This window comes from Urtica dioica, chromosome 10 (genome assembly GCF_054948205.1).
Source record: "Urtica dioica subsp. dioica isolate 48M chromosome 10, U.dioica_male_clone48M_v1_H2, whole genome shotgun sequence".
Lineage (NCBI taxonomy): Eukaryota > Viridiplantae > Streptophyta > Magnoliopsida > Rosales > Urticaceae > Urtica > Urtica dioica.
This window is the reverse complement of record NC_142765.1, coordinates 22,259,788-22,330,166: the sequence shown is the minus strand read 5'-3', so window position 1 is coordinate 22,330,166 and position 70,379 is coordinate 22,259,788. Positions and strand designations below refer to the sequence as shown.

The 70,379-nt window shown below is 36.4% G+C and overlaps 8 protein-coding genes and 1 pseudogene across 9 annotated transcripts in view; 8 read left to right on the top strand and 1 right to left on the bottom strand.

Moving 5' to 3' along the window:
* Nucleotides 1-14,677: 14,677 nt before the first annotated feature.
* On the top strand, nt 14,678-21,689 carry LOC149384077 (phospholipid-transporting ATPase 10-like). The gene is made up of 12 exons (XM_089628079.1): nt 14,678-15,412; nt 16,476-17,582; nt 17,689-17,918; nt 18,123-18,233; nt 18,752-19,028; nt 19,125-19,213; nt 19,384-19,495; nt 19,588-19,797; nt 19,907-20,032; nt 20,152-20,250; nt 20,434-20,625; nt 20,779-21,689. Exons 1-12 carry the CDS (start codon nt 15,020-15,022, stop codon nt 21,409-21,411), a joined length of 3,579 nt encoding a protein of 1,192 aa, XP_089484205.1. The 5' UTR covers nt 14,678-15,019; the 3' UTR covers nt 21,412-21,689.
* A 1,778-nt stretch (nt 21,690-23,467) lies between these two features.
* Nucleotides 23,468-26,211, top strand: LOC149384076 (Tetratricopeptide repeat (TPR)-like superfamily protein). The gene is made up of 2 exons (XM_089628081.1): nt 23,468-24,423; nt 25,520-26,211. The coding sequence occupies exons 1-2, from the start codon at nt 23,599-23,601 to the stop codon at nt 26,186-26,188; spliced, it is 1,494 nt and encodes a 497-aa protein (XP_089484207.1). The 5' UTR covers nt 23,468-23,598; the 3' UTR covers nt 26,189-26,211.
* Nucleotides 26,212-26,745: 534 nt separating this feature from the next.
* Nucleotides 26,746-27,554, bottom strand: LOC149384075 (putative calcium-binding protein CML15). Its single transcript, XM_089628517.1, has one exon. The coding sequence runs from the start codon at nt 27,371-27,373 to the stop codon at nt 26,900-26,902; it is 474 nt and encodes a 157-aa protein (XP_089484643.1). The 5' UTR covers nt 27,374-27,554; the 3' UTR covers nt 26,746-26,899.
* Nucleotides 27,555-30,455: 2,901 nt separating this feature from the next.
* On the top strand, nt 30,456-35,214 carry LOC149384074 (Endoplasmic reticulum vesicle transporter protein). The gene is made up of 12 exons (XM_089628514.1): nt 30,456-30,561; nt 30,950-31,068; nt 31,348-31,430; nt 31,999-32,074; nt 32,192-32,259; nt 33,181-33,265; nt 33,717-33,841; nt 33,918-34,001; nt 34,099-34,245; nt 34,379-34,487; nt 34,583-34,702; nt 34,776-35,214. The coding sequence occupies exons 2-12, from the start codon at nt 30,981-30,983 to the stop codon at nt 34,844-34,846; spliced, it is 1,056 nt and encodes a 351-aa protein (XP_089484640.1). The 5' UTR covers nt 30,456-30,561; nt 30,950-30,980; the 3' UTR covers nt 34,847-35,214.
* Nucleotides 35,215-37,662: 2,448 nt separating this feature from the next.
* On the top strand, nt 37,663-41,462 carry MAPR4 (membrane-associated progesterone binding protein 4). 2 transcript variants are annotated; one of them, XM_089628516.1, is made up of 8 exons: nt 37,663-37,812; nt 37,923-37,999; nt 38,127-38,198; nt 38,307-38,344; nt 38,684-38,724; nt 39,638-39,684; nt 39,813-39,987; nt 41,095-41,462. In XM_089628516.1, exons 1-8 carry the CDS (start codon nt 37,726-37,728, stop codon nt 41,260-41,262), a joined length of 705 nt encoding a protein of 234 aa, XP_089484642.1. In that variant the 5' UTR covers nt 37,663-37,725; the 3' UTR covers nt 41,263-41,462. The 2 variants fall into 2 exon arrangements, with proteins under 2 accessions (XP_089484642.1, XP_089484641.1); XM_089628515.1 differs by having other exon boundaries at nt 38,681-38,724; nt 41,095-41,461.
* A 2,433-nt stretch (nt 41,463-43,895) lies between these two features.
* Nucleotides 43,896-48,690, top strand: LOC149384071 (cytochrome P450 CYP736A12-like). Its single transcript, XM_089628962.1, has 3 exons — nt 43,896-44,256; nt 46,135-46,509; nt 47,737-48,690. Exons 1-3 carry the CDS (start codon nt 43,948-43,950, stop codon nt 48,574-48,576), a joined length of 1,524 nt encoding a protein of 507 aa, XP_089485088.1. The 5' UTR covers nt 43,896-43,947; the 3' UTR covers nt 48,577-48,690.
* On the top strand, nt 44,635-45,518 carry LOC149384072 (cellulose synthase-like protein D4 pseudogene; annotated as a pseudogene).
* A 2,767-nt stretch (nt 48,691-51,457) lies between the features above and the next one.
* LOC149384070 (cytochrome P450 CYP736A12-like) lies at nt 51,458-61,008 on the top strand. Its single transcript, XM_089628938.1, has 3 exons — nt 51,458-51,766; nt 52,401-52,775; nt 59,963-61,008. The coding sequence occupies exons 1-3, from the start codon at nt 51,458-51,460 to the stop codon at nt 60,800-60,802; spliced, it is 1,524 nt and encodes a 507-aa protein (XP_089485064.1). The 3' UTR covers nt 60,803-61,008.
* Nucleotides 61,009-70,124: 9,116 nt separating this feature from the next.
* The window catches only part of LOC149384069 (Octicosapeptide/Phox/Bem1p family protein), a 2,320-nt gene continuing 2,065 nt past the window's right edge, over nt 70,125-70,379 (top strand). The window contains exon 1 of the mRNA XM_089629445.1: nt 70,125-70,379. This exon is cut by the window's right edge and continues 997 nt beyond it. Within this exon, the coding sequence (XP_089485571.1) occupies nt 70,295-70,379 (85 nt within the window). The 5' untranslated portion in view covers nt 70,125-70,294.

Below are 70,379 nucleotides of genomic sequence, written 5' to 3'. Positions count from 1 at the left end.
TCTTCACTCGGCCAAGTGATACTTATCACTTTGAAGAAGATGAGTCATAGATGACGTGGCAAGCTAGGAAGAAAACATCTTATTCACAATCCAAACTCTTTTCCTTGTTTTCTTTCAAATGGGTCCCTTAAAAAATTGTTACAACCACGTCCTTTGACATAATTATTTAATCAAATCCATAACCGTACGGATTATAATTATAGGATTCGAACCGGGAATTTTCTCGTTCGTTCTCGAATAATTTAAATATATTTAAGGTTTCTCGGAATTAATTCTCGTCCTTAAGAATGTCTTTCTTAAATTAATTTCCGGAATATTTTCCCGGAATTAATTTATTATTCGAGATAAACTCGATAATTCCTTTACTCATTCCGAGATTTCTCATTACCTTAATATATTTAAATCACTTGATAAACTCATTGGACCATAATTCGTTCGAGAGACGAAAAAATATAACGAGGAATCTACTTCACTAATTTCCTTCCGGATTCCTTTCACGTTGAAATCAGCTAGGTCGTTAAAATATATTTTCACTTTCACAATCCTTCTTACATTCGTGAAAATATTCTAAAACCTTATCGGCCTTAATATTCTTAATTCCTCATTCTCGATTATTTCCTCGTTCCTTCGAGAAATTCCTTGATATTATTTCCTTTGAAATCTTGAAATCTCACTTGAAATGTGAACCGAGGGAGTATAGAGAAAATCTTCTCGTTTATCTGAGACGAGAGAGGAATGAAATTCTATATAAATTCAAACGAGAGAGAGAAATATAATTTCATTTATTTATTTGCGAGAGAGAGAATCATATGGAGACGGCGTTTAGAAAGTTAGGTTGTGCGGGTCTCACAACCCCTACCCCCTTAGAAAAGTTTCGTCCTCGAAACTTAGGAAAACGACGGATACTTCTTCTTAAGTTCCCATATCGCTTTCTCTTATTTGTGCCATTCTCATTGCACTCCTACTAAGGGGACGATTCTGCTTCTCACAGCTTTTCTTTCTATCGAGAGTTGCCACTATCGACCCTCCTTCCACACCTTTCTCAGAAATTTACTTCTTGGTCGAGAGAAGGTCAGGAGAGATTTCTACATGCTTCCTCAGCTTGAGAGTTTCATGCACATAAAAGTGTTTACATGCGCAGTACTAGCAGACAATCACTGCTACAACTTGCTTCAGGACCTCAAAGGATCCTATACATCTCGCAGCTTAACTTCCTTTTTCTCAAATTTCATCACTTCATACGTTAGTGAATCATTTGGGAGCTCTTTGTCCCGAATTTTTGAGAGGTCCTTAACGCTTACTTACATAGCTTATGATTATTTTTCCCATAACCTCTAAGCAAATCAAATATCTTGATCAGAAACGATCGATTGAGGCACTCCATACATGCGTGCCATCTCGTTGATAACAAAATTTAGCTACCTTATCAACGTAATAGGTGGTTCTTATGGAAAAGAAGTGGCCTTTCTTTGTCAACTTGTCTGCAATCACCCAGACCGCATTACAGTCCTGGGGAAACCCAACATAAGATCCATCATGATCTCATCCCACCTTCTCTGTGGGACATCCAGGGTTACCATAACCCTACGGGTTTTCGATACTCAGCCTTAACTTGTTGACATGCTAGATACTTCTAGACGCAAGTTGCCACATTTCTCTTCACATCCGGCCACCGATATACCCCTTTCGGGTCTTAATACATCATTTTCACACCTCGGGAAAAAAAATAAGGAGTTCCATAAATCCCTTGTAGCGATTGGCTACGGAGATCATTATCGGCAGACACATGAATCCTGCCATCACACGTTACAACTTCATTGTTGTACAGTGGAAACTCGCCCCTTGACTTACCATGGGCGTCAAACCTCTTATCAAACAGATGCACATCGGCATAACGCCCTTCCTTAATCTTTATGAGAATGGTCAGTGCAGTACTAACACGTACTAAACTTTTCCTCATCAACCATAGTTGCGTTCTCTAACCTCACTCAACGTCCTTGCCTCAACAAATTATCATCATCAAATCTTAATTTCTTCGGGGAAAATGCAAGAAATGGAGTTGACATTAGACACTCATTACCTTCTGGTAATGTCCACACATCTCTATGTTCGTCCCAACTTGCTCGCGTATTCTTATCGTGGTACACGACCATTTTCCTTAATTGCTTCAGTCCATCATTCTTTCAATGAGGACATCACTCAAAGGATTATCTCTTCAAGCCAAGGCTCACACTTTGAGAGTCTGGCCTAGGGTCATTTCTCTTGAATTCCACTAAAATTGACCTTTACATGTTATTCATACCTCGCTCTAGTCTCCCGAGTATATGAAGATATCATCCACAAGGACGATCATGAGTTTATCTAGAAATTCCTCAAACACTTGGTTCATCGAATTCTTAAACGTGGTAGAGACATGAGTAATCCAAAAGACATGAAAATAACTCACGATGCCCAAGTTGCTTCCAATCAGTTGTCGTCAAGGTATCTCCACCTTGAATCTTAGCTACTAGTACCTTGATCGTAGCTTGGTCTTTGAGAAGACTGTCGTTCTCATTAGCTGGTTGGATAGACTATTGTCCAAACATGATACATATTCGTTCTTAATCGTCACTTGGTTTATGACATCCTTGTCATTACAAATCTCAGGGTTCTGTTGGCTTGGTTAACGTATAAAACACCTTGAGCGTAAGAAAAACTCTTATCCATCAACCCTTCCGGATACCTCTTTGAGTTCTTTGAACTATGTTAAGGTGGTTTGATACATATCTCGCTATATGGCATATCTCGATGAGTCAGCTCCATACGCATCTTAATCATGTGGAATTCTTATCACGTTGTCCAAGGATACTTCCAAAAAGTCACTTATGACACAGATATGTATTGGCTCGATCTATCTTGTTGATATCGCTTACGTTCGTTAGGGACTCAAAAGCGTTAATCCATAGCAACTCCAAGGTTCTTATTTTCAAAACCATCAAAAAGAGCAGTCTTCAGAGCCATCCACGAAAGTAATACAGCTCACTTCCGAGAGCACGCAACTCACCCTTGTCCATGTTAGGGTTTCCAACTATGAAATGCCTACACTTGTTAGTCCATTATGAGTATTACGTCATATCGACTTGTCTAGGCTTACCTAGATGAGTCGCTAAGAGTCAACCTTGGACATAGACAAATACGTTCTCAACTTTAACGTAAACTCTGAAGATCTCTTCTGGACTAAACTTGTTACACAAAGGGTTTAATCCTCAGACTACACAAGCTTGTTACTCAAATTCATGCCACCCTTCCTTGAGTGTTCGCCTATTCCATAAAACTTCACGTTCTTTTATTGAGTCATCTTACCACTCCTTGGTTGAGACCTAGTGCTAAATTCCTTTTGGCCTCAACGATCAAAGCGTTGCTGGAAGTAATTCTTCCTTTGTTTATGCTAGCAAACGGTGGTAACATCACAATGACTGCGACTTCCAAGTCTCCTTGTCAAACATTAATCCACCATGCCCTCTGAACTACAAGGGCGTAGATCCAGAGTCTGGTCTTGCCTCTACTTGCTTCACCGACGTGATAACCAACTTATGCATATGCTTGATTTCCCTCGCTTGATAAGTTGAAACCAGAGCTGAAGATGATTGAACTAGTTCATTGATCTCGCATCTTTTCATTGCATGGATCTATGTGCTCGTGGATCCTCCTTGTCGTACCAACTTCACTTGAACACCTTTTGTTAACAAAATGGCTCTCATTATTGTCATCTTGGTATCATGCATTGCCATGAAAATTTTACTAGCTTATAGGTCATTTAGACCCACTAGTAAACAACATGCGACACGTTATGTGCATTCTAGCTACATATAGCCAATAGCGGCTGAATATTTTCACTCCAATTCTCAACAACTGGTGGATCATGACTTATGTTAAACACTGAAGACTCTGCTTCCAGAATTGCATGTCCACTGTCTCTTCCACTCAAAGGTCACCTTAGGAAAACGGTAGTGCGACTTCTTCGCCTTTAATCCCGAAATTAGGTGAAGGGCTCATACGACTCGTTTTCGACAGCTGGTCCTTGGACTTGGCCAAACTACCAATCCAGATTGAGCGATCGCATCATCCAGCGAGTTTGTTGCCCCTCTTCTCATCATGACATTTGAGCTCTCTAACGATCGCTCGACTTCAGTTACTCGAGCATCGAGGGTCACACTTCCCTCAACCTGTTTATTTGAAATTTGATCATACCAAGTGATACTAATATACATTAGAGCGATAACACATACCCTTACACATCACTCAGAGTATGTACAATCCTGCAGGATGGTCTCTTTAACTCGCTTCGGCAAGCATAACCATTTATCTCACAAGGATCCTCCATAAGTTCCTTGGCTATCGACTAGTCTGTTCACAGCTAGTCAAAACTTTTTCTTAACTGAGTAACTATACACTAAAAAAAAATTTATACTATCATCCAAAATCATTAGGTGATCATGTCATCTGCAAAGTGATCTTCCGTCACTGGTCAAGGGCTCTACACCAGATCTTGCTTCTCTTATTCGGAGAAGAGATCATCAATCAGCCAAAAGTGACTAGGAATGGGGAGTGGAGTTACTTTGTCATCACATATCAGGGTACGTCAGTACTACTCATGAGTACAAAGGCCTGCAACATCATGCATCAACCGATACCCCTTCTACGAGGATCTGTTCACAGTCCACGTAGGCATATGTCTCTTTCTAGACTCATTCGTTTAGCTGCTTCAACAGCTGTTGAGGAACTCCTTAATCCGCATTCCACACTCCATAACTGATTCTCAGCATCATGGGTTAGGCATCTTGCCTTGCGCTCCCTCTTATCCAGGGTGAAACATCGCAGAACACATTGACTTATCATTTGGGATACTCTGCCCAAGACCTATTCAAGCCCATCACGGCTCCAGAGAGCTCTATGCTCGTCAATTTACATGCACGAGTCTAATGAAACGGAAATAGATCACTAGCATACGATGATGGTTTAAGGATGATTGCGTACCTCCTTCGTTGATGAATTACTCGCGTCCAGCGTTCACTTATCGTGAACTTGGGCTCCTTGCTTCATCTAGAAGCCTTAGGAACACTTCGCCGTACTCTAACTAACCAAGCGACCATCTGTTCATAAGCCGACGATCAAAGACGAAGGGGTACGAGACCACAATTACTAGTCCTGAAGATATGGAAGGTCAAGCTAAGAGATCACTTCATTCGTAACAAGAAGACCTTCTTACGCTATCACGTTTTGTCGACCCATAGCTCCCCGAATAACCATTTAAAACATGGTTAATACTGTAGATGCTCAAGCCGTAAACGAAATACTCAGTCAACCGATAGATCTCACAGTCTACAGAAACGACTAAACCTGGGCTCTGATACCAAAAACTTTGTCACGACCCGCAGGACACCCGTCGCCCTCGGACCGCGACCTTTACCTATACTCACATACTATCAACTCATTCATTATTTATAAACCACATTTTTTGAAAAGAGTAGCATTGAAGTCATGAGTAGTTTGTAGAAAAATACGGTAAAATTTTTCTTTTCTTTTTAAAATGCTTTACAACTACTTATGACCGCTACTCGTAAACACGGCCTAGGCCTTCAGCGCGTGTTTACATTTTACAAAACTTTAATAAAATACTTACTTAATATCAAATGAACTAGAAACAGAGTTCGAGCTGGTTTTAAAGAAAATAAAACCTTACATGTCTTTCCTACATGTATCTGTCCTTGCCACAGGTCGTCATGAGATCTACGTTGACTAGCACTTCCGCTTCGCCTGAGCTTCCTTCATCTACAGGGAGGGGGTATTGTGGGGTGAGTCACACCGACTCAGTAAGCAGGATATCTAACCTAGTGCTACATGAGATGCACGAATGCAGATGATGAATACAGACAATAGATGCTGATGACGAATGCAAATGACAACAGCAGGTAGCAGATTCAGCAGAATATCGATCATTCAGCATCAAGAAAATATCTAACTGGCTAACACGAACAATTTCTTATCGAAGTTCATTCATTCATTCAGGAATCCGGCATTCTCCGGTTCCCTCAAAATCTCATCCATCTCACGCATCCCGGCGCCTTACATCAGTGGACTGGGCCCAATCGACACTTCAGTCCGCAGCCGCTCATGAGAGATGAGTAAGCTATTCCGAAAACTCGAGCCTAGCTCTCGGAAAGCCGAAGTTTTAATGTCTGGGATCCACTAGCACATGTAGGAGGGCCTTTACGCGCGTATGGTAGATGGGAGCTAACCCTCACCAATCTCTGATTAGTTCAGGGTTCATATTTCCCTCAGGACAGGTAAGCCACTCATCGACTTACCTGAAGCCACCCATCGACTTCCCATTAAAGGGCCTTCAGGAATGCCACTCGCTACATTGCCGACGAGAGTTCGTTATGTTTTACAGGAGCTGTCTACAGCCTACCTGTCTATCTTATTACATGAGGAGATCTTATCGGGATAAAGCCCATCATTAACATTATTAATTTCACTGTATGGCTCTTTAAATATTTTAGAAGGAGTTGTCGACAGCTGTGAGGCTGGACCTTCTCCTAGAACAGTTCCTCTCGAGATTGAATCCGGAGGACACCGTCTTTCCTCCTCCTGTTGTCCTCTCATCAGGACGAATGGGTAAAACCTATAACAGAAGCTCAACATAGTTTTAAAGGCTTCAAGGTTCTTAACCCGCTAATCGTTTAACCCTACCATTTTATCATCTTTTTAGTTAGTGGCCGAAGCCTTATTCGGTCATCTTGTCTAACTGAGGGATTCTATTTGTTTTAGGATTAAACGAAGAAACATAAACAATTATTCTACTAGGCACAATTCCCCTTTTTGGCGCCTCAAACTTAAATCCCACTTACCCGGAATAGTTCGTTGAAGAACTCGATGAATTCCGGAGAACACTTTGCTTTACACGCTTCCCGAGACCTTTAGCACGTCCTGAAGCGTCGAGAGAGGAGTTAATCGAGCTTTAATTTCGATAACTCTTTTTCTTAGAATCTTCAAAACCGGCTTCGTCACCTCCGCCTCGTCCGGTTTCCGTTCGTCCGTCTAGATCTGTAACCAAGTCATTGAATCCAATAACGAGTCAATTTCACAATTTCAAACTCGTACCAAAATTCCCAAACTTGTCAACAAACCCAATAACTTGTCACAAAATCCACATTGACTCAAACCCGAACCAAACCAAGCAAACACTTAACCCGAGGCTCAGAAATATCATTCCAAAATCAGATCAAATCAGTCAAAATGATAAAAATGCTCGTGGTCAACAAACCTCTGACCAAACCAAATACACGGCCAAGGAAAAACACACTTGGCCATAACGAGCATTTAATCAGAACAACACTTTCAACGCCAGAATCAAAACAATAACCTCAACTCATCATCTCAAAATTCCCAGCCAAAAAGATTCACACGGCCAAGACATAAACACGGCCAAGAATCAACCAAACCAAACGATTTCAAACTCAAACCTCCAATTCAAAGTTTCAACATCGAGAATCAAGTTCAAACAACAACTTATCACCCTCAATTCCTCAAAAAAATCAACATCAAACTCGAAATCCCCAAATCAATCCTTATAAACCCTAACTTGAATTCAATTTGGGTAAAAGGAATTTCACCTCGTTTCTGGAGGAATCGAACTCTCCGAGGTTCAATCTTCTCTTCACCGGTGTCTCCTCGCCGGCGGCGCTCTCGGCGGCTCGCGGCGGTCGCGCGCTCGGTCGAGGCTCGGTGGTCGCGCGCCCGGATTCGTTCCACGGCGGCAGTTCACGTGAGAGACGGCTGGGTTAGCTCGTCTGGGCCTCGCGCTGAAGATCTGTGGCTCGGAGATTGCTCACGAGCTCGGTTCTGTGGCCGAGAGAGCTCGTTCAATCTCTTCTCTTCTTCTTCTTTCTTACTTTTTTTTTCTCCTGGTTGCCGATTCTTTTCTTCTTCACTCGGCCAAGTGATACTTATCACTTTGAAGAAGATGAGTCATAGATGACGTGGCAAGCTAGGAAGAAAACATCTTATTCACAATCCAAACTCTTTTCCTTGTTTTCTTTCAAATGGGTCCCTTAAAAAATTGTTACAACCACGTCCTTTGACATAATTATTTAATCAAATCCATAACCGTACGGATTATAATTATAGGATCCGAACCGGGAATTTTCTCGTTCGTTCTCGAATAATTTAAATATATTTAAGGTTTCTCGGAATTAATTCTCGTCCTTAAGAATGTCTTTCTTAAATTAATTTCCGGAATATTTTCCCGGAATTAATTTATTATTCGAGATAAACTCGATAATTCCTTTACTCATTCCGAGATTTCTCATTACCTTAATATATTTAAATCACTTGATAAACTCATTGGACCATAATTCGTTCGAGAGACGAAAAAATATAACGAGGAATCTACTTCACTAATTTCCTTCCGGATTCCTTTCACGTTGAAATCAGCTAGGTCGTTAAAATATATTTTCACTTTCACAATCCTTCTTACATTCGTGAAAATATTCTAAAACCTTATCGGCCTTAATATTCTTAATTCCTCATTCTCGATTATTTCCTCGTTCCTTCGAGAAATTCCTTGATATTATTTCCTTTGAAATCTTGAAATCTCACTTGAAATGTGAACCGAGGGAGTATAGAGAAAATCTTCTCGTTTATCTGAGACGAGAGAGGAATGAAATTCTATATAAATTCAAACGAGAGAGAGAAATATAATTTCATTTATTTATTTGCGAGAGAGAGAATCATATGGAGACGACGTTTAGAAAGTTAGGTTGTGCGGGTCTCACAAGTACCCCTAAAGCATAAGGGAAAATATGGACAAGACCAAGAAAAAACTCCAAGAAATGATGCCAAGGATGGTGGAATGTCGATCCAAAATATCACGAGGAAATTAACTTCAAACACGATCGATTGAGGGGAAATGAAAAATCAAGCAGCCATTCACAAGCAAAGGGCAATCAACTTTGGATGTATTGAGCGAAAGTAAGTAAAAAATACTTACAAGAAAGGCAATGGACATGCAAGAAAACAAAAACTATGAAGGAAGGAAATCGCTATTAGTTCCGGACGCTAATCAGAGCGAGCATGCACACAAGTACACGTAATAAAAAAAATCCCAAAAATATTGTTAAAAAAAATAAAAGTCCACAACACATATGGACCTGAAATACAAAATACTTTTCTAATGACATTAAAGCACTTAAGGGAAGACGATTAAGAGTGGCAAAAGTTACAACTTAATACTATAAATTCAGAAAAAAATAGTCATTTAGTACAAATTCAGAAATTAATATAAATTTTAAATGGATAATTATTTCTAAAATAAATATAGGGACAATTATACTAGTTGTTCAATATCTTATCTTTTTTTTTTAAATATAGTCAAAGTTTTATTTTATTAAAAAAAATAGTTCATCAGGTCGTAATTTAAATTAATTATTTTAATGAATTTAATTTAATTTATTTCGGCCTGGTGAACTATTTTCTTAATAAAATAAAATTTTGATTAAAATTAAAAAAAAAACTAAGTACTTGACTAGTTGTAACAAATTCTTCATAACTAAATTAATGCTACTGTATTACCTTTAAATTAATTCTTAATCATTTTCTCAAGCCTTACCAATTAGCCTAAAACATTATCCGTATTTTTCTACATATGCGTAGGACTAGGGGTATTCATCAAAACCGCCAAATCGAACAATCCGATTATCCAAATCAAATCGTACTCGTTTTTAAACGCCCCATTAAAACCCGATGAAGTTTGGGTCGTAACCAACCCAAACCGCAATTGTTTCGGGTTGGTTTGGTATTTTATAGTCGTGAGATTGAGTTGAACCAAACCAATCCGATAGTGTTAATTCTTTAATTTTTTTTAAGATTGCAAATATTTTATATGCACTATTGTTAAAAAATATATAACTTTTCTAATAATATTATAATTAAATAAAAAAAAATACTCAGTATTATACTTTATTATTTGTGATTACATGAAAATTAGGTAGTTAAATTTTAAAAAAATATAATTTTTCTAATAATATTATAATTAAATAAAAAAAATACTCAGTATTATACTCAGTATAATATTAAATTTTATTTTAATATGTAAATTTTCTAAAGATAAGTAAAATTTTGATTTTATTTGACAATTTTTTTTAGATATAATATATGTATATGATTTTCAATCGAGTTATAAAGTCATTTGTCGATAATTATAATCCGAAAAAACCAACCGAAACCAACCCGATTATTTTCGGGTTGGTTTGATTTGGTTTTACATTTCAATTGGGTTGATTTGGATTTTAAAACTAAAAAATTAATTGTAACGGTTCGGGTTGATAGCACATGAAAAAACCGATTAATCTAACCCGATTATACGTAGGACTTTTTTTGAGTAATTTCTTATCATTTATAAGTAAAAAGCAGCGAGTAACTTTTTTTCTTTTTTATCACTTTATTTTAAAAAAAAAAAAAAAACGAGTAACTCGGGCAGTAAACTTGACGTCACGTGGGTCTAATTGTCAAACAAAAACTAATGCTACAACGACAAAGCTCCAAATTTTATTATAGTCTAAATGGGATTAGAGTAGGATTTCAATTATTCAATACAAAATAGACAAGAGGTAGTTCTGCTGAAGAGATGAGCTCATGTAAACATGGACAAACGGAGCAAAAGAAATTGGTAATTTTGTTTCATTCGACACTGTTCATATAATCAAAAATTCTGTTTTTGTGGGTTACGAATTTGAAATTTCCGACACCTTTTATTATTGTTCATAAAAATTTATTTATTTATTTGTTTAATTTTTTGAAGATAAGATATATTTTAAGTTTTTTTTTTTTTTTTATAATTTCGTGAATAGTGCCAAACTACCAAAAATCACCAGAGATACGTTTCGTTCCGATTTAGACGAAATTTCGGATCCTTAAAGGAATTCTATCTTATTAGAAGTAGAATTTAAATAGCTTCGTTTGCCCAAGACTAAGTCAAGTCCGTAAAAGTAAAAATTACCAAATATATAATAAGATTTTGCCATAAGTAAATAAAAAGAAAAAAAAAACGAAGAAGAAAATATGCTAAAAAAAAATTCTATCCACACAGATATATGGAATTTGGAAGTAGGTATTGAATGGAACTTCTATACCTTAATAATATATTAGCAAATCGCATAAAAACGAATAAAAACATGTGAGGTGTCTTGTTTGACCCATCCATCACGCAGCCCTCAGGCCCTCTCAATCATATAATGCTTAAATCATTAAAAAAATTGTTTTGACTCATAATATAAAATATTCTAGCTACTCTTCCTAATCCAGCGCCAAATATCAATAAATTAAGAGGGAAAATTAGCTTAACCTATCAAGGATTAAAGCATTAGCGTCAGCAAAGACGTCTGGATATATACTTTATTCGGATATTCATTAATATATTTAAATATATACAGTTGAGTGGAATTTTTTGCCAATGATGATCAAATATGGATTTTTTAATGCTGGTATTTTGTAACTATTGAAAATTGTTGAAAAATAAACTAATTTAAAAAATTTTCGCTGGTAAAAGTTATAGTAATATGTTTTGTTTTATCTTTATCTTTTTATTATTATTTTTCTAACACTTTTGTTCAATGAACGATTATATATTAGTACGTGTGTATTATATATGTATAACCATTCAGACAACCTGAGCTCATTAATTCTCAATTTTATGTTTTCATCAACAAAAAAAAATATATATATATATATATATATATATATATATATATATATATCTTATTTTATGTTCTGATTGTCAGATCGACGATATTCTAAAATTTCAATAAAGTTGTGTACGCAATTCAAATCATGTTTAAAGCTATATTTCATAATACGATTTTAATAAGAGAAGTTTTCTTTCACAGATTCAGCATTTCAAACAAAGCAATACGTTGTCTGAAACAAAGCACCTTCGCTTTTACCTTGATTTATTATTCCTCTGAAAGAAAAAAGATATAAATGAATATAGCCTAACTGAAGTTTGGCGGGGGATCAATATTTTTTTTGTTAATAAATATCATCGCTTACACCATCGCTTCACATATTATAATCATCAGCCGTTGACCATGCCTAATGCTCTTTATTTTCTTCTAGAAGGACAAATTATATATGTATGTCTAACCGATTTTAATTTGACTAAATGTTACAAGTCTCTTATAATTTATTTTTTTACGTAATATCACAAATCTCACTTTAATGATCTATATATCACTACATGTTGACATTTTCACATTTTATAAATGAATCCCCTCAGCTCAATTTTCTTTAGCCTTGGTGCGAATCTACTATATTATACATCCGTAATCTCGTTTACATGGTTCTTTTCCAAAAAAAAAAAAAAAAAAAAAAAATTACGTGACTTATGCAAAATTCTATTTTATAAGTTATCACTCAAATCTATATCATAACATTTATTTTCTAATGTGTGTATTAAATGCGTTTTAAGGAATATATTACACTGTTTAATGATAAACCATATAGCATTAAACAAAAGATAAACCAAATTTATTATTTAGATAAATCACGTAAACTATATTAGATATGTACAGTATATATAATTCCACTAAAAAAAGATATGGAAAATTTGTGACATGAGGTTAAGAAAAAGCAAAAGTATTTAGCAAAAAAAGAAAAAAATTGAGGTTTGTCATATTATTTGAAGTACTTAAAGAGGCTGTGTGTGTGCGCGTGAATTTTTGTATGGGCATTGAAACCTTTAATATAAAGTATAAACTATGAAGCAACTTTTCTTTGACACAGTCATGGATTAGGCAAATACTACGAAATCCTTATTTGTAGCGTCGATTCTTGACTTTTATAAAAGTCAAGGTCACCACTCTTTGTAACTACTCGTTGTGTTCGTGAATACATCTAAATTTTTTAGCAGTTGACAATGACTAATATTGTTAAATTCGAAATTGATTTATTCGAAATTCAATACCCCCCCCCCCCAAAAAAAAAGCAAAACTACTGCACTTATTTTGTCTTTACTTTCGTAGTAGATTTTTTCTATTTTATTTGGAAATACTCTCTCTCTCTCTCTCAAATTCACTGTCCACATGAAGTAGTTGAGCTTCATGATCTGGGATTTATTGCTTGTGTGTGTTTTATTGATTTGTTACTTCTTTCAAATAATAAAATAATGCTACTTGTTCCCTAAACATCTAAATTGGATGGCATCTTCCTACTTGAAAACATGGGTTTAATCCTCATAAACAATCATTTATCTCCATATTTAATCTTTATAAAATTTATTTGTAATCTGAACTTAAATGTTTCGTACAATCAAATATATAGATTGTATATATGAAAAAATTGTCCAAAAAAATGCTACTTCTTCTAAAGTCAGAGCATCTCCAATCCAACAAAGAATATTGCTTATTTTTTTATGAGATTTTTATCCTTGATATTAGGATTGTGTGACCACTCGATAAAAAGATATTCGGATTTTGTTTTATTATGTATTAAATTTGGTAAATATTTAATGTTTCAAATTTATAACTGAATTTGAGCTTTGAAAATTAGCCTAAAAAAGCTAGCACCTGCTAGAAAGTTTGGACCGCAAAAGGGCGGTGCCCACCCCTTCCAACAATAAATTAGCTACCTTGTTAGCCTCTCTAGGGACCAATTTACAATTGGAATAAGAAAAAGAATTTGCAACACCAAATAACTTAATTCGAAAATCTTGGAGATTTTTATTTTTATTTTTTGAAGTTTTTATTTTTGGTGATATGACGCGTATCATAAATATGATGTGTAATACATGTACACATATTTTATTTATTACTATAATGATATGGTGCAATATGCTGTGTAATATATGTTCACTTATTTACTATAGTGATATGTTGCAATATATACTTTTTTTTTTAACCAAACACGAGACTTTTCATTAGACACTAGAAGAAATATTCATATATATAAATATCAAACACATTTTCACAAAAAAAAAAAAAATAATAATTAGGAGCTTAAACCGTAAAATGATATTCAAAATTAAAATCAAGTGATGACACATCGTGTAAACAAAATGTACACACTTCATTTAGTATAATTCTATAGCTAGTTCGAAAATCTCTTTGATTATAATACATTAATAATTTAAGAAGTTTATTATTTTCTCATCTAACATATAATTACAAACTTTTAATTTTTACATAATTTTTTCACCAATCGCAGTCCTTTAAATGTTACCGTCACCTCTGGAGTTCCTAAATTTTACTGGTTCTCGAGAGATACAATCTTTAAACTATTTTCTAAATTAGACGATGATTCAAACTACGCATTGTATACCATTTTACTTATTTATATCATCTTAATTCAAATACAACTTATACAAGATACACGAAATTGACTGTTCAAATCGTTTTTCATGGTCAATTAATTTTAAAAAGACGCGACAAATTAAAATCACGAGGAGAACCTGAGAAATAGTCAAATAATTCAAGGGGGGAAGTAATTTTTTTTTTTTTTTTTGGGTATATTCCATTCATAATCATTTGATGAAATTCAAAGAAACCCCACAACAACAAAAGAACGCCACAGGGATCAAATCCATTGGTGTGTATATAAATTATAAAATATTTACGAAGTTAGCACAAAACTAAAGACCACGTTGGATTTTGGCGATGCTTTGCTTTTAGCTAGAGAGCCTAGAAAAGTCAAAGCTGTCATTTTATTATTGTACATAGTTGATATTTATTAAATTTCTTAAGACGTACATTAGAAAAAAAAAATTGGAGAAAGAGAGAAGGATTGTTCATCACGTTTCTCTCCTACCATACATAGCCCTCGGTGTAGTAGCTTTTCTTCAATTCATTTGTATAGGGAAAAAAAAAAGAAAAAAAAAGAAGCAACTCTTTCTCTCCCAGATTCATTTCCGTTACCCACTAATTAGGGTTTGGTTAATTAGTTATTAGGTCTTAATATTTATCATCGTAAACTGTACATAGATAAATTAATGGGTAAAGCAAGAGGAAGAAGAAAGAAGCAACAGTTCAGCAGAATCCACGCGTTCTCGTGTGGGAGAGCGTCGTTCAAGACCGACCACTCGCTGATCGGAGGCCCGGGATTCTCGAGGGTGGTCCACTGCGGCGACTCCGATGACGTAATTCCGGCGAGTTACGGGGGTAATTACGTAACGACGACCAAGTACACGGTGGCGACTTTTTTCCCGAAGTCGCTGTTCGAGCAGTTCAGGAGAGTGGCGAACGTGTATTTCCTGCTCTGCGCTGTCTTGTCGTTCACGCCTCTCTCGCCGTACTCCGCCGTCAGCAACGTCGTACCGCTCGTCGTCGTTATGGGCGTCACTATGGCCAAAGAGATGCTCGAAGATTGGAAGAGAAAACAACAAGTAACTTTTTTTCTTTTTTTTTTTTAAATTGTTTAGATTTGTTTTGCCATTTTTTTTTTTTTTTACTTTGAAGCTTGGCATTATTATATTGTCAATCATTCATTGCTTTTAGATAGTAGGATAGCCTGGCATTGGTAGTAAATTTTGTGGGATTTAATTGACCAAGGTAATCATGTTTTTTTTTTTTAATTTTTTAATTTATTTTTAAAATTTGTTTCCCCCTTCTTGTTTGAGTGGAAGCTTCGTATTATTGGTCAACGTTAATTTTTGTTAGCTTTTTTTTTTTTTTTTTTTTGAAGGATTAATTTTTGTTAGTTTAATGTTCATAGTAGTGCCTAATCTTTCTGGCTTGAATTTGACTTAACATTTAAGCGTTTAAAAGGGAGCTTGGGAGTTTAAAAAAAAAAAAAAGGAAGCTTGGCACTTAAAAAAAATAATGAAATAAGAGCTTGGCATTATTAGTAAATTTTGTTGGATTTTATTGAACAATAATAGTCTCTTTTTTTTCTTTTTCTTTTTATATGGTTGGCCATTTTCGTTTTTAATGAAAACTGGGCATTATCAGTTTTTTTTTTTTTTTAAAGTTTATATGTACATATTGCTAATCTTTTTTTGCTTAGATTTGAGTCATTTGACTTACAATTAAGCGTTGAAAAGGAAGCCTGGCATTAGTAGTAAATTTAATTATCCAAGATATCATGTTTTTCGTTTACTCTTTTATTTGTTGGGCCGTTCGTGTTTTCATTGAAACTTAAAAATCTTATTTAAAATTAAATGTTTATATTGCTAACCTTTCTTGCTTATATTTGACTTCAATTAAGTGTTTTAAAGGAAGCCTGTATTAGTAGTAAATTTTGTTCCATTTAATTAAGATAGTTGGGAGCTTTGACTGTCCATATTTTTGTCCACTTAAAATCTTTCTTCGGGAACTATGAAAATTTGTTCTTTATGTTTTTTTTTTTTTTTTTTTAATGATAATGTTAATTTTTATGGCTTCTAAATGATATGGATATGGACTTTAAATTATTATTTATTATTTTTAATTTGACATGACTTGTGTTAGGACATTGAAGTGAACAAACGGAAAGTGAAGGCACATTCCGGCGAGGGAATATTCGAGGACACGAAATGGAAGGATCTGAGAGTCGGCGACGTGGTGAGAGTGGAAAAAGATCAATTTTTTCCGGCGGATCTCATTCTTCTCTCCTCCAACTTCGAAGAAGCGATCTGCTACGTCGAAACCACAAACCTCGACGGTGAAACCAATCTCAAACTCAAGCAGTCCGCGGAGTCAACTTCGAACCTCAACGACGACTCGAGCTTCGCAGATTTCAAGGCCGTTATCAGATGCGAAGATCCGAACGCCAATCTGTACACCTTCGTCGGAAGTTTGGAGGTGGAAGGACAAAACTACCCTCTCTCGCCTGAACAGCTCTTGCTCCGAGACTCGAAGTTGAGGAACACGGAGTTCGTCTATGGCGTCGTGATTTTCGCCGGAAACGATACGAAGGTGATGCAGAACTCGACTCCGCCGCCTTCGAAGCGGAGCAAGATCGAGCGGAGGATGGACAAGATCGTGTATTTCTTGTTCGCGCTTCTGGTTTCGATGTCTTTCGTCGGAGCTGTTTATTTCGGCGTTGCTACGAAGGATGACCTAGAAGAAGGTCGGAATCGGTGGTATCTCCGGCCGGACGAGACGACGGTGTACTACGATCCGAATCGATGGGCGATCGCGGCGATTCTTCAATTCTTGACGGCTTTGATGCTCTACAGCTATCTGATTCCGATCTCGCTGTACGTCTCGATCGAGATCGTGAAAGTCCTTCAGAGCGTGTTCATCAACCGCGATCTGAAAATGTACCACGAGGAGACCGATAAGCCGGCTCGGGCGAGGACCTCGAACCTCAACGAAGAGCTCGGTCAAGTCGACACGATTCTTTCGGACAAGACCGGGACGTTGACTTGCAACTCCATGGAGTTCATCAAGTGCTCCATCGCCGGGACAGCCTATGGCCGCGGAGTCACCGAAGTGGAGATCGCCATGGCCAATAAGACGAACAAGGCATCTATAAATCGCGATCGTGATCGTGATCGCGTCGATGCAAAGCCGTCGACAATCAAAGGCTTCAACTTCACCGACGAACGAATCGCCAACGGTAGATGGACAAAGGTATGAATAGAACTACCAAAACAAAAAGATAACAAAAGCCTTTTACTATCAGCTATTTCTATCTATATTAGTTATATTCATGGATGAGAATGAATGATGCAAATAGGAGCCTAGAGCGAATGTGATACGGATGTTTCTGAGGTCGCTGGCGATATGTCACACGGCTTTGCCGGAAGTGGACGAAGAGACGGGGACGATGACGTACGAAGCGGAATCGCCGGACGAGGCGGCTTTTGTGATCGCGGCAAGGGAGCTCGGATTCAAGTTCTACGACAGGACTCACACCACCATCTCAATCCAGGAGCTCGATCCCATCTCTGCCACTCAAGTCCAACGGTAAGCCTATCTGCAGAATTTTATAGCCAAGTTTCCAAATTCCAGTTGCTGATGATTCAATTTCATGGAAATGTCATTGGCTGATGAAAATATTATAAATTTCACTGATATTCTTGTCATATGATTCTTTGTTTATTACGTTTATTAAAAAGAAATCAAGAACTTATATCTGGGTTTTTTTTTTTTTTTTTTTTTATCTCACAGAAAATATAAGCTTTTGAACGTACTAGAGTTTAGTAGCTCAAGAAAGCGAATGTCCGTGATTGTGAGAGACGACAAGGGAAAGATACTGCTGATTACTAAAGGCGCAGACAGGTTTTAATACTCAGACTTTTTGTTGCTAATTATTATTATTATTTGGAGTTGGTAAAGGAATGCGTTTAGAAGTTCGTTTGGTAGAATAGAGGCGTCTCTCGAATACCCTGCAAATTGCTTAATATTATTTTTTTAATTTCGCAACACAAACGAGTTTGCTTGCTTTGCTTGGTACTCAAGAAATGGTAGTAGTTAGATTATGCATATAATTAAAACGAATTTAGAATAATCAGAAGTTGCTAAGTCTCAAAATAGGTATGATCTTCCTTTTGTTGAATACATGTCTCTCAAATACCCTGCAATTTGTATGAATATTTGTAATGCACGACACAAACAGAGTTTACTTGCTTTGCTTGGTACTCAAGAAATGGTAGTAGAAAAAGATCCTCCGAGATGGAAGCTCAATAAATTCAGTGCAGTTGATATAGTCAGGAGCTTCCAGTTAATGGATGAATTAGAAAATCATACGTGGATTTTCCTTGTGATGGTACTTAATTAAGATGGTTCTCTACAAGCAGTGTCATGTTCGAAAAGCTGGCAAAGAACGGGAGGGAGTTCGAAGAGAGGACAAAGAGACACATTGACGAATACGCGGACGCGGGTTTGAGGACGTTGGTGGTGGCGTACCGAATGATCGACGAAGAAGAGTACAACGATTTCAACAAGGCAATCACGGAGGCCAAGAGCGCCGTGAGTGCAGACAGAGAGGAAATGGTCGAGGCCGTGGCTGAGAAAGTTGAGAGGGAACTGATTCTCCTCGGTGCCACCGCTGTCGAGGACAAGCTACAAAATGGGGTGCGTGTAAATTCGGGACTAAAAAAACTTATTGAAATGAAATCTAGGTGTTTTTGGACTAAATAAGGCTTGTCTGTGTTGGTTCTTATAAAATAGGTTCCGGAGTGCATTGACAAGCTTGCACAGGCCGGGATTAAAATCTGGGTGTTGACCGGTGATAAAATGGAGACAGCGATCAATATCGGGTATGTTTTACAAAATTGAAAAAAAAAATTTGGAAAGTGAAGATCATTCTGTGTCATTTAGAGGGCAGATATCATCATTGTTCATTTAAACGAAAACTTTATCAAACAAGGCCTTGGTGCCAAAATCATGGACTGTCCTGATTGCATTTATTTCTCTTTTTCGATTCCAGGTTTGCATGTAGTTTGCTCAGACAAGAGATGAAGCAGATAATAATTAGCTCTGAGACTCCCGAAGCAAAAGCGTTGGAGAAAATCGAAGACAAATCCACTGCTGCAGTCTCGGTAAACTCTTATTCTCATGATCATGATTTCTTTTCCATTTGTGGAAAGAATATTAGACTCTCGAGCTAAGAAATCAAACCTTGTCTTCATAGGGTATCAAAGCGAGCATAATTCAACAGATATCGGCTGCAAAGCAAATGCTATACACAACGAACGAAAAGTCTGAGGCATTGGCTTTAATCATCGATGGAAAGTCTCTCACTTACGCATTACAAGACGATGTAAAAGAAATGTTTTTAGACCTTGCCATTGGCTGCGCTTCGGTTATATGTTGCAGGTCGTCGCCGAAACAAAAAGCACTTGTAAGTTTCGAATGCATTTTCCCTCAGTTTTTGCTTGCTTGTTACAAAAAAGAAAAGAAAAGAAAAGAAAAAAAAAAGAATGCTTTAGTCTAATAGAGGCTCGATTCAGGTCACAAGACTGGTTAAGACTAGAACCGGTAACACAACTCTGGCGATCGGAGACGGAGCTAACGATGTTGGAATGCTCCAAGAAGCTGACATTGGTATTGGTATCAGCGGCGTTGAAGGAATGCAGGTAAAAATATGTGTATATACTCATTCACATATTAAAGTATCTAATCAATAAATCCCATGTGAGGTTTCTTTTGATTCAATATACTCATTTTGTTCGTTCGTTGTCTCTCCGTATTTTAGGCAGTGATGTCGAGCGACATTGCAATCGCGCAGTTCCGTTACTTGGAACGCTTGCTGCTTGTTCATGGCCACTGGTGCTACAGAAGAATTTCATCAATGGTAAGCAAACTCACACAGAAGTCTTTCTGATTGTATTGAGTTATCTTTTGTTTGGTTTTTAATCGTAAATAGTGATGACATTTTATTCAAAAATTTAGTTTGAACCAAAATGTCACTTGAAATATTGAGTCTAAGGTATATATGCTAAATAACCTTTTTTTATCCATGGTTTTATGTTGGCAGATATGCTATTTCTTCTACAAGAACATCGCTTTCGGCTTAACCCTCTTCTTGTACGGGATATACTCATCATTCGCGGGCCAACCCTTGTACAACGATTGGTATCTCTCCCTCTACAACGTCTTTTTCACCTCCCTTCCCGTCATCGCATTGGGAGTTTTCGACAAAGACGTCACAGCCAAGTTCTGTCTCAAGGTAATCCGAACAACATCTCCAAAATTATTCTTTCATGCTAAAAGTTCCAAATTAGTATTACACCATTTTGTTCAGAAAATTATTTGCGCTAAAAAAATAACGAAAATGTCGATGAGCTGAAACTTCCATATCCCATTCTTACATCCAAAACAGTTTCCGTTGCTGTACCAAGAAGGCATACAGAACGTGTTGTTCAGCTGGGCCCGGATCTTGGGCTGGGCGTTCAACGGAGCCCTGACAGCTGTCCTCATATTCTTCCTCTGCACTCGATCCCTCGAACACCAAGCCTTCCGGAGCGGCGGCGAGGTGGCGGGGCTCGAGGTGCTGGGAGCCACGATGTACACGTGTGTCGTGTGGGCCGTGAACTGCCAGATGGCGCTCTCCATCACCTACTTCACCTACGTCCAGCACGCCTTCGTCTGGGGCGGGATCGTCTTTTGGTACCTCTTCCAGCTGGCGTACGGGGCCGCCGCCCCTTACCTGTCCACCACCGCGTTCCGGGTCCTGTCCGAGGCCTGCGGGCCCGCCCCGACGTACTGGCTCGTCACCCTATTGGCCGTCACGGCCTCGCTGCTGCCGTATTTCGCGTACGCGTCGGTGCAGATCAGGTTCTTCCCGATGCACCACCAGATGATCCAGTGGATGAGGAAAGACGGTCACTCCGACGATCCCGAGTACTGCCAGGTCGTCAGACAGAGGTCGATACGGCCCACCACCGTGGGATACACCGCCAGGATCGAGGCCAGGTCGAAGAGATTCGACTTCAACCCCGACTTATTAGTCTGACACTTCCCACATTTATGTACAGTTTTTTTTTTTCGGCTCTAGAGGAAATTTTTTATTTTTTCATTTTTTTTAAGTGTACATATGTAATATTCGGAATATATATATACCAGATTTTGTTCGGTGCTTGACGAGAGGGGGAAAATAAAAAGAGGATCTCTCAAGTGCCTCTTTTCCCTGGTTTTTCAGGGTAGAGATTTTGGGCTATAGTTTTCTTTGGTATTTTCTCACATTGATTACAAGATGTACCATATTGATGAATTATGTCAGATTCAGTTTTCCCTTTCAGTTTCTTTCATGCACGTCTTCCCTGATCTATTTAGCCTATTTAAGAGTTCAAAATCATATAATAATCGGACCATATTAATATATATTAAAAGCTTTACAAATTTGCACCTTCAATGAACCTGGGCTGTTCGAATTAGACAAGAACACAATAACCTCTATTTTGCATGGTAATTTTACTTGCCAAAGGAAAGTTACATCAAATGGTTAATACATATTTACATATTTACCAGGTATACATAGGATGCTTCATACATATTTACTAGAGATAAATTTCACTAGAGTAAATTTTTTCTTCAAACCATGTTCTATAAAAAAATAATAATAATAATAATTTGAGCCAATTTTAATCTCCAAAGCACGAAAAATGTAATGATTAGGAGCTAAGTCTTATTCGTCAATCAAGACAAGGGATAAAGCAAACAACATAGTGCACATAGCTTGAAATTAAGCTGCATCGACGTGAAAGTGAATTCATCAACCAAAAGAATATTGAAATTGTCATGAAGAACATGAATCCGAATTCGGATTAAAGAGATTAGAACAAACAATTAATTTGAAATTGATATTGAAATCCCCTTGCAAAAGAAAAAATAATCGAAATAAACAACATGTTGGAATAATAGAGAGTTTTGATAATAGAAGTGTATTTATTATCTAATGGGTTGCTGACTTTAGGCAAATATTTGAGTGGGGTCCACTCAACGAAATTTGATAATTCCTTCGTATTATTCTTCCTTGCGGAATAGGGTATAATATCGATTATAAGTTTGCCAAAATCGGAGCTATAATGAATGAGAAATTGATGCTCAAAGTATGCTTAACGAACACATTTGTTATGTGTAAATGATATGAAGTTCAAAAGTTCCATATGGGTTGGGTAAGTTTGTTGTGTAGTGTATATATACTATCATCTTTCTTTAGTGGATAAGCAAATACAAGAGAGAAGAGTGTGGGTGGGTTAACTCTTAACCCCTCGCGCGAGCCGCCGCAGCGGGAATGTCTCGGGCTTGGGCCTTGGTCCAATTCTATATTTTTATTGAAATTTTCACTTCATAAATTTGTTAATTCCACAAATAACTTGTGTTGTTATGGTGGAAATTAGCTTTGTACCGTGCATTAATGCTGGACGATCATGCATTGATGTTGAGTTGTTTTGAGCTGAGCAAATGTTTTTAACCGTGTCATTAGTGAGCGTTAATGGTGTTTAATTGTCATAATGGCTGGACGGTTTTGTGAGTCTGGAGGTTGTAACTTCTGAGACCTTGGCCTATAAATAGAAACATCTACCTCTCATTCGAAACACACCAATACACACAGTTCTCTCTAATCTTTCATTTCTCTCCGAAATTGCTTTGTTTTTTTTTTGTAGTCGGTGTTCGATTCTGCTACGGGTTCTAGTTCGCCGGAGAAGTTCGTTTGATGCAAAGTTCTTCTCATTTCCGTCGTTGTATCCTGAAAGGTAATTTACTCGTCGATTCCGGTACCTGTGGGATGACAATATTACTTTAAGGAAACCGTTGAACGGTCCTCGACCTTTAGTGTTTTCCGTCGTGTCTTCTACTATCAAATTGTCTTTTGTTCCGTAAAATAAATATTATTTACGTATTATTTTCTAACACAACATATCAATTACCAAAAATAAAATAAAAACTATAAAGTACGGGTATGAAACTCTTTAAAAATAAAAAAAAATTGGTAAATATGTTAAGAAGAAAAATGATTAATGGAAGTGCTGCTATAAAAGTTTATGTATTATACTCTATTCAATTTAGCAAAAACAAAAATATTTATTCGCCGCGGTATCGCGAATCTTAGACATTTTCTTTAAATAAGCAAAAACTTAGACACGTTAGTTGCGAAATATAAACGAAGAGTTTTCAACGTCGGAAAAAGATTACGGGTATGAGAAAATCAACGTTCTCGTCGCTCGTGAGCCTTAAAAATGTAATTCTTCCAAGTAGCGACACGATTTCCTCAGCCTTGCAATCGTACATCAACTCAGATAACCCTTCACACGGTCAAAAAATCCACGCCCTTGTTCTCAAATCCGGCTACAAACCCAACACCAATATCCACATAAAACTCCTCATACTCCACTTGAAATGCGGCCACCTGAACTACGCCCGCCAAGTGTTCGACGAATTGCCTCACAGAACACTCTCCGCCTACAACTACGTGATATCAGGCTACGTCAAGCGCGGACTCGTCGACGAATCGCTGAGCCTCGTCCGGAGACTCGTCTCCTCCGGCGAACGTCCCGACGGGTACACGCTCTCGATGATCCTCAAAGCCGCCGGGTTCTTGGGAAGGACCGTCCACGCTCTGATGATGAGACTCGCGATCGATCTCGACGACGTGGTTTGCACGGCGCTCGTGGACTCGTACGTGAAAGCAGGGAACGTCTCGTACGCGAGGAGGGTGTTCGAGGTGGTGTCGGAGAGCGTGTTCGCGGACGTGGTTTGTTCGACGTCGATGATCACGGGTTACATGAACCGAGGCTCGTTCGACGACGCGGAAGAGGTGTTTGCGAGGACCGCGGTGGAGAAGAGAGACGTGGTGGTTTTCAATGCGATGATCGAGGGTTATAGCCGATCGAGCGATCGAGCCTCGAGGTCGCTCGAGATCTTCGTGGATATGCAGCGGTCGGGTTTCCGACCCAATATCTCGACGTTCGCCAGCGTGGTCGGGGCGTGCGCCGCGCTCACTGCCTACGACGTGGCTCGACAGGTAGTTATTAATATTATTTTATAGGGTCTATTAGGGGGAAGTAACCAACTTAAATGTTTGATATGGTTAAATAGTCAACGTTTGGTAAATCTCATGTAAGTAGTCATTTTTATATATTTTTAGACATAAATCTTAGATAAATAGTCAATTCCATATATTAGGCCACATCATTATTTACGATTAATTAGATTTATCAAACATTGATTATTTAGCAATGTCAAATGTTTAAATTGACTATTTTCCTAATTTTCTGTATTTTATATCCAGAAAAATGGTTTTCATTATCGCAGATCTTAAAGTATTACGGGTTTCATCTCGAAATCAATCGGCAGTCAGAGTCGTATTTTATAATCTTTATAAACTCATATTAGTTCCCATTTCTTTTCGAACTGAAATTTTTTAGTTTATTACACTCGAGCGCAATGATGATGAATACCAATGCTCTATTTTTTCTTAATTTATGTAAGTAGGTAGGGATAGGCTTCTCTTAATTATACGGCGTTGTTCGATAGGTGTTTTTTTTATTTCATTTTTATGAAAAATAATTTCTCTAGTGGAATGGTTTTTTATAAATAATAAAATTATGTAACGAATTGGAAATCGAGTTCTCTTAATTTATTTATTTTATACTTGCAAATTACATTAAATATATATATATATATATATATATATATATATATATATATTTGAAACTACTACATTAATTTCTTGTTCCTATTTTTTTTTCGGCCATTTGTGTCTGATTTTTGAACCCTTTCAGTTTGATTCATAATTATTTATAGTTATATAAAAAAAATTACAAGAAATCAGCATCTCTTAACATCTTTTCTAAAGTTTATTTTTTGGCAGCTGTAAAATTTCAAGTTCCATCCATGTTAGCAGGTTTTTTTTTTATACATTCATATATTTATTTATATGACAAAATTAGAAATCTGCTCCTCTTAATATTTTTCTTATATTCTTCTCAAGCTTCAATTTTTTGCCCCTCTTAGAAATTGACTCTATTTATGCACATTTTTTTCTTCTTTCTTTTTTTGTTGATACTTGTCCAAGTCTAAGTTTGATTTCTGACTCCGTCCCCGGTCCTTTCGCATAGGTCCAGGGCCAGCTCGTGAAGACGAAATTCTTCGGGGACGTGAAGATCGGGAGCGCTCTGATCGACACGTACTCGAAGTGCGGAAAAGTCGACGACGCTCGGACCGTCTTCGACCACATGCCCGAGAAGAACGTCTTCTCGTGGACCTCCATGATCGACGGCTACGGAAAGTCCGGCTTCCCGTGCGAAGCCCTCGAGCTTTTCGGGGCAATGAGACGGCAAAACGTCGAGCCAAACCCCGTGACCTTCCTCGGCGCCCTCTCGGCCTGCGCTCACGCGGGGCTCGTCGAGGAAGGGCTCGGGATCTTCGAGGCCATGAGCGAGCCCCAAATGGAGCACTACGCTTGCGTGGTCGATTTGCTCGGCCGGGCCGGGGATTTGGGCCGGGCTTGGGGCTTGGTCCGGGCCATGCCCGTGGACCCGAGCTCGGACGTGTGGGCCGCGCTTCTGAGCTCGTGTAGGCTTCACGGTGACGCTGAGCTGGCGAACGTCGCGGCTGGCGAGCTTTTTAAGTTGAAGGGCCGGGATCGTCCGGGGGCGTACCTTGCTCTCTCTAATGCTCTCGCTGATGCTGGGAAATGGGATCGTGTGAGTGAGGTTAGAGAGACCATGAATGCCCGGCAGATATCTAAGGGTCCCGGATCAAGCTGGGTTTCCGCTGATTTGTAGTGTTGACTTGGGAAAAAAAAAAACATTGTGTATCTCGAAATTAATTCTTTTTTTATAGTTTAATAAAAAAAAATGGTTGAATTTGATTTCGAAAATTTTCATGATGAGAGTGAAACTGGAAAAAATTAAAAATGTAAGAACTAACTTGTGCTGGGTCAAGGGATGCTATTCATCACGACTCCGACTTTTGAATAACTTTTTGGGGGTGTGTCGTGTCAGTGGCCTCGTGACCAAAATCATTTCCGCATTATTAAAGATCAAAACCTGGAAACTCCAGGAGAAAAAATAAAATAAAAAATTGATGATAAAAATAAGTAGCTTTTTCTCATGGCCAAATCATCAAGAGTAATTAACAAGTATTCTAAAAAGAACTGTTCTCGCAAGAAGATAATAAGAAGAATAGTAAATCCGAAGCGTGTCATCATCTTGCGTCTGAGATCAATCTAAAAAAAATAACAATCTGTAGTCATTCGTAAAGTTAGGATTTACACGTTATTTCATGAACATTTAAGCACAGATCAGAAATAAATCATAAACAGTGGAGCCAAAAAGAAAAATAAGAAACATAATAATTAAATTCTGAGCCACATCCATTCAATTTAAGGATAAAAGATTAGTCCCCCACGAGAAAGATGAGTGATTAATTAATACAAAAATTTACATCCACACCCAAAAGATGATATGTTTGGTTTGATCGATGACCATGGATGGTCAGGAGAGAGCTAGGCCGAGGTAATCGGAGGCGGATCGGGCCATGACGGTGGCGAACTCGTGAAAGCTGATGACTCCGTCGCCGTCGGCATCGGCCTGAGTGATCATGTCCCTGAGCTCCTTGTACGTCAGAGGCTGGCCCATCTTCGCCATGGCTCCGGCGAGCTCGGCGGCGGTGATGAAGCCGTTGCCGTCCCTGTCGAAGGACCGGAACACCTCCAAAAGCTGCTCCTGGTTCGCCAGGATGTCCTCGCTCAGTCTCAGCCCCATCGCCGTCGCCAGCTCCTCGAACTCCACCGCGCCGTTGCCGTTGGCGTCCACGTCGGAGAGAAGAGCCCGGACCTGCTCGCCGGACGGCTTCAGCCCGAGCGAGCGGAGGAGCGCGGCGAGCTCCAGCAGCGTCAGGCTTCCGTCGGCGTCCATGTCGAACCGCGCGAAGATCGCCTTCAGCTCTCCCATCTGCGAGCTCTTCATTGCGGGTATGTGATATGATCAGATTCGCTGTTTTGACTCGGTCCGTCGATCTTGTTGTTTAGGAGACGAAGAGAGAGAGAGAGTTGCGGTGATTTTAATATGATGTTTTTTTCGAGTCAGTTTCCTTGGAAGCTGAAATCTTCAACTACTCTATGCCAGTTGGTTGAGTGCTTTGTGCATGTGAGGTGGACTTTTATTCTTAAATGTGAAAATAGAAAAAAAAATAAAACACACTTGAAAGTTGAAACTGAAACTATTCTAAGGAGAGAGAGAGAGAGAGATGTTCTTTTTGGGAAGATAATGTTTTATTTGTGATGTTGATTGGATTTGTGAGCATTAATTACATCACACGAAAAAGTCCTAAAGACATGTTTGGCACGGAATAATCTTAATTATTTGCAGGAATCTTTAAAATTAGTACAATAATTATCTCACGAAGTAAAATTTGGTATCGAAAACGCAATCCCGAGCACTCCAAGCAGCTAGGCGTATTAGTGATTATTAAGATTACTAGTAATTGGGGTATTATAACTAGCTTAAAAGAAAATTTTCCTGTTGGAGAGTTAGACTGAGGCTCATCTGATCCGGTTCAAGCTTGATGTTGAACCTATCGTCCTCCCTCTTGTGTAGGAGGCTCGACGCGCCTGGCCGAGACCTGTGCGTGTTGTGTGCTTAGGACGACACCATGTGAAATATTCATTATTACTACTGCGGCTATTTGGTAGTAGTACTCTAGTGAGTCTTGTTCTCAATATTAGGTGGTTCATGGTAAGGATTGAGTTGTTACAAGTAACTATTGTGTTTTTTCCAACTAAGCATGGAAAGGTAGAAGCTAATATTAAGATGAAATACGAACAACCTCGTACAATCCTTCAATTATGTCTTAAGGAAAGGGGTACGAGAGACATATAACGATTGATTATTTCAATGATACATTAATAGTCTGAATTGAATAGACGGACCATTATCTATTTGTCTGTCTATATTGATCATCAATTAGATGTATTGTATGATGTAGTTCACGGTAGTAACTCAAAATATTCTAAAGATCTACGATAAATCTAAATAATGTATTAGTAACTCAAACAATTCAATGAATAAAAGAACGAATTAATTAAATGTTGAACTACTAAAGAATCTACTGTTCTAATTCTAGTTGTAAAAGATAACGAATCAAAATTTAATCTAATAAATGATAAAATTATCATCGAGATTATAGTTCTAACCTTGTAAGTTATAGTAGGCGTTCAAACTAAATGACGATGTGAGAATTTAAGCTAATATTTGTATAATTATTATACTTGCTTTTTTGTAGAAGACTTCTCTTCACGAGCTTTGGATCTCTTCACGATAAATCAAGCTCCAATAACTATGATTTAAATTTGAAAGCTCCAAAAACTCAATATCGCACTCTTGTTAATAGAATAATTTACTCGGTACGTAATAGAGTATCATTGATATAGGCATTACCTATTCATTGATCTTCTAGGTTTCTCTGGTGTCGAGAATTGTGTATTTTATTGTTATATCATTCAAGTAACATAGAAGGCCTAAGTACCATCGATTTCTCAATGAAAGAGTATTTTTTCAATCATATTACAAAATTCCGGATCATCTATCAGTTTTTAAATCAACTCTTAAGTGTGTGAACATTAAATCTTTTTCAAGAGAGCTAGATTTAGTAATATCTTAATCTCATTCCACATTGATCATACCTTCAATCGCAAATATTTTAGTCTCGATTGACTATAACAAAATGAATCAAAGAGTACAATAATATGATCTAGAATTCTAAGACCACCTCGGGATTAAGATCAATTCTCATATGACCATCATATGTACTTCGATGTGTGTGTCGCACTGGTTACTCAAATGACAGAGCTTATAAAAGTTAAACCCACATCTCGTGTTTTACACACGTAATTTCGAATATACCCCTCAAAGCAAATCATAGATTAACCACCGATTATTTAATGTGTTCTAGGGCTGAAACTAGATCGGTTCGGTTCGGTTTCTTACATTTTTTATATCCGAATCCGAATATTTGGTTTTTAAAAATTCGGTCCAATATTCGGTCCAGTTTAGTCTAAAACCGAAATTCGGTTATCCAAATATTCGGTTATCCGGTTTCTTAAATCCAATATCCGGTCCAATATCCGTTTTTCAAAATTCGGTTATCCGATTCTTTAAATTTCGGATCCAGTTTTATATCCGGTTTAAACAAACCGGCTATCCATTTTTTAAAATACATATCTAGTTCTAAAATTATTACAATGATTTAAACACGAGTACAAAACGAGTCATATAAAGCTCTAAAATAATAATCCATAGTCTAAAAAATAAAAAATAAAAGTTAGGTAAAAAATGTTGTGAAGTTTTTTTTTTCAAAATCATGGTCTAGGTGGTTGTTAAAGACTTATGTTTAATTATTTTTAATTAAAATTTTTAAATAAAAAAATCGGTTATATAACCGATATCCAAATTTGTCTAAAATCAAATCCGATATCCGGTCCAGTTTTTGAAACCGGATCGGTTATCCGAATCCGAATTTCGGTTATCTGACGTGGGTCCAGAATTCGGTTTCGGTTCGGTTTGGATATCGGTTTTATCCGATTTTCGGTTCGGTTTTGTACAGCTCTAATGTGTTCCACTTAGACTAGATGTTTCATTCTCATACGTAAGGTGCATTAAAGAACCATTCTATAATCATTACCATTACTACTCTCGTTCCAATTACCATTTCATTTTTATTTTTAATGTCACGTCATGCTATGTAAGTATTTTGGTTATTTACTTAAAATTTATTAAATATTGGTTATTTAGTAATTTTTTAAGTTTAAATGATTTAGTTACCTAATATTTTGTTTTATTAAGAGTATTAAAGTCTTTGTACACATCAAATAGTAATAGATGCGTTAATATTTGCTTTTATTTGATTTTGATAAAGCGGCGTGGTGGGAATGGTAATATTGAATAGTTTAGCATTTAGCAAGCATAAAAACAAAATATGGAAACAATTTCAATATTTTTCACGTTCAGTGTACGACGTCGTTTGGATCTTACAAATAGCTTTATTCATCGCTCTTAGCAAAATTGCCAATATCTCAGACTGTTCTGAATTCCTACAAATCCAACGAGGAACGACGATTCATTCAGTTTCACATTCTTCTGCCACATCACCTCCACACGTACTTCAGATTTCCCTCTCACCGTAATTGAGTTTTCTGTTTTCCTTCAACAATCAATAACAGTAGTTCTTTTCTCTCCAGATTTTTGTTTGTGTTTTGTTCAATTTCGCTAAATCGGAGCTGGATTTGAATAAAATTTGGATATGTTTTTTCTTTGATCGATGACATTTTTCGTGGAGCCATAGATTGATCTTTCAGTTTGTCTTCTGGAATTGACGAAATGTGTTGAATATTATGCAAAAATAAGCTGTTTAAATTTTGTTTTGCTTCTACGAATTTTCGTGCGTTGTTCCGTGGTTTTGAGTTTTTTTCCATTTCATGATCTTTCAAAGAGTCTGATTTTAGGGTTTTTTTGTGTGTGTGTGTTTGTATGTGGATGTTTTTGAAGGTGAAGGGGTTTATATAAAGAAGAAGCAGCGATGGGTATGAAACAGGCTATAAAGAATCTGGATGCGTTTCCTCGCGCAGAAGAGCATTTGTTGCAGAAGACTCAATCTGGGGCACTGGGTAATATTCCTTATTCTGTCTCCCATGCTAAAAATTGACGTTCATCGTTATGTATTTTTGTTGTGTTAACTGTGTATAGAAATGGCTACATATAAAAAAAATCTGTGAATGTAATTGTGGTTTTATTTTGGTGCTTGGTGAGCTTGTGATGGTGCGAGGACGTAGCAGAATAAACTCAAATACTAAATATTGTCTCTTCAGAGTGACATTTTATAGGAGTTCTAACTTCATATATATATTTTTTTGTTTTTTATTTTCTTTGGCGTTTGTACTTTGTAGTGTCCATTGTGGGGCTAGTTATCATGGCTACATTATTCATGCATGAGCTGAGATACTACCTTACAACTTACACGGTCCATCAGGTTTGTGTTCTGTGTGTTCCATTGTCTTCTTTATTTACCTTCTACGCTGTAATTTGTGATTTTAAAAGGGGTGATAAATTCGGAAAGACTTCATTCTCTCTTTAGTTTCGCGATACTAGAAACATCTAGGACTTTTGAAAATACGTTTGGGAGTCTTTTCCTTTTTTTTTCTCTCTTTTGGAAAGAAAAAGTTGGCATTCTAATTATCTGTAAGCTTTTGGTTATACAAAGCACTTGTCAAATGATATAGACCGTCTTTTTTTGTGAGATTTGCTGACCTGAGTCTCCATGAGATCTGTAGGAACGGTTTCTTTTTTAAAAATAAAAATTAAGATAGCTATATGGCATTGAGCAAAAGACTAGGGTAACTAGATTTCTTACACTGAGTATGTTTTATTTCAAACATTAATGTATAATTGCGCGCAACTATGGGAAATTCAAGGAGAGAGAGAGAGAGAGAGAGAGAGAGAGAGAGAGAGAGAGAAGCAAAATCACGATTTTATACGAACGAAGAGATGTTGTGCAATGATTGACTATTTATGAACATTATTTCAACTTAATCGTATAGATGTCCGTTGACTTGAAGCGAGGAGAGACTCTTCCGATTCACATCAACATAACATTCCCTTCATTGCCGTGTGAGGGTTAGTTCATCACTTTCTCTTGTGCAAAGTGTTTTCTTTATCTCCAAATTAGTAACATTCTTGAGATTAAAAAAAAGTTTGAACTCATCTTCAATTTCTTTTCCTCCTTTGTTGCAGTCTTAAGTGTTGATGCAATTGACATGTCTGGAAAACATGAAGTGGATCTCGACACAAATATTTGGAAGGTAAAATTTTGTAGTACATTAACTTTATTTTGGATGAGCATACTATTAATTACTTGTTACCGCCTATTATGTTTTTCTCTTGTTTTTTTTTTATCATACTGCCGTCTGTTAAAAAAAAAAAAGAAAAAAAAAAAGCTATATGGTTTCTTCATTGTGCGGTGAGTTTTTAATATATACATATATATACACATAAATACATATACATATATATACACGTACATATATATACACATACATATACATATATATACATATACACATATATACATATACAGAAAATTAGGAAAATAGTCAACTTAAACGTTTGACATTGCTTTGTACTCTTTGTTCTTGTTCTCCGGCTTTGCTGTGATTTTTAATAAAGTTCGCTGTTTCTTTAAAAAAAAAAAACGTTTGACATTGCTAAATAGCCGACGTTTGGTAAATAATAGGTAAATAGCCGTAAATAATGACGTGACCTAATATATGGAGGTGGCTATTTATCTAAGATTTACGTTTGTAAATACATGAAAATGGCTATTTACCTAAGATTTATCAAACATTGGCTATTTAGCAATATCAAACGTTTAAGTTGGCTATTTTCCTAATGACCCATACATATATACATATTTGTATATATATATATATATTTGTATATATATATATATATATATATATATATATATATATATATAAAGCACAGGTTGGCTTTCCCTGGATTATTTAGGTAGAATCTTCTAGGCTAATATAATTTACTTGACTAAGCTTGTCAGAGTCTTTTTCTAGATAATCAAATTACAGGGGAACTTATTTTCTGGCCACCATTTGTAGCGAGTTTGATTATTTGTTCTTGACAGTGTTAGATACAAAGTCATATTTATTTATAGCTTGTTTCCAATAAAACTCTTCTCTAGCACTGACCACCGTACAACGTTTGTGCAGCTTCGCCTGAATAACCATGGCCATATTATTGGCACCGAGTATTTATCTGACCTTGTGGAGAAGGAACACGAAGCGCATAAACACGGTAACCTTTGAAATCTCTGTCTCTCTCTCTCTCTCTCTCTCTCTCTCTATCTATATATATATATATATATATATATATATAAACAATCTTATATTGGGTGCTGATTTAGTTGCATGTGTTACCTAGCTTGTGAGCCTAGATTAAGATGCTCAAAAGTCGGATAACTAACTTGCTGCCATTTACCTATACATTCAGATTAGATAATCAGATCTTCAAGGTGAAGAATCAACAACGCAAAAAAATAAAATAAATTGGATTGGTCAAACTTCTGACAATAACAGCCACATTGTAAATTTTTGTTTTACAGTTTCATAATGGATAATAAAGCACGCTGCTTAAATATATAACTTTTCATTTCTTCATCCCTAGTATATATAAAAGATCCATAAGCTTATAGATTTCAGTACTGAAGTTGAAATATGTGATGATACTGATGGATAAACTTGGGCAGACGGCGACAAAGATCATAACAATCACACAGATCACGGAAACCATTTGGAAGGAGGCTTTGATCAAGCAGCCGAAGATCTGATAAAAAGGGTCAAACAAGCATTGTCAAATGGGGAAGGGTGCCGGGTATATCATCGAGAACTCTCAGCTCTTGTATTGAAGTCTATATTTTTTTTTAATTCGGATTTTCTGTCGATTCCAGGTTTATGGTGTTTTAGATGTCCAAAGGGTTGCTGGAAACTTCCATATCTCAGTTCACGGATTAAATATATTTGTTGCTCAAATGGTTAGTTCTCTTCTCAGTTTTGTTGACAAATTCTGTGTTCTCATTTATTTTTCTTTCCCGGTTGTATCATATTTAACCCATCTTTCTATCTCTGCAGATTTTTGGAGGATCGAAGCATGTGAATGTGAGTCACGTAATTCATGATTTGTCTTTTGGACCAAAATTTCCAGGAATTCACAACCCGCTTGACGATACAAATAGAATTCTTCGCGGCACTAGTGGAGTATTCAAATACTATATCAAGGTTTGGAATTCACATTCTCATGTTTTTTAGCTCTTAGATTAAAAAATGTAAGCTGCTTTGAGAATTGAATTGTTATTTGATTTAGTTTGAAGGATTAAGCTCGGAAGATATGTAAACTTCGTGTGATTTGCAGATTGTCCCGACGGAATATAGGTATATTTGGAAAGAGGTTTTACCTACTAATCAATTCTCTGTCACGGAGTATTTCTCTCCAATGAAAGATTCCGACAGGTCATGGCCAGGTGGGTATTGTTTGAACTAAAATAAATAAATAAATAATTTACATGTTTTGTTGTGTTCCGGGAACAATTAGAAACCGTCTTTGTTTATATTGCAGCTGTGTTCTTCTTGTATGACCTGTCACCAATCACAGTGACCATCGTAGAAGAGCGCCGCAGCTTTCTCCATTTCATTACTCGGCTTTGTGCAGTATTAGGCGGAACCTTTGCTTTGACAGGTTTTCTATTTTTATTTTTTATTCCATTTTGTATTTTGGTCATGATTTTCATTTTCGATTTTCCGCGGATCAGGATTGCTAGATCGTTGGATGTTTAGACTTGTCGAGGCAGTGACTAAACCAAAAGCGAGAACTGGGCGGTGACTGTGGGGATCTTTGTCCCATTGGAGGCAATGAAGACCAAGTTTTCCTCCATAGCCATTGCTGGTCAATGGTCATTCTCCGGGGCCATCACTTCTATAAATATACATATATATCTTGTATCTTTTGTTGTCTTGTAGGGTTCGGGGTAAGAGTAAAAGGTCTTTTTTTTTTTTATTTTAGCTCATTCAATTCTTCTTGTGTTTTGATTACAATTTTGAATCAGATAGGCCAACATATTCACAAAAATAGTGAGATTAAGACGTCGTTTCAGTTTTAAAAAGGGTGCCGTAGCTATTTAGCATTAAAAGAATACATTACAACAGTTTAAAGTCTAAATGAAACAAATGGAAAGTGGCCGTGACGAATAATATTTATTGGTATGGTGTAACAAAAACGAGCAAATAAGCCCTTCATAAATGTAGGAAAAATGGAAGCGTGCGTGTCCGACCAATTCTAGCATTCACTCTTCAAGAAAAAGTCAACGTTCTGAAGAAAAATGTAGTTGCAATTCTTGTAGTGATTTAGTAACTACCTCCAAAAACTACTAGCATCATGCTAGTAGCATGGATAACTAGTTTTATTCTTGAATTTTTTCAAGCTATAATTTCTGCATAAACTTCAATAAATACATGTGAAGTTGGCACATTAAACGACTTTTCCCTTTGTTGTCATTTAAATTCTGACGCGGCTTGTGTGGAGGTCGCGATTAGAAACCATACCATAAAGCTTTGAGCTTTTTGAGTGTTTGCATTCATAGCTCCCCAATTAACCTCTTAAAAATATTTCGAATACATAATGATTTAATGCATAATTAAAACAAAAACTTATTGTCATGTAATATTTTATTTGAAATAGACAGCTAAAATGCATAAAAGTTTTAGTTATTAGTTATAGCAATATCTTTGTGGAATGCCCAATGATCCTACTACAATGTGTATTGATAGATAGATATATAACACATGTTCAGAAAAAGATCGGGCCGAACAATGCTTGTTGAAGGGCCTGAGTTGGAGTTAGGGTATAGGCCCTCACGTCCAGCCTGGCCCTGACCCTAAAAAAAAGTCCAATCCGGGTCCGGACCGGACCCCAATGAAGTTCAGTTTGGGCCCAACTTTTTTAAATAAAATAATTTTTATATTTATTTAAGATTTATGTTTTTATGTTTAAGAAGTATTTTTGACACATAAACTCAATGTTACTATTAATTATATTAAAAAAATTTGATAAAATTTTAATTTTTTTTAATTGTTTTTATTAAAAAAAAGTATATTTTGAATTTTAAAAAATATTTATATATATTATGATTATAGTTTGAGTTTTTTAAGGCCAAGTTTAGGCCCCTTTTAAGTTCGGACTTGGGTCTGACCATCGGTTCTGAAAGTCGAGGGCTTGGTCTTGTATTTGGCCAAATGTCCTCTTTTTAGGTCCGACCCGGCTCGGTCCTCCAATAAAAGAGTTTGGGTCGGGCTCGGACTCGAACATCTTTTGGACTTGAAAAAAAAAGTCGGGCCGGCCCGACTTGATCCTTTTAATACCTTTAGGCGAGACTTAGCATATTTAAGATTACATGTGAATTTTTTATTTATTTATGTATACCATGGTAAGGGAAAGACATGATTTATTAGAGAAATTTGATAATTTATGACTAAAAATAAGCTTTCCATAGGTGTACAAAATTGAAGTATTATAATCCTTCGAACCAAAATACCTTGCAAACCTATTCTTTGACTTATGAAATTTTGGACTTTACACATCTTTTCCCTTTTTTTGGAAGATTTTGAGAATTTTTTTTATGAATAAATTAGTTTTTCCCCCATTTTATTACATGGCTCGAATTTTTTTATTTTTTCGGAGGAAAAAGTAATTTTCTATAGTTCATAGCCACAGTACACCGTAATTAAATTCTCATATTTTTGTGACAAGATGATGCCACAATTATTAATATGTTTTTTTTATGCGGCCACTTGTTTTAATCCTAGGCAACCGGAACGACACAGTTCACAGTGTTGAAATTCTATTCAGGTACTATTTACGAACTATAATTTGTATACCGTTTTAGTACTACTCATCGATTTATTATTATTATTATTATTTAAAACTTTTTTTCAGAAAATAAATTATATTTTTAAGTGTTAATATTTATTATTAGGTGAATAATGTCAAAACTAATCGGAACATTATTTGGCGAAATTCTAACACCATTCAAACAAAAAAAGATACAATTATGGCAGAAGTCAATAGTCAACTCTCTTTTTAAAAATAGTCAAAGTTTCATTTTATTAGAAAAAATATCTCATTAGACTGAAGTAACTTAAATTAAATGTTTTAGTTAATTTAATTTACTTAAGCTTGGTTGATTATTTTCTTAATAAAATGAAGTTTTGGTTAGAATCTTAAAAAAAAAAAAATAGAGGATTAGCTAGTTCCACCATTTTTTTTAATGTAGTCTATTAAAAATCAGAATTCCTTGTCGGAGCATAATTTCTGTTCAAACTAAATCTCTAGGACTAGTTTGTTGCCTCGAGCCGTGATATGTCATAATGAGTTTTAGCCTTAAAAGATATTTGATCAAAAATATTGTAATTTTTCGATTTAAGACTTAAATGTAGTTTGGTTTGGGTGACAAGACCTTTGCCTGTGAGGAGATCTCTGCGAGAGAGGGCAATGATTCAATCCATAGGAATTACAATATTGACGTTTGACAATTATATTTCGTGCTTAAAAAAAAAAAGACATTAAGTGTATTTTTAATCATATAATTGTTAAAGCGAGGGACATGTTTGTAATAATCTAAAACTTAATCCCTTTTTTTTTCTTCCTTTCTTCTTCTTATTTGATCGCATCATATCCCCATTTCCCAGAAGAGGAAGCAAAGAAAGATGAAACTTCGTAGTGTAGCTATAGCACTCGCTGTTGCTCTCACAGCTTTCCTTCTTACATTTTACCTTCGACCCAATCCACAGAAGGTATGAATGTATCTGTATTTTTTCATAATGACTGTTTATTGAGAGCCAAAACAAAAATCAGATTGTCACTCTCCAACGGTGTAACTGATTATTATTGCTTGCGTTTATAGAGATTTTTCACCACAGACGAACTAGCTTTGTACAATGGGACAGATGAGAGCTTGCCCATTCTATTAGGAATTCTTGGGTACACTCTCATTTTTTAGCTTTATTTCATAAGTTCTTTAGGGCGATTTTGTGTATTAGAGAGCCTAAACTGGATTAATTTTTAAGTTTATTATAATTAGTTATACATAAATTTGGCATTGAATCAGGTCTGTGTTCGATGTAACAAAAGGAAAAGCTCATTACGGAAAGGGCGGTGGTTACAATCATTTTTCTGGAAGGTTCGAACAATCGTTATATACGAAGCACATTTTTTTTAAGCTTTGTTCTAATTACGATTTGCATTGTTAGACTGACTACTAGTTTTGCCATCTGTTTATGTGTTTTAGAGACGCTTCTCGTGCATTTGTTTCTGGAAACTTTACAGGTAAATCCGTGTTTTTGATTTGATGTTTGTTGAGATTTTAACACATCACATACATGTCCAATATCTGGTAAAAGAACTAGAAGTCTAGTCTTTTCCAAAAATTCTGGGGTGGGAGACACTAAACGATCAGTTTTTAAACATAGTTTAAGAATAACAGGACATTGGTCGTGTTTCTAATAATGACTATTGAGAATCTTGTAGGCGTGCAAATTGAATGAATTGTTTTCATTAAAGAGTTTTGTTCACAGCTCTTGTTAGGTTTGGATATACTATATCAGTTAGATTATGTACTATCACTGATTTGTCTCTTTCTTACTTTCTTTCTTTCTATTGTAGAAGATGGACTCACAGACTCATTGCATGGTCTATCAAGCGCTGAGGTAATTAAATATATATTTTATATCTGAAATTGAAGGCTTCCCTGCAGTATTCGCATTTGCATTTGCTTTTTTTTGCTATATAGTAGTCCTTGAATTTCAAGCATTATTTATTAATGGTCCATCACAACTTTCCTTTGCCTGAAGAAGTTCAACAAAACTTTTGTTCTGCATACTTTTTTTTTAATGTATAGAAGAACTCCGAAATTGAGATATCCTCAAATAGAAGTCCATCTGAAAACATACATTTGCATGTTCCTGAATTCCGAATTGATCAATAACTTCTGATTCGAAAACCCATTGGAACCATGGCTTGATCAACAAAATGTCACTCTGCATATGCTAATTGCTTTTGCTTCCTTAGCACATGTCTTGACGAGGTTAATCTATATATCTGCTCGTTGCCTCGTATACATCACTAGTACAAGCTTCAGTTTAATTATTTATTGTTCGCATTCTAGCGCAAATAGTCCTTGAACTGTTAGGCGAGTGGCATTTTGGTATCTAAACTGATCTTGGGCCATTATAATCCCCCAACTATTGTTTTTATACCAGTTAGTCCTTTTCTATTTTATTATTTTATTTTTACAAACTTAATGCTATTTGTTTAGTAAGCTGATTTGTTAAACACTTTCGGAATTCTAGAGTAAGATTTAGTTTTAATGATAATTTTTTTTAAATAGCCAAATTATTTAAAATTTGCGAATATTATTAAGTTGCATAGGCTTTGAATTTCATCAAAACAATTTTTTTTAATTTTTTTTAATTTTTTTTTCGTTTTTTATGTAAACTACTAAAATACAGAACATCAATAGTTTGAGGACGATTTTGGTCCAAAAATTAGGTATGAGACCAAAATGCCAGTAGCATATTAGTTCAGAGACTATACTGTGTCATAAAGCCTTACTTTTGACAGGTCAAGAGCATTGTTGAATGGCGGGATTTCTATTTTAAAAGCTACATGTGAGCCCTCCTCTCTCCACCTAGCTTTAGAATTCTCGGCCATCGGTTAGTTATTGGTTGAAGCTTTCTATAAGCATCCTTAGCGCTTCCTTTAATAATTAATACGCTAAATGTCTCAATACTCTCAGATTCGTTGGCAAGCTAGTAGGTCGGTACTATGATAGCCAAGGAAATCCCTCAAAGTTTTTGAAAGGAGTCGAAGCAAAAGCGGCAAGAGGTAAACAACTTTTGGAGAAGCAAAAGAATGAAGAAGCTAAAAAACCGAGCTGCAGTTCAAGGTGGAGTCAGGACGAGGGTGGAAAGGTAAATTCTTTTCTGTCCGTAATCGGAACTTAGAAGAATAGATGTCTTGTTTTCAAATAAAAGTTGAACACGTCATATAGTGGAAAAATAAAGAGGCTAAATCTTGTATACACTGTGTACGATAATATCGTGATGTTTTTTTTTCTTCTAAGAATCAATTTGGGAATGAGAGGAGTAACTTACGAACTCATAAATTTGTTATTTTCGTTCATTTTTTCAGATGTGGGACCCTTAACTTGAATATACAAGGAAAATGAAAATCCATTGTATTTACTTTGAGGGAGAATGTCTAACTGAAACATAGGATTTTATTTACGTAAAAAATAATATGATACGCATGCTCGCTAGAATTTTTTTTTTTTTTTTTTTTGCTCCCTTAATTTTCATTAGTTTTGATAGTTTCTTCCGGTAAGTTTTTGTTAGACCCATGATGTCGTGTAGGCCAGCAGGGGCAGGCTGATCATTTAGTTTATTTATTATTACTATTTTAATTAATAAGAATAATTTAGGAATATATATATATATATATATATATATATATATATATATATATATATATGCAGTATGTATATTTATCGAAATTCCTAGTAGGATTAGGGTTTCTAAACCTATAAATAGCCACCGAGGTTAGTTTATATTTTATGTTTGCATTGAGCCTTAGTAGAACGTCACCGGGAGAGTAACGATCCACCTCTCGAAGAATATATCGACTATTTTGTGTTCATTCATTTTTATTGATAAAAGCCATGGAATCTCATCCGGTTCCGATCACTCTTCTCCTGAAGTTTCCTTGATTTCCAAGCATAGACAAAATATTTGATTTTCACTAAATTTTTCCGCATCGTCGTTGATTTCCACAGACAAAGGCGATGGCTTGCCACACGTGGCTATAAATGTTTCGTTCGTTCTCATGCTATTTTGTGTTGATTTATTTATGAATCAATACAGTAGGTCATTAGGGTTAATTTGAAAAGAGTTATTGCGTTCGTTATTTTATTTTCTTTAGCCGTAGAATAGTGTAATGGGAGACATTGGTTCACCTCTCAACTTGTAAGCGGATTTTTCAATAATATTAATAATTTATGTTGATTCCTTTTTCCCATTCAGGTCTGGTGTGACGATGGGTACCCGAGGTTGGTTCAGCGGCCCCAAGAGATAGCTTTGACGGGGAAGATGAGCAAACGATGTGCTTGCTTTGAAGAGCATGAATTACACCAACCGGGGCTTGAAGTCTACGAAGGTTGCGAGTTTCTTGCCAAGACGTGTAAAACCTAAACAATTATAGCACAACCATTCCATAATCCAGGTCTAAATGCTCTTATATTATAGGAATTCCAAGCTGACATTTTTCTTTACATGCTCTTTAACATAGTAAAATATCATCGACTTTGTATCATATGCATACGTGATGTTTGAATCGATTTCCTTGGGCCTCATCCTTGAATCCGAGTGCAGTTCGTCCTTGGTCACCATCTTTTTTTTGTAAAAGCGTTATTTACTTATTTATTTCTTTTGGCGCATTTAATTTCGAAAGCGGCACTCAGCACAACACCGAGAGTCTCAACATATATCAACACCGACGTATAAATTAACAGCAAAACAGCACATAAGCTCGGAATCCCGGTACATGAATTCTTTGTCGATTGTGAGAATTTTGTTGATGATCTGGCCCACCATGACGGAGGTTAGAAAATATATATCAAGTTCTCACGTGTCCGCCCAAGTTGGAGAAAACCCCGGCTTCGCGTTGAGGTAAATTTCCTTGAACTCCAAGTAAGTTCTGCCGACCAGCAAAGAGAAGCACTCAAGGAATTTACGGATCTCGTGGCTGAACTGGCACTCCCACACTGCATGGAAATCACACTCCGGTTCGTGGACGCATCTTTAACAAAATGACAAACAAGCTAGTTTCGAATTTCTAGCTTGATGATCCGGCGAGCTTCGATCAAGAACCCGCCTTTGGCTTATGGAATCTACCCCCATCCTTGTACTCGATCCGCAATCGTTTCCACTGGATTTGCATCTCCGAAGGCACCGTGATAAGATCTCAGTCGCCGGAGCTTGCCGAATCTCAATTCGCCGACAAACCTGCAACAAAATCCCACCTGCAACAGTTTTACACCAAACCCCGCTAGGATTTCTCGACCTCACAATATAGCACTCGTGTATATGTGTAATAAGATGTTATAACTGTTTGTAATGATTTTATTGACTTTGACCTAAGTGGCCATGGAAATACAAACGAACCGATACACATGAGACGTTCGAAAGGTCTCGTTCTCTTCTAAACAACTAGGCTCAACAATAGACTTTTCAAGATAAAAGTGGAAGGCAAATGAAGGACTTTAAATATTGGAGACCCATTCGCTTGCCACGTCACGCGCGCCTCCGGTAAGTGGTCCGTACCAGAGGCCTAACACCTGAAGCCATTGCATTGCATTCTCAGTATCACAACAGTTCGGTGGCTCTTTTGTGGTGATGCTTGATATCATATCGATGGTCATGTCTTTTGGTAATGGTGTGTATGGGATTGCTTTTAGAGGATTTTTTTTTTCTTTTTTTTTTTTCTCCTCCTTTTTTTCCTTTTTTTTATATCAATATGTGTATGGGTGTGTATCGTGGCGAAGCTCTAATTCTCGGCAAGAAAATATTATGGAATAAAGGGGCGTGTACTAAAGCTGTATTATTTGGCTGCGATCAAAACGGAAATTTAAGTCAATTCATACAAAAATATGCAAAAATAACTATCTCACTTTTTTTTTTCAGTTACAGAAAGTTTATCTTCTAACGTCTGATATCGCATGTAGAATAAACGAAAATTAACTGAAATTAACCCAAAAAACTTTATATCGTAACTAATTAGACTACAAAAAAGGAAAGAAAATATTATATAATAAATCAAGTTGACGTGTATTAAAGTTGCATTATTTGGCTACGATCAAAACGTTAGCTACATGTTCATGTTCAGCCGATTTTAATAAATGTTAATATAGTAACTTGTTAAATGACTAATAAAGTTACGTCATCATTTGTGCTTACATTTGAAACTTATATGAAACGTTGGTTAGATTACAATATCAATGTTTCAAGTGGTTTAGTCCGTGTAATTTTTCTATTTTTTCCCTATTTTTTGTTTTACTTTACATAAACAATGCTAAAATAAATTTAAAAAATCGTCTAAAAATATTTTTAACTCACCGAGAATCATGGAGAATATTTTTTTTTGCCACACTTAATACGTGCGTACCTTATTTAAAGTGTGTTTTTAATATTTAAAATGCACATGTTTGACATTCTTTTTATTAAATTAAGTATTCTCTTAATTAGAAAAACCATAGAATTTTAAAATCACTCTACAATCAACTACAAGCTTACAACTAAAAGTCTAAAACCCCGTTTATTTAAGTAATCTACATTAGTGCAACCAGTTTTCTAAACTGCAATCAACCCCTAAGATATACTTTCACTGTTTCACATGCGTATCAGGTTTCAAGCAACTAAACCGGTTGATAAAAAAAGTAAAACAAACTGGCATGTTAATTATCTTGTCAGAACTATTTTAATCCATGAATTAACTTCATAGTGGAAATATGGTCCTCACATGACTAGCTTTGTAAAAATATTTTAGTTATTTAAAAAAAAAAACTTTGTAATGAAATTTAACACGTAGTAGCTAGTAGGTAGTAAATATAAATGTACCCACCCACTTATATAAATTTTAATTTTATTAAATAAGCTGTTTCAAATTTTGATGAAAAATTAAAACAATTATTTTAAGCATTCTCTATTTTTAATAATAATAATTAAAAAAAAAACAGTCCTTAAACTCACTGTCCACGTTAGTGCCAGTACCTAATTCTCCATGCTATTGCAAATCCCTTATTAAATAGCACAGAGAGAATCGATTGTTTCACATGCTGCGCAGCGCTCAAAAAAAAAAAAAAAAAGTAGTCAAATTATATGGCTCCTATTATCCTTTTACTATCCATCTTTGTATTAACACTTCTGAGCTTCTTCCGATGGTCCAAGAGCCGGCATGGCCGGAAACCACCACTCCCACCGGGACCGTGGCCACTTCCGGTGATCGGAAGCCTCCACGCTCTGACGGCCCTCCCACACCGCGGCCTCAGAGAGCTCTCTCTCAAATACGGCCCAATCATGTCCCTCCGACTCGGCGGCGTTTTGACCGTCGTCGCGTCGTCACCACGCGCCGCCGAGCTCATCCTCCGCACCCACGACTCCGTCTTCGCCAGCCGTCCCTTCTTGCAGGCATGTATATACATTGGCTAATAATATCAATTTTTTTTATATATATAACAAAAAAGAGTGAATGTCGATAAAGTAATAATAATGATAAAAAAAATTGAGTGCCGCTTGAGCAAAATCCACCTGTATCTTTGACTCTATATAATATCTTATGTATAATTGTATATTATATATTTTTTTTTATTTGTATAATATTATAGTGCAAGATAATATATATTACATGATCACCACATTATATGCATATTATTTGTTTTTTATTTACACATCTTTTATACCTTTTAGGCTTCTACACATCCATCGATCTTTTAATTTTAATGAATTATATTAAGAAAATAACAAATTGTATAATTGCTCCCTGATTTATGACATCACTGACAGAAAATGACTTATGATATAAAGTTGAGGTTATTGGACCTCAATATCACGACCGACAAAATTTATGGGTCTTCCGTGTATTATAAGCCCACTCCGTCAGTTAAATGGCCACGTGGTAGTCACTTGGTACCAGAGTTAAACGAGTTTACGAGAATGTCCTTGGACGAGGTATGAAGTAAAAGAATCGCTTTGATTTTTCATTTTATTTTCAGTTCTCATTTTTATTCAATAAAACCATTCGAAAAAGAGAGAACCCCCAAATCGACTGAGCCCCGAGTTATCCAAATCTCCACGGGCTCGGTGAAGATTTTCTTCTCCCGGAACAATGCATTGCTGGGGTCCGGGCGGCTTCTTCTCCTCCAGAGGCTGGCGTACCTCAACGTCGGAATCTACCCGTTCACCTCCATCTTCCATCATCACCGTCTGCCTCATCGGCCTCGCCATCCTCGAGGTCAAGTGGTCTGGTGTCGGCCTAGAGGAGTGGTGGCGCAACGAGCAGTTCTGGCTCATCTCCGGCACCAGTGCCACCTAGCGGCCATCGTCCAGGGCCTCCTCAAGGTCATCGCCGGGATCGAGATCTCCTTCACGCTCACCTCCAAGTCCGCCGCCGGGGAAGACGCCGACGACATCTTTGCCGATCTCTACCTTGTGAAGTGGTCGTCGCTCATGATTCCTCCGATCGTCATCGCTATGCTCAACATCATCTCCATCGTCATCGCCTTCTCGAGGACAATCTACAGCTCGTCTCCGAAGTGGAGCAAGTTCGTCGGTGGGGCGTTCGTCGGCGGGGCGTTCTTCAGCTTCTAGGGCATTCGTCGGCGGGGCATTCACAAATATAGTTTTTGAGTTCTAGGGTTTTAGTGTTAAGACTCGATTAAATTGAAATGCGATTTTGGGATTTTTACATTCGACTATTTTTTTTCTTTATTTAATTTACTAATTTGACACCTCAATTTATTTAATTTAAATGAATAAACAAACAATAAAATACACTTCCTCATCCGACTAACAAAATAACGATTTTACCCTTATTTACCAGAAAACGTGCGTTCCACGTGATTATTTAACTGACGATTGGGCCTCTTTTTTGACGGAAGGACCCAACTGCTACTTTTTTATATAGCAGGGGGTTAACAAATAGTTTTAAAAAAATAGGGGGCATTTTGTCACTGAGGCCATATATCAGGGGCAAATATACAATTTATTCTTAAGAAAATTATAATGAACTAGACCCTTATCTTGTATTGAGTTCAGTGCCCGTAAATTAATATTCATTAATAATAATAATAAAAATCGAGTTGCACTTTATCTTTGTTTATATAAAACAATGTTATCATTCACCACATTATATGCATATTTATACGGCCTATTGAATATCTTTTAACCATATCTAATACTAATGGTGTCGTCGACAAATGACCTTAAGTATATATTTATTAACTAATGCCCCCTAAATTTAATTTTTTTTTACATCATCACACTCCAATAATAAAAATTTGCATGCAGGTCTCGCGGGATCTTTCATACGGCAGGAAAGGAATGGTGTTTGCGGAGTACGGAGCGTATTGGCGGAGCATGAGAAAGCTGTTCACTCTCAACCTATTCACCGCCGCCAAGACCGAGTCTTTCCGGGGGCTGAGGGCCGAAGTCGTGGCCGCGGCGGTCGCCAAGCTCAGAGCCTCCGCGGCGGCGCGTGAGATCGTCGACGTGGGTCGGGTGATCGGTGACGTCATCGCCGAAGTGTCTTGTAGGATGATATTGGGCGTGAGCTTGTTCGATAACAATGATCATCTGAAGGAGCTCGTCCATGAGGTTATGTTCCTGTGCGGCGCTTTCCACGTCGCTGATTACGTGCCCTGTCTCGCTCCCTTAGATCTACAGGTTTGCCATGTTTCTTTCGTTTCCAAACTCTTTTTGAAAGATTAATTCGTTAGACGTTGCCAAGGGAATTAAACGAAAGAATAAAGGGGGGGCAAATTTGAAAAACAAATCAGGGGGGCTAATTTGAAAAAAAAAAATCTCAAGTGGAACTAATTTGTAAACTTTTAAGGTAATTATTTTAAAAATATTTTAAAAGTAGGCTAAAAATGTAAAAACAAAAATCGAGGGGGTCACTTGACCCTTGGACCCATGTAAATCCGTCACAGAGCGGGCGGGACCCACCGACCAATTTTCTCAAGTGGTTTTGCTTGGGGACTGTCTAAAGATAATGTTTCTAGATATCTTCTAAATTACCATTATTATAATTAGGTAGGACTCTTTATGTTGAAAGTTCAAGAGAGTATAGGTTAATCTTCGAGAAGAATAATGCATTAAGTCTCGTCATAAGTGGCGCGTTTTTAATAAAATAATGAGCTAACTACTACGAATTAAATAGAAGCTTGTGACCCACTTCATGATAAAATTTTATGTCAAGGTCGTGTTATCAACTTAGAAGCTGCAATTTATACATTGTTTCTGGTAGAGAAGGGAATAAAGATGGATAAAGATTTACAGATTATGGTGTGGGCATAAGAACTAAACCCTAATTTTCTTTGGAAATTTTGAAAATACTTGTTTGAAGATGATAATTATATATGATATCAATACCTCAATTTCAAATATTCCATAATAAATACTTTTATTTTTAATTTTCATATGGTTTTTTCATTATTTTAAATGAAATGATAAAGAACTATAAGAAAGCAATTGTGAACCGTAAAAAAAAAGTCAAACAAAATTGTAAACAATAAATAAAAAAAATATGTAAAAATAAAGTATTTTTAGAATAAGAATGAGAAATTTGATATTCTCGTTGTTAGACTTAGTTCTCATTATTCACTTTGACAATCCTGATAGTTTCTATTTGTTTACTGTACTGAAAGTGTGCAACAATATATCATCTTTGTGAACATAAACATATTTGGGAAGCCTCGACTGTGAGATTGTGTTTTTATAGATAATGAGAGAAATATTATTAGTGCGTGTGTAGGTGAGAGGATCATATTGATACACAGTGAAATTTGCGTATTTTTTATGTGTACCGACAACATAATATTTGTGTTATATATGCTTTTTGATGGACACACGACTAATTAATGAGTATTTTCTTTTTTGCATATAACCTAGGGTTATACAAAACGGATGAAGAAACTAAGTAAGCGCATTGATGATATGTTGGAGAAGATAATTACAGAGCATGAAGAATCGACGACAAAATACGAAGAACACCATCGCACGGATTTTGTCGATGTTTTGCTTTCACTGATGAACCAACCAATGAATCCCCAAGACGATCATGTTTTCGTGATCGAACGAACAAACATCAAAGCCGTCCTACTAGACATCATCGTGGCTGCGTTTGATACTTCAGCTGTGTCAATCGAATGGACACTCTCCGAGCTTTTGAAGAACCCTAAAGCCATGAGGACCCTCCAAGAAGAAGTTGAAAGTGTGGTTGGTTTGGATAGGTCAGTGGAAGAGAAAGATTTGGGAAGTTTGAACTACTTGGATATGGTTATCAAGGAGAGCTTTAGGTTACATCCAGTCGGTCCACTATTAGTACCGCATGAGTCCATGGAAGACATAACAATTGATGGATATTTCATACCTAAGAAGTCTAGAGTTATGGTGAACACGTGGGCTATAGGGAGAGATCGAAATGTGTGGTTCGAGAATGTAGACGAATTTCACCCCGAAAGGTTTGTTGATAAGAAAATCGATCTCCACGGTCGTGATTTTGAGCTTCTCCCATTTGGGTCGGGCCGTAGAGGGTGCCCGGGAATTAGTATGGGTTTAGTTAATGTTCGGTTCGTTGTTGCTCAGTTGGTACATTGCTTCGATTGGGATCTCCCAAATGGTGTGGAACCTCAAGACATTGACATGACCGAGAAGTTTGGCCTCTCCGTAGGAAGAGCGAATCCTTTGCTTGCCATGCCAAAGTACCGACTACATGATAAAACACTATGATATATTTATGTAGACGAGTGTTTAAAATGGAGAGGAAGAAAAGAGTGTATAATATTAAGCTAATTTCTTCTTGGCCACGTTCTTGTTATTGGATGAAGTTGTTAATGCGTCAAATTTTTTAGCCTGTTTGTTTCTCAACTTGAAAACTGTTTTTGATTTTTCTAACTTGAACAGTTTTCTGAAAAAATTGAATTCACTGTTTGTTTGATGATTCTCAGAATACAACTAAAAAAGTTTTCAAACTGTTTTCTGTTTTAATGAAAAAAAAATCAAAAAACAGTTTTTAGTTGTTTTCCAATTTTTACACTCAACTTTTTTAACTTTTTTTTAATATCTCCTCTTGACATCTCCTTCTTCTCCTATCAACATCATTTCATTTTCCTCACTTTTGATTATCGAATTTATTTCCGTTCCCTGAAAAACTTAAGTTTTACAATTATGACAAACTTTAAACTACGGAACTCCATTTTACAAACTGTTAATTGGTTGTGATCCTCTCGTCGAGCACATAAGTTTTCACTATTTTTAGTCAACATTAGGTATCAAAATTTGATATTTGTTGTATTGACTACAAAGACAAACAGTGTTTTCCGATGAACTTGTGAACAATCATTATAACTAAAGGTACGACCATTATATTCGCAGCAAAGACTTTCAATTAGTATATATCTCGACGCCTGATTCTTATGTGAATTATTACACTATAATTACAAAAAACTGAATAAAAAAAAAAAAACTGAAATCCTTACCAAACAGTTATTGAAAACAACTGCAAAATTTTTTTACACTACAACTATATGAAAACAAAAACAGTTTGAGTGAACTACCAAACAGGCCCTTTAACTGAAAGTTTATTTCTGTTTCCAATATAAGCATTGGTGTGTGTATAATAACACGGGCTTTGTAAACATGCTGGGAGTATTTTACTAGTCATGATGATGTCCTAAATCGCGTCCAAAAACAGACGCGCCTAATTGTGTCTATACATTAAGCACCGACTTTTAGACGCAACCCGAATTGCGTTTGAAATCGCGTTTATTTCGTAAACATACGCGATTTTTGGGGCTTTAGACACAAATTTTATCGCGCCCCCCATTTTATCTTAGTGGAAGAATGAACCATTTGCTTGCCATGTCCAAGTAGATTTTATTTATTGTCAATTTAGGAGAAGAACTCGAGGAGAAGTTAAATGTTGGTTTGCCTACGAAGGAGAAAAATAACAGTAATCATATTATTTATATAATGTTATGATAAGATGTTAAATCGTCACATTATCCTAATAAAATGAACAAACAAAAACGGCCTAAACAAGTGAGAATGATTAGCTATTTAAATAAAATATAAAACCTTGATTATTTTTTAATTGAAATAGTTATTTCAAGTGGCTATTTATATATATATATATATATATATATATATATATATATATATATAAATAAGATTATGAATTGTATCGTATGAATTATGCATAAGACCTTTCTAGGACAAAAACTGTCTTTAGACGCTCCAAAAGTCGCTTTTACTTCAGCAACAGACTGCAAGTGGTAACGTCAGTTCACCGGAGAGGAATCTCGATTCGAATATTATTTGTGAGAAGAGGTCGCGGGTGGTGGCCGGTGGGTCTGCGACTGCAAGTGGTGGTGCCCGATGGTGACGGCGAGAGACTTAGAGACAGTAGAGAGAATAAGAGAACGAAATGAGAGATTGTGATTTAAAGCTCTAAATTTGGAGAGAGAGAGACGCGACGGTGGCGGCATATTAGAGAGGAGAGGGGTGGTGGTCCTGCGGAACTGAGCGAGAGCGACACATGGATGTGAGACGAGAGAGAGTGAATATGAAAATGAAAAAGTGATTTGGGTTTGAGAAAAAGTGAATAAGAAAATGAAAAAGTGATTTGGGTTCCGAAACAAAAGGATTAACTGTGTAGTTGTTTAATTTTGAAACCAAAATTAAAAATAGAGGGGGTAAATATTACCGTCCAAATTTTTGGAAACTTTTCGAAGATTTTGATAAATTTTAGATTTAGGCGCGAGTAGTCGCATCTAAATAGACATGATTAGTTGCGTACCTTATTCTCAAATTAATAAATAAATAATCTTCTAAAATTATTTTCAAATCACCGAGAATCATGGAGAAAATCTTTTTGCCACAGTTTGCATAAGTGTGTACCTTATTTGACGTGTGCTTTTAGTATTTTGAACTGTAATAAAATATAAATAGAAGATTTATTTTTGCTTGAAACATAACATATACATAGAAGTCAAGATATACCTTCACATGCGTTTCATGTTTCAAGTAAACCATACCTGATATAAAACCGGACATGATAAAATAAAACATTTTTTACAATAAAAAACAAAAAGTAGATCAAACGGTCTTGTGTAAGACTATCGTACTTCATAAGAATTTATGCAGAATTTAAAGTTTGTACTGAAATTTATCGCCTAGTAAAATATAAATATTGATGATGTTGAACTTCGTCCTCCACTTACACGCAATTATTTGGATCTAAATTGAAATCAATTTGACCCAAACTCACAAAACTAACCTGCTAAAGAATCGAGCTAAACGTCGCGTACGCTCAGCTCGAGGCCCCGAGAACGACTAGTTAGCCGAGCAGGTATAAGTAAAATATAAATGTGATTACCAACTCAAATAATTTTAAATTTATTAAATAAGGAAATCATAATAAATAAAATACGTCAATTCAATTTTTTTTTAATGAAAAATAAAAGAGATATTATAAAGATTTGTCTTGTTTTTTTTTTTTTTTTTTAAATAGTCCTTGAACTCCCTGTCCACGTTAGTGCAATTGCAATTTGCAACCGCTCCACGTATTGCGATCCCTTATAAATAGCCTGCATAATAGTCAGAATACCACATGGCTCCTATTATCCTTTTACTATCCATCTTTGTATTAACACTTCTGAGCTTCTTCCGATGGTCCAAGAGCCGGCATGGCCGGAAACCACCACTCCCACCGGGACCGTGGCCACTTCCGGTGATCGGAAGCCTCCACGCTCTGACGGCCCAACCACACCGCGGCCTCAGAGAGCTCTCTCTCAAATACGGCCCAATCATGTCCCTCCGACTCGGCGGCGTTTTGACCGTCGTCGCGTCGTCACCACGCGCCGCCGAGCTCATCCTCCGCACCCACGACTCCGTCTTCGCCAGCCGTCCCTTCTTGCAGGCATGTATATACATTGGCTAATAATATCAATTTCGTTATATTAAAAAAGAAAAAAGAGAAAAAAAGAGTGAATGTCGATAAATTAATAATAATGATAAAAAAAATTGAGTGGCGCTTGAGCACCCTACCCTTATCTTTGACTCTATATAATATGTTCTCATATGTTATGTATATTATATATTTTTTTTTAATACTGGAAATGATTTGTATAATATTATAGGGTAAGATAATATATATTACATGATCACCACATATAATTATATGCATATTATTTGTTTTTATTTACACCTCTTTTATATCTTCCACACGTCCATCGATCTTTAGTCTTAATGAATTATATTAAGAAAATTATAATGAACTAGACCCTCATTTGTATTGATTTAAATTTCAGTAAATTAATATTCATTAATAATAATAAAAAATTGAGTTGCGCTTTATCTTTGTTTATATAAAATATGTTAACATTCACCACATTCTATGCATATTTATACGGCCTATTGAATATCTTTTAATTATATCTAATGATGTCGTAGACAAAATGACCTAAGTATATATATATATATATATATATTAATGCCCCCTAAATTTAATTTTTTTACATCATCATACTCCAATGATAAAAATTTGCATGCAGATCTCGCGGGAACTTTCATACGGCAGGAAAGGAATGGTGTTTGCGGAGTACGGAGCGTATTGGCGGAGCATGAGAAAGCTGTGCACTCTAAACCTTTTCACCGCCACCAAGACCGAGTCTTTCCGGGGACTGAGGACCGAAGTCGTGGCCGCAGCGGTCGCCAGGCTCGGAACCTCCGCGGCGGCGCGTGAGATCGTCGACGTGGGTCGGGTGATCGGTGACGTCATCGCCGAAGTGTCTTGTAGGATGATATTGGGCGTGAGCTTGTTCGATAACAATGATCATCTGAAGGAGCTCGTCCACGAGGTTATGTTCCTGGGCGGCGCTTTCCACGTCGCTGATTACGTGCCCTTTCTCGCTCCCTTTGATCTCCAGGTTTGCTATGTTTCTTTCGTTTCCAAACTCTTTTTGAAAGATTAATTCGTTAGACGTTGCCAAGGGAATTAAACGAAAGAATAAAATCAACTTTCCTGCTTTGGGTCTTGAAAAGCTAACCGGAGGGGAGGGCAAATTTGTAAATTTAAGGTTAATTAGTTTAAAAGTAGGCTAAAAATGTAAAAACGAAAATCGAGGGGTTCACGTGATCCGTGGACCACGTAAATCTGTCACTGAGCGGGCGGGACCCACCGACCAAGTTTCTCAACTTCTTGGTTTGCTTGGGGACAGTCTAGTGATAATGTTTGAGAAATTTCATTTTCTAGACCCAAAAGTTATGGAAATATCTCAATTAGATCCGCTAGTTAAAAAATATCTAAAATTGGACTTTTGTACCAATTTTGAACGAAAATACCCTTAATTCAAAATAACTCATATTTTTCTCTCATTTTCAAATCATCTTCGTCACAATTCTTGTCACTTTCGAATTGGTTGCGCTAGGATTAGAACTCTCGGTGGTCGAGCTCGTTTGGTTGCGCTAGGATTTTTTTTTTTTTTTTTTAGGAATTTGGGTATATGTTTAGCTTCGATTTTGAGGGTTTCGCATCGTTTTTGAAAAAAATTCCATAGTTTTTGAGGGTTTCGGAAACTCGTCAGAACGTGTCGGAATCCATCGGAACTCGTCGGAACGTGTCGGAATCCATCTTTGGAGGTGAATTTTTTTTTTTTTTTTTTAAAAAAACTGGGAATTTCCGATGAAGATCATCGGAATCCATCGGATTCCGACCGAATCCGATGGATTCCGATGGTCTTCGTCGGAATCCATCGGAAATTTCCGATGAAGACCATCGGAATCCATCGGATTCGGTCGGAATCCGATGGATTCCGATGATCTTCATCGGAAATTCCCAGTTTAAAAAAAAAAAAAAATTCACCTCTAAATCTCATTCAAATCAACCTTAAAAAAAATAAAAAAAAAATTAACCTCCAATTCGGTCGAATTTAGTGTGGTGGGCGTTGGAACTCGTCGGATTTGGTGTGGTTGGGCATCGGAATGGGGCTCACGTCGGATTTGGTGTTCTTTGGTGTGGAGAGAAAATGAGAGTGAGAATGAAAGAGATGGAAAGAGATGGAGAGAGGGTTTATTTTTGAATTAAGGGTATTTTCGTCCAAAATTGGTACAAAAGTCCAATTTTGGATATTTTTTAACTAGCGGGTCTAATTGAGATATTTCCATAACTTTTGAGTCTAGAAAATGAAATTTCTCTAATGTTTCTAGATATCTTCTAAATTATCATTATTATTATTCGGTAGGACTCTCTATGTTGAAATTCAAGAGAGTATAGGTTAATCTTCAAGATGAATGCATCAAGTCTCGTCATAAGTGGCGCGTTTTTAATAAAATAATGAGCTAACAACTACGGATTAAATAGAAGCTTGTGACCCACTTCATGATAAAATTTTATGTCAAGGTCGTGTTATCAAGCTGCAATTTATACATTGTTTGTGGTAGAGAAGGGAACAAAGATGGATAAAGATTTACAGATTATATGGTGTGGGCATAAGAACTAAACCCTAATTTTCTTTGGGAAATTTTGAAAATATTTGTTTGAAGATGATAATTATATATGATATCAATACCTCAATTTCAAATATTCCATAGTAAATACGTACTTCTATTTTTAATTTTCATATCGTTTTTTCATTATTTATAATGAAATTGTTAGAGTAAACAACACGTAAACCAGAAATCACACAGCAAAACAGATAAAAAATTCCAATAAAGAAATAACTTCATGCGCAAGCAATCGAGAGTGATTGAGCGCCAAGAAGAGAAGAAGGAAGAAAAAGACGCAAGAGATTTATCCTGGTTCGGATCAATACGATCCTACTCCAGCTAGGGCACGAGAACTCAAACTCCACTAAGCTCAGAAACAATTACACGCAAGAATCCACACACACACAAACTGAATCTCAAAGAATAAACCCTGAGTCCGATCACAATCCGATCGTTCCTCAATACAAGAATCAATCAAGTATTTCCCTAAGAACTGAGATCCCAATCTCGTTCTTCTCTCTCTAGAAAAACTCTCACAAGTAATTCTCTTTCACTTATTCTTTCTCTGTTTGTTTCTCGCGAATGAATCTGATACTGATTCGAGTCTACACCTTCTAGTACTTATAACACAATACTAGATCTGAGACAGTTATTCCTAACTGCCTTGCTGACGTGGCTTTGACTTGAACTATCCACGTGTGATGTAGCTGACCATAGATCTCACAAATCTCCACCTTGGTCAGTAACATCACTGTAGTATAGTTCTCGATGATGACCTGACCACTGTTTATCATATCCTTGATAAAATGCAGCCTCACATCTATGTGCTTTGCTCTATCGTGAAAGACACTATTCGTGGACAAATGTATAGCACTCTGAGAGTCACAATGCACAATAGCTTCTGTCAAGGCAATGTACTCAGCTTCTGTTGTTGATAAAGCTACTACATGTTGAAGAGATGCCTTCCAGCTCACGGTATTTCCTCCAACTGTGAAAACATTTCCTGAAAGTGATATCCTTTTGTCCAGATCAGCTGCATAATATGAATCACAGTAGCCAACAACCTTGCATGCTTGATTCACATCACCACTGAACACTATCTTCATGTTGAGACTTCCCTTGATGTATCTCATTAACCATTTAGCAGCTTTCCAATGTTCTTTACTTGGTCTGCTCATGAACCTACTAATTAAGCTTACACCATGAGCAATGTCAGGCCTTGTGCTGATCATGGTTCACATACAACTCCTTACACAACTCGAGTAAGGAATGTTCCTCATGTACTTATACTCTGTAGATTCTTCCCCCTCTTGAACTGAATTTAATTTAAACTAAGCTCCAACAGGAGTTGTAACACTCTTTGAATCACTCAGACTAAACAAATCAACTACCTTTCTGAGATATCCTTCTTGAGATAGAGTGAGCTTCCTCTGACTTTTGTTCCTCTTTATATCCATGCCCAAAATTCTAGATGCTGGCCCTAGATCCTTCATCTCAAACTCAGACTTCAGTTGGATCTTCATTTTCAGTAGCTCATCTTTATCCTTGTAGGCAATTAGCATGTCATCTACATAGATCAGTAGGTACATGTAGTTGCCACTTCTCAGCTTAGTAATATATACACAGATATCATATTTGCTTCTTGTGAATCCTTGATTCATCATGAACTCGTCAAATCTGAGGTACCATTGTCTTGGGGATTGCTTGAGTCCATATAAAGATCTCCTCAACAAGCAGACCTTAGATCCATTTGAGAAGCCCTCTGGTTGTTGCATAAACACCTCATCATCTAGAGTCCCATGTAGAAAAGCTGTTTTTACATCCAGTTGCTCCAATTCAAGGTCTTGAATAGCTGTGGCTGAGAGCATGAGTCTGATGGAAATCTGTTTTACCACAGGAGAAAAGACCTCATGGTAATCAACACCCTCCACTTGAGAATACCTAGTTTCAGTTTGTAGACCCACTTGTAGCCTATGATTCTTTTGTTTGTGGGTCTTTCCACCAAAATCCAGGTCTAATTCTTCTTGAGAGACTTCATCTCTTCATTCATGGCCTTGAACCACATCTCATTTTGATTGCTGTGTTGAGCTTCAGTGAAGCTTTGAGGTTCTTCTTCAATTGTCTCTGCAATGTTGAGAGCAAAGGCAATGAGATCAGCTTCTGCAAATCTTGTAGGAGGTGTGATTCTTCTTCTGGTTCTATCTCTGGTTAGCAGATAATCACTGAGCTCTTCTGTGTCATTTTGGCATCCTTGGTCTTGATCTTGAGCTTGTTCATCTGTTACCAGATTTTCCTGATCTTGAACTTGCTCTGGAGGTTCAACTCCACCTTGATCTTGCATGCCTATTAAATCTGGAATGATTTCTTGTACCTGTGGATAGTTGTCTTGTCTCTGATCAAGCTGTGGGCTTGTCTGAGTTTCAGGGTTAGTCTTATAGAAAACAGTTTCATTAAAGATAACATCTCTACTGATAACAACTCTCTTCTCATCAACTAACCACACTCTAAAACCTTTGACACCATAAGGGTAACCTAGAAAGACATCTTTCTTAGCTCTAGGATTGAGCTTACCTTGACTGGTATGAACATAGACAATGCAGCCAAAGGGTCTAAGGTGACTGTACTCAGGTTTCTGACCAGACCATACTTCTTCAGGTACCTTAAAATCTATGGAGGAGTTTGGGGAGAGGTAACAGGCAGTGGCAGCAGCTTCAGCCCAAAAGGACTTTGGAAGGCCAGACTCAGATAACATGCATCTAACCTTATCCATAATGGTTATATTGAATCTCTCAGCAACTCCATTCTGCTGTGGAGTATAGGGACATGTGTGTTTCCTAGATATACCCCATTTAGCACAGAAGTTATCAAACTCAGAGCTGTAAAACTCTAACCCATTATCAGTCCTAAGGCGTTTCACTCTTCTATTTGTTTAGTTCTCAACTAAGGTCTTCCAGGTCACAAACTTCTCAAAAGATTCATCCTTTGTCCTAAGAAAGTATATCCCGACTTTTCTAGAACAATCATCAACAAAGGATATGAAATATTGACATTTTGATAAAGAAGTTGGTACCTGTGGAGAACCTCATAGATCATAGTGAATGTAATCAAGAGTCTCCTTGGACCCGTGAATTCCTTTCTGAAAGCTTCGCATGTGATTCTTGCCTAAAATGCAGCTTTCACTGAATTCTAGTGCTGTCAGGTTTGAGCTCTTGATTAGCCCTTGCTTTGTCAATTCTTGAAGGCCTCTGATGATCATGTGCCCTAGTCTTTTGTGCCAAAGTGCGGCATCTGATTGATGCCTTGTGATTGACTTCATCTCTCTTGTTATGGTCTCTCCTTCAAGAACATACAGACCATTTTCCACATTTCCTTTCAAGGCTTGTAAGATGCCCTTGAAAATCTTGATGACTCCACCTTGAGTTTTGTATGAGTATCCTGCTTTATCAAGAACACCAAGTGAGATTAAATTCCTTTTGAGTTCAGGAATATACCTCACTTCCTTCATGATTTTGATTGAGCCATATGGTCTCTTGATCTTCACAGAACCAGCACCATGGGCATCACAAATGTTATTGTTTCCCATGAGCACTTTTCCATTGCTGGGTTGATAGTCAAAGAGCCATTCCCTCATTGGTGTCATGTGGAAAGCTACAGCCCGAGTCTAAGATCCATTGATCTTTAGGATCATCATCAGAAACTTTCAGCACTTCTGCATAATCGAGTCCACTTGATACATTTGCTGACTCTTCTGATGTGTTTTTCTCTGGATTCTTCTTTTTCTTTGGACATTGATGCCTCCAATGGCCTTCCTTGTTGCAATTCCAGCAGTCAGTCTTTGACTTGGACTTCGATCTTGACTTTGACTTCTTTCCCTTTTCTCTTTTCTCAGTCCTTCCTCTCACGTTGAGCCCTTCAGCTCGAGCGTTCTTGGGGTTGGCCTTGAGATCAAGCTCCTTAGAATATGTTGTAGAAACAACCTCATCAAGAGTTAGTGTTTCTCTTCCATACTTGAGTGTATCACATAATTGTTCATAAGCTTTAGGAAGAGAATTGAGTAAGAAGATGGCTTGATCCTCGTCGTCAATCTTGACATCAAGATTCTCAAGGTCGGAGACGAGCTTGGTGAACTCGTCCACATTTTCATCGATTGACTTTTGATCATTCATTTTGAAGCTGTAGAACTTCTGCTTCAGATAGATCCTCGTGGGTTGAGTCTTCGTCATGTACAGTGACTCAAGCTTGAGCCACATTCCCGCCGCCGATGCCTCTTTGACCACTTTTCTCAGGATTTGGTCACTGAGACTCAAAATGATCGCATTCTTGGCTTTCTTCAGGATTTCTTGTTTTCGATCTGGTGTCAGTGTCTGTGACATCTTGGATTCGCCTTTCAGAGCTTCGTCAAGCCCTAGATTTTCGAGGTGCGCTTCCATCTTTATCTTCCATAGGATGAAATCATTCTTGCCATCAAACTTCTCGATATCGGACTTGGTGTTCGACATTGTTGAATCTTGATAAGGGATTCTTCAAGGTGAAATTCCGAAACCGTCGATGCGAAGAGAAAGCCTTAGATTTATGAAACTAAGATGAGGAAAAGGAAGGAAGGCTCTGATACTAATTTGTTAGAGTAAACAACACATAAACCGGAAATCACACAGCAAAACAGATCAAAAATGCCATTAAAGAAATAACTTCCTGCGCAAGAAATCAAGAGTGATTGAGCGCCAAGAAGAGAAGAAGGAAGAAAAAGACGCAAGAGATTTATCCTGGTTCAGATCAATACGATCCTACTCCAGCTAGGGCACGAGAACTCAAACTCCACTAAGCTCAGAAACAATTACACGCAAGAATCCACACACACAAACTGAATCCCAGAGGATAAACCCTGAGTCCGATCACAATCCGATCGTTCCTCAATACAAGAATCATTCAAATGTTTCCCTAAGAACTGAGATCCCAATCTCGTTCTTTTCTCTCTAGAAAAACTCTCACAAGTAATTCTCTCTCACTTATTCTTTCTCTGTTTGTTTCTCGCGAATGAATCTGATACTGATTCAAGTCTACACCTTCTAGTACTTATAGCACAATACTAGATCTGAGACGGTTATTCCTAGCTGCCTTGCTGACGTGGCTTTGACTTGAACTGTCCACGTGTGATGTAGCTGAACATAGATCTCACAGAAATGATAAAGAACGTATAAGAATTAAGAAAGCCATTAGGAATCGTAAAAAAAGTCAAATAAAATTATAAACAATAAATAAATAAAAATATGTAAACATAAAGTAGATTTAGAATAAGAATGAGAAATTTGATATTCTCGTTGTTTGTTCTCATTATTCACTGTGACAATCTTGATAGTTTCTATTTGTTTACTGTACTGAAAGTGTGCAACAATATATCATCTTTGTGAACATAAACATATTTGGGAAGCCTCGACTGTGAGATTGTGTTTTTATATATAATTAGAGAAATATTATTAGTGCATGGATAGGTGAGAGGATCATATTGATACATAGTTAAATTTGCGTATTTTTTATGTGTACCGATCGACAACATAATATTTGTGTTATATATGCTTTTTTTATGGACCCACGACTAATTAATGAGTATTTTCTTTTTTGCATAACTTAGGGTTATACAAAACGGATGAAGAAACTAAGTAAGCGCATTCATGATATGTTGGAGAAGATAATTACCGAGCATGAAGAATCGGCGACAAAATACGAAGAACACCATCGCACGGATTTTGTCGATGTTTTGCTTTCACTGATGAACCAACCAATGAATCCCCAAGACGATCATGTTTTCATGATCGAACGAACAAACATTAAAGCCGTCCTACTAGATATCATCGTGGCTGCGTTTGATACTTCCGCTGTGTCAATCGAATGGACACTCTCTGAGCTTTTGAAGAACCCTAAAACCATGAAAACCCTCCAAGAAGAAGTTGAAAGTGTGGTTGGTTTGGATAGGTCAGTGGAAGAGAAAGATTTGGGAAGTTTGAACTACTTGGATATGGTTATCAAGGAGAGCTTTAGGTTACATCCAGTCGGCCCATTATTAGTACCGCACGAGTCCATGGAAGACATAACCATTGATGGATATTTCATACCCAAGAAGTCTAGAGTTATGGTGAACACATGGGCTATAGGGAGAGATCGAAATGTGTGGTTCGAGAATGTAGACGAATTTTACCCCGAAAGGTTTGTTGATAAGAAAATTGATCTCCACGGTCGTGATTTTGAGCTTCTCCCATTTGGGTCAGGCCGTAGAGGGTGCCCGGGAATTAGTATGGGTTTAGTTAATGTTCGGTTCGTTGTTGCTCAGTTGGTACATTGCTTCGATTGGGAGCTCCCAAATGGTGTGGAACCTAAAGACATTGACATGACCGAGAAGTTTGGCATCTCCGTAGGAAGAGCGAATCCTTTGCTTGCCATGCCAAAGTACCGACTACATGATAAAACACTATGATATATTTATGTAGACGAGTGTTTAAAATGGAGAGGGAGAAAATAGTGTATACTATTTAAGCTAATTTCTTTTTGGCCACATTCTTGTTATCGGATGAAGTTGTTAATGCATCAACAATTTTAACTTTCTGAATTTATTTCTGTTTCCAATATTAGCATTGGTGTGTGTATAATAACACGGGCTTTGTAAACACTTTGTAAACATGCTGGGAGTATTTTACTTGTCATGACGTCCTAGATTACGTCTGTTTTTGCGTCTAAAAACAGACGCGCCTAGTTGTGTCTATACACTTTTAAGCACGAACATTCAGACGCAACCCGAGTCGCGTTTTAAATCCTGTCTATTTCGTAAACAGACGCGACTTTAGGGGCTTTAGACACGCATCCCAAAGCCCTTTTTTTATCTTAGTGGAGCAAACCATTTGCTTGCCATGCCCAAGTATAGTTTACTTATTGTCAATTTAGGAGAAGAAATCAATGAGAAGTTAAATGTTGGTTCGCCTATGTATGAGAAAAATAACAGTAATCATATAATTTATATAATGTTATGATAAAAATGTTAAATCGTCACATTATCCTAATAAAATGAACAAACAAAAATGGCCTAAACAAGTGAGAATGATTAGCTATTTAAATAAAATAAAACCTTGATTATTTTTTAATTAAAATAGTTTCAAGTGGCTATTTTTATATATATATATATATATATATATATATATATATATTGTGAAAATACGATTCTGAACTATATTGTATGTGTTGCATGAGTTCTTACTGGTACAAAAGTTGGCTTTAGATGCGACAAAAGTCGTATCTAAACCCCCAAAAGTCGCATCTATTTCAGCAATAGACTGCAAGTGGTGGGTTTATTTCGAAATCCTAAAATCAGTTCATTGGAGAGGAATCTCGATTCGAATCTTATTAGTGATAAGAGGTCACAGGTTGTGGTGGGTCTGCGACTGCAAGTGGAGGTGCCCCGATGGTGACGGCGAGAGACTTAGAGACAACAGAGAGAATAAGAGAACGAAATGAGAGATTGAGCTTTAAAGCCCTAAATTTGGAAAGAGAGAGAGAGAGAGAGGAGAGACGCGGCAGCAGAGGTATGTTAGAGATGAGGGGGACAGTGGTCCTGCGTAACTGAGCGAGAGAGACACATGGATGTGAGACGAGAGAGAGTGAATAAGAATAGGTAAAATTGATTCGGGTTTGAGAAACAAAAGGATCGACTAAGTGTGTTAGTTGTTTAATTTTGGAACAAAAATTAAAATAGAGGGGTAAATCTTACCGCCCAAATTTTGGAAACTTTTCAAAAATTTTGAGAAATTTTGGATTTAGATGCGAGTAGTCGCATCTGTATTTATTTTTTATTTTTTATTTTTCCTAAAGGTCCAGATTGTAGTAGTACGCTAGAGTTCTAATTTTTTTAGTTTACATTATATAATCTCAAATTAATAAATAAATAATCTTCTAAAATTGTTTTCAAATCACCGAAAATCATGGAGAAAATCTTTTTGCCACAATTTGCATACTTACGTACCTTATTTGACGTGTGCTTTTAGTATTTTTTTACTGTAACCAAATATAAATAGAAGATTTATTTATGCTTGAAACATATACATAAACATCTCAAACTGTGATTTTATCCGTCGTAAAAAATGACTAAACTGTGATTTTACTCATCGAAAAAACATAAGGACTAAACTGTCTCTAGCGTAAAATTATAAGGATTTATGCCATCATTTTTTCAAAAATGAAAAAGACTTCCTCAAAAGATTAAGAAAATCATCGAAAAGACTTGCTATGAGAGAAAAAAATTCCCCTTGAACCCAATTTCAAGAAACATGAAAATAAAATCTTCGAACTTAAAAAATGGCATTTGAAAGAAAAAAAATAAGAGATAAATATAGAAAATGAACGATTAAGATTTTAAGATGTAAATGTAGTGTTTTTGTCTTTTTTTAAGGCATTTATTGTCGGCGGGAATTGAACTTACACCTTCATTTTGAAAGTGGAAGTGGATATGGTGTCGAAATCCCACTAGACTATCACTACTACAAAAAATAGCATTGGGTACGACTTTTTTCGCACATAAAAGTCAAAAGTCGCACCCAATGATACCTTTAGGTGCGACTTTGGGTGCGACTTTTTCGCACCTAAAAGTCTTAGGTGCGAAAAGTCGCACCCAAAAGTCTTGACTTTCGGGTGCGACATTTAGGTGCGACTTTCCGCACCTAAAAAGTCACCAAAAAAAAAATGGCGACAATTATCCACAGCCACGCGGCCAGAGAATACACACACGGCCAAATCCAAAACCGAAACCAAATCATCCACAAATCCGAAAATAATCCATCACCAACACAGATTGTAACACAATCCCAATCCAAGAATCATCAGATCTCATAATCAAGCTCAATCCATCATCAAAACTCAATCAATTCCCGAAATCATCCAAGAAATTCAAAAATCCCAAAACAAACTAAGAACCCTAATCTCGGATTCAAATTTGGGGGAAACAAATTCTCACCTTTACGGTTGTGAAATCAACCCTCCGGTGCTCTCAGCCTCGTTTTCCACGGTCCGGCGTCCTCGGCGGCTCACGACGTCCTCGTCTTCTCGGCTGAGACGCGCGCGCTCGAGATGGCTTCGGGTCTCGGTGGCTTGCTGTTGGTCGAGCTTCCTCCTCTTCCGTGAGCTCACAACCATCGCTCACTCCCTTGCTCTCTTCCTCTCTCTCCTTCTCTCGGCTCTCTCTCTCTCTCCTTCTCTCGGTCTCTCTCTTTCCCTTTCTCTCTTCTTTCTTTTCTTTCTTTCCTTTCCTTTCTTTCTTTCTTTTCTTTTCGCAAGAAGATAATTTTTTAGAAGTGAAATAAGAGGGAACAAAATCCCGCTAATTTTTTAGACCAAATGTGTTGGACTTTTTTGTGCGACCTTGTCGCACCCAAAGATATGATGAACTTTTGGGTGCGACTTTTCGCACCCAAACTTAAAAAAAATCAGCGAAATTTTTTGGTTACTTCAGTGACTTTTAGGTGCGAAAAGTCGCACCCGAAAGTAATTTTTGGTGCGACTTTTAGGTGCGAAAAGTCGCACCCAAAAGTCATCCGCACCGAAAAAAGTGTATTTGTAATAGTGTATGCTAGGTATCCCGTATTTTTGTATTATCCATAATCATGGTTAGATAATCAAATTTTGACACTATCATATTTAAATTTGTATTACCCATAATCATGGTTAGAAACTCAATTTCCTTGAGCTAATCGACTCCAGTCGACATGGTAACGCTAAAATTTCGCACGAGTACCAAGGGAATTGCATGTGGTTGGTCCAAGTTTTGTGATTGATATATATATATATATATATATATATATATATATATATATATATATATATATATATATATATATTTCACCACTCGTACGTACATTTGGATCCATAACACCAGTATTCCAGCTCATACACGTTAACCACTCATTGTTGCATTTTAATACATTTATTTTTGCTTCATATGAATCTATCATAGATTCGCCACTACATTAGTGGAATTTAATTTGTAATTTATAATATTGTATTAAGTAGCGGATAGAATCATCGTTGTTTTATCATACTTTCGTCCAATTATCAAAATTGTTAAGAACTGCGTGTAAATTTGCAACATCTATGTGATTTATAGTGTGTGAATTTGATTATAGATTCTAGAATGAAATTCAGTTCAGGCGTTTATATTATAGAAAGAGTCACAGTGGGACTATGAATCTATTAGGGCATATCAGCCAAATCAAGAGGAAGCAAATAGTTCCAACATACATCCACATCATACAATAGTCTTCGATAAAATTATTAAAAAAAAAAAAAAAAAAAAAAATCATACAAGTCTTTTTTATTTATTATATATTGCACTTTGAATATAATTATGTCAAGTCAAACAATGTTGTATCTCTAACCAACTAATTCGTATTTAATAAAAAAAACATCATTTATTTATTATATTAATAATTCTAACTGTTTTTTATTTATTTATTACGTTATAATACATATATATAACTTGTGTTATATAGCTATAGCTATAGCTATTTTTCCATTTTAAAACTTGAAATTCGTTAAATAGGCAACGTTTAGTTTATGTTGCATAATAGCCATTAACCAAAATAAACGAACATCAAATATCAAAAATACCCTTCATTATATACACAGTAACCAAAAATTAATTAACAAAAATAACACTTCTTGTTATAGATTACAAATATCCCTAAAAATTTGAAAAAAAAATATTGAGATCTTCACTTCTGATCTGACCGATTAAGAGAGCTTCACCATGGCGCTTGAAGGTTGTGTCGTAGTCTCACAAATTTATTTAGGCAGTGTTTATGTAACAAATGTTTTGACATTAAACAAATAAACACAAATATACTGACACTATCACAAATTTACGTAGACGTTAACATAGATAAAACACAAATATACCGATGTATAAAAAAAATATTCATAAATGTATTAAAAGAGTAGGGGGGATGAAAATTGGCCGTCATATAGAGATGGCTCAAGAAAGTGCTAAAAAAATTATATAATCTAAATTTAATTAAGAACACTAAAAAGATTTAATATGTTCTAAATCTCATAAAGCAATATACTATCCAAAACCTTAAATTAAAAAAAAAAAAAAAAAAAAAAAAAAAAAAAAAAAAACATTGATATAGTCAGGAGTTTTAATTTAAACAAATATATGCAATACCGATCGAGAATAAAAAAGAATGTAAATCCCAAGCACAAGATTATATTCCAAGCACAATATACTTTGTATCGGCCAAATAGAAATCCCAAACTATGCTGGAAAAAAGCAAGCGTTTAGGATGTTTGAAATAAATTAGAAATATACATAGAGGGAAAGCCAAATAAAATTTCGGAAACGTGGTAATACAAAAAGAAATCTTTCAACCAGGATTAAATCAAGGAGAATCAAAGCAAACGAACGTTGAATACAGATCTCCCGATAGAGCAAGCACGAACATATTTCAAGAACCACGTAGAGAGAGCAAGAATCGAAATACCGTTACCGTTACCGTTCCGAGCTTTCGAATTTACTGGTAACCCCCCGTACCGTAAAGGAATACCGGGGGAAGCAGAAAAAAAAAAAAAAAAAAAAAAAAAAAAAAAAAAAAACCGGTACCGTTTAACTTACCGTTACCGTAGAGGAATACCGTCAAATACTGTATTTACCGAGGAGAATTCAGAAAAGAAATATAAAAAAAAAAACATACAAAGTACGTAGATTATATAATTATGTGAAAAAGATTTAATTGTGATAAAAGTTGGAGGACCGGAATGAAGTAGATTTTAATTATGTAAAAAAAGATAAAATTGTAATAAAAGATTTAAGTTGTACGTAGATTAGTTCAATATATCATATTGTTTTGGTATAGCGTTGAGATCTCATGGACCTATGTGAATAAAGATTACAAATAAACTTCGTACTACATGTTATGTGCAATTTTCATCAACCCAAAATCAAAACAATTGAGCTCATGACCAACCCAAATTAATTGGGCCCATGGGCCAAAGACATAAAACAAAAAACTAAACCTAGTTGCTTCCTACTCTCTCCCCCCATTCAGACCTCCATCACCGCCTCTCTCTCTTTCCCTCACTGAAGATTTCGTGCGCTCTCCCCCTCCTCTGCTCGCTCTCTCTCCAAGCCGATTGCGCCTGACCGTCACCACCACTCACTCCCTCTCGCCGCTCCCTCTCTTCTCCTCTCCTGCGTGAGTGCCGAGAGCCCAGCCGCGCGAGCACCGAACGCCTCGACCCCGATTGCGCGAGCTCCTCTTTCCTGTGCCGAGCGCCGAGCGCCGAGCGCTAGGCCCCCCGCGTGCGCGCCTCCGCTGGTTCGCGCGACCATCCGCCGCCACTGCTCCCTACCCGGATCCCGGTTCGGTTCCCCCGGAACCACCGGAAACTTCCGGTTTTGGTGGTTCCGGTGCCGGGGAGCTCAAAAAAGGGGGAACCGGACCGGTTCTCGTCCGGTTCCCCCGGGATTTAAAACCTTGAGAGAGAGAGAACTGAGGGCGAAGAAAATTGAAATAAATTAAATTGATTTTGAGGGTAATCAAATTATCAAATCTTAAATACTAAAAAAATTGATTTTTCATTTATTAATTTTTATTTCGAAAATAATATAAATAAAGGGCAAAATCGGAAGTAAATATTTGATTTAATTGCCACGTCATCAAAATTGGCTATTTAAACAAAAATATTGAAATGTTGGTTATTTAATAATTCTAAATTCTTCTTATATATATATATATATATATATATATATATATATATATAATTTTGTATGCATATTACATAAATTTAAAATGATTTTGTAATGAATATATATATATATATATATATATATTGTAAAATGATACGTATTATATAACATTTAAATATATATATATATATATATATATATATATATATATGTATATGGTACATAAATTATAAACTGGAGGACATCACATCACATTGAAATCGCTAATTAAAACTAATTACATATATCTTCAACAAAAAAAACAAAAAAAAAAAATTAAACATAATTTGGTCAACAAAGATAAAAAAAAAAAAAAAATTATAAACAAATTATCATTTAGTCTTCTACATTAGTATACTCTTCCCACATACGATCTATCATGGCATTATGAAGTTCAATGCGAGCATTTTTTATTTTGATTTGTCGATGTCTGACAAGGAGTTATTGAAACTCTCTCATGTAATTTATTTTCCAAACTCAATCTGTTAGAATTTCATTTAGCTATTTATTTGTGATTATAGAAGTTTGCTCCGCCAAATCCTTCCAATTTATCCACCGTTTTCTTTTTTAGCTTATAAAATCACTCTCTTTCCATCTTGAGGTCCACTCCAATGCTCTATCTGGTGTTGGTTTTGAATTGTAGAGTGCTTCAGATCAGGATTTAGGTTCTTGGAACTGCTTTTATTTACTTTTAGTTTTTTAGTATTTTCATTACTTTGTTCGTACTTTTTGTTGGGTTGTATTATGTTTTGGTTTGGAGTCGAGTTAGTCGTCATTCAACTTCCCGCTCAGAGAACTCTGTTAGACTTTTGTCTATGCAACCCGAAGACTTATCTTCTTCCTTGTTAATGGACCACGGTTTGTTAGATCTCACCACCATCCATAAAGGGATATTTGAAAGAGGTTGATGTTTGCTCTATTCTTATCATGCCTCTTATGCATAAACTAGACTTTTACCTATATTTGGCTTTAGCATTAGCGGTTGATCTGCGATCTAGTCTTTTTGTTCTTTGGATCAAGAAAAAAGTTGTATCTACAGGTGTTATACTCATTCTCTAATAGATGGCCTCGAGCCTTTTTCCTATAAAAAATCAACTAAAATAGAAATAATTATCTCCTCGAATTGTTTAAAAAAATGGTGTCTAATTTTTCTTCTTCTCTTGTATACTATAATTAAAGACAAAAAATAAGTGTTAAATTTTGCAATAAGATGGATGCTAAGTTATCGTAAATGATTCTCCAAGGTTGTCATCCCGATGAAATTTCGGATACTCGAGATACATTCTCTGTTGCAATTCTTAGAAAACACAAGGTCCGACTTGAAGGTATTTACTTTTTTCCTTGACCAAAACTCAAACTTCTCTACACGCTATCACATGTTTCTCACTTCTTGAGTGCTAGCCCGACAAAAGAGGAATCGATCATCGATGAATCTCAAAATGGCTAACGGATTCATTTCTTTGGCGAAGATATCATGAATTTCACCATTTCTCTCGGCATGAAGCACAACCTAGGAGAGGGCTTCGGTCGCTATAATGAAGAGACGAAAAGAGAATGGGTCTCATTTGCGAGAGCTTGCATCTAAAAAGCACTTCAAATGCCGTAATGTATAGGCTTGCATTGATGAGCGCAACCAACTTTTTACTAAAGCCACAACACCGAAGGACTTCAAAAATTCAATGATAAGTTTTATGTCGTGAGTTATAGCATACCGTTCTCGACAACCCAAAGAATGAAGGCCAATTCGTAAAACGAGGTTACATTGGATTATAAGTTACAAACGCAAGAAGCTGAGCTTAAGAAATTATTTATTATAAAATACATAAACGAAGTCATGGCAAAAGAAAGAAAGAATACAATAGAAATAGCACGCTCGTATTCCAATGGTCAAACCGGTGTCTACACTTTTTCCACAAAACGGAGAAAGCGTTTCCAAACATAAAAGCTGGAGCCAAACAGGTAAATCAAGCACCAAGCCAACTGTCATTTTAGCAACAAAGTATAAAGAAATAAAAAACCAACTGTCACAGACTCACTAATAGTTACAACTTTCAACACTAATAGAAGGTGATTAAAGTTGATTATTCTATCATCGAACTTTGTGATTATATAGGAATTTATAAGAATCTCAAAGGAAATTAGTTACATTTTCAATTACCGCTAGACTAGCCTTATAAAATGTGATCCTCGTTGAAGTGGAATACAATATATAAGTAAATATTTGCTATAAAAAAATCATAAGTAAAATTATATTTTGCCAATTGTTAAAAAATCTAAACGTTTCAATCGTACAATTAGTTTCTTTAAAAAAAAATCTTACCATTAGCAAATAAATTGCACCTTTAAAATGGCAGAGTTGAAAAATAAGCTTATATATTTGCGTACATAAGTGACTACAATTGAAAAAAAAATGACATCTCTATAATTGCAAAAAATTTAATATCTCTATAGATGATCATCAATAATCGTGATTATTATATCTCTCTACCATGCAACCCCACCCTAAATCTACAATAATAGATAATGAATGATAAGATATGATAAAATAACTGTTGACGCCACTATATCTCTTTCGTGGCATCACATAAGTACACATACCACACCCATCACCATATTTATACAACGCTTATATTTATACTTATATTTAAAAAAAAAAAACCATTTGTTACTAATTAAAAATCAAGTATTCATTAAAAATAAAAACTACATTTTTTGGTCGAAATTTACAAATGAAAAATCTCCTTTTGAGTAGAAAAAAAAAAGTTCGAATTTCATCAAGCCGAAAACTTCACAAAAATAAAATTTCCATTGAATGAATAACTTGAGACTTTTTACGTTTGGCACGGCTTAAAATTAAACCCCTCGTTATCTCGTAAAAAGGTCACAGCAATCAAATATACAAAGTCTTCCTAAACTAAACCATGGGAGAGAGAGAGAGAGAGAGAGAGAGAGAGAGAGAGGGGTCCAATCCAAAGTAGGAATAAAAAGACAAGCAAACTTATACATTAGTACATATCACACTATACACCGATACACAAAACTACACATCAAAGAAATCAAACATTACATATCACGCTATACATACACACAGTCACGCACCGATACACACTAAACATCAAAACAGAAATCAAATATATAAAATCATTTCACCACTTTTTTCACAACATCTCCCCCAACTCTCCAACAAACAAAAAAAAAAAAAAAATGGACCCACCCCTCCCAAACACCACATCCGCCGCGGCGAACCCCCCTCCCACCTCCGCCGCCGCCACCGCCGGAGTCCATCTGG

What these genes read in the sequence shown, in the direction of transcription:
- LOC149384077 (XM_089628079.1), top strand. Translation starts at nt 15,020, where the DNA reads ATGGGTAAAGCAAGAGGAAGAAGAAAGAAGCAACAGTTCAGCAGAATC. An exon ending in GAGACAGCGATCAATATCGG is followed by an intron (nt 19,214 to 19,383) that starts GTATGTTTTACA and finishes TTTCGATTCCAG; the next exon opens with GTTTGCATGTAGTTTGCTCA. An exon ending in ACAGAAGAATTTCATCAATG is followed by an intron (nt 20,251 to 20,433) that starts GTAAGCAAACTC and finishes TTATGTTGGCAG; the next exon opens with ATATGCTATTTCTTCTACAA.
- LOC149384076 (XM_089628081.1), top strand. Translation starts at nt 23,599, where the DNA reads ATGAGAAAATCAACGTTCTCGTCGCTCGTGAGCCTTAAAAATGTAATT. An exon ending in CCTACGACGTGGCTCGACAG is followed by an intron (nt 24,424 to 25,519) that starts GTAGTTATTAAT and finishes CCTTTCGCATAG; the next exon opens with GTCCAGGGCCAGCTCGTGAA.
- LOC149384075 (XM_089628517.1), bottom strand. Translation starts at nt 27,373, where the DNA reads ATGAAGAGCTCGCAGATGGGAGAGCTGAAGGCGATCTTCGCGCGGTTC.
- LOC149384074 (XM_089628514.1), top strand. Translation starts at nt 30,981, where the DNA reads ATGGGTATGAAACAGGCTATAAAGAATCTGGATGCGTTTCCTCGCGCA. An exon ending in TATTCAAATACTATATCAAG is followed by an intron (nt 34,246 to 34,378) that starts GTTTGGAATTCA and finishes TGTGATTTGCAG; the next exon opens with ATTGTCCCGACGGAATATAG. An exon ending in CGGAACCTTTGCTTTGACAG is followed by an intron (nt 34,703 to 34,775) that starts GTTTTCTATTTT and finishes TCCGCGGATCAG; the next exon opens with GATTGCTAGATCGTTGGATG.
- MAPR4 (XM_089628515.1), top strand. Translation starts at nt 37,726, where the DNA reads ATGAAACTTCGTAGTGTAGCTATAGCACTCGCTGTTGCTCTCACAGCT. An exon ending in ATGGTCTATCAAGCGCTGAG is followed by an intron (nt 38,725 to 39,637) that starts GTAATTAAATAT and finishes TACTTTTGACAG; the next exon opens with GTCAAGAGCATTGTTGAATG. An exon ending in TTCTATTTTAAAAGCTACAT is followed by an intron (nt 39,685 to 39,812) that starts GTGAGCCCTCCT and finishes CAATACTCTCAG; the next exon opens with ATTCGTTGGCAAGCTAGTAG.
- LOC149384071 (XM_089628962.1), top strand. Translation starts at nt 43,948, where the DNA reads ATGGCTCCTATTATCCTTTTACTATCCATCTTTGTATTAACACTTCTG. An exon ending in CCAGCCGTCCCTTCTTGCAG is followed by an intron (nt 44,257 to 46,134) that starts GCATGTATATAC and finishes ATTTGCATGCAG; the next exon opens with GTCTCGCGGGATCTTTCATA. An exon ending in TCGCTCCCTTAGATCTACAG is followed by an intron (nt 46,510 to 47,736) that starts GTTTGCCATGTT and finishes CATATAACCTAG; the next exon opens with GGTTATACAAAACGGATGAA.
- LOC149384070 (XM_089628938.1), top strand. Translation starts at nt 51,458, where the DNA reads ATGGCTCCTATTATCCTTTTACTATCCATCTTTGTATTAACACTTCTG. An exon ending in CCAGCCGTCCCTTCTTGCAG is followed by an intron (nt 51,767 to 52,400) that starts GCATGTATATAC and finishes ATTTGCATGCAG; the next exon opens with ATCTCGCGGGAACTTTCATA. An exon ending in TCGCTCCCTTTGATCTCCAG is followed by an intron (nt 52,776 to 59,962) that starts GTTTGCTATGTT and finishes TGCATAACTTAG; the next exon opens with GGTTATACAAAACGGATGAA.